This window comes from Dendrobium catenatum, unplaced genomic scaffold, assembly GCF_001605985.2.
Source record: "Dendrobium catenatum unplaced genomic scaffold, ASM160598v2 fragScaff_scaffold_989, whole genome shotgun sequence".
NCBI lineage: Eukaryota > Viridiplantae > Streptophyta > Magnoliopsida > Asparagales > Orchidaceae > Dendrobium > Dendrobium catenatum.
The window spans coordinates 2,542,055-2,614,143 of record NW_021319451.1 but is presented as its reverse complement, the minus strand read 5'-3'; the positions used below and the strand labels follow the sequence as shown (position 1 = coordinate 2,614,143).

Below are 72,089 nucleotides of genomic sequence, written 5' to 3'. Positions count from 1 at the left end.
TCCGGTTTTATGCCAGGCGGGCTGGGTGGAAACAGGAGCAAGGGGTGGAACTCCCTGTGGGCCCCACGCGGGCTTAAATTTGATTTGGGAGGGAGAATTTTGAATGAGGGGGCTGTTTTAGGAAATTCATTATTGTCCTTTATGATTATTTTGTTTAATTAGGAGATTGGGGGGAATTGGCGCCTCATCTTGAATTTGAGTTTTCTCTTTGAGATCTTGCTTTAGCTCTTGGCGTTGCCGGAGATAGTGGAGAGTTTTTCCTTCCTCTTGAATTGAAGGAAAATTGTATCTTGCAAGTGCTTTTTATCTATTCTTGAAATAAAAGTGTTTGCTTCGTTTCCCTACGATTCTTCCTTGCGTTTCTCTCAGTTTTTCCACTGTTTGGGTTGAGTTTTCGCTGTGGACAGCAGAATTTTCTTGCTTAGGTACTTGATTTGGGTTAGGTTTACTTGTGAATACAAGCATTACCTATCAAATTCTTATCAGAGCATTGATTTGGGGACCTTAGGCGGCTGAAATCCTTTTTTTTCAGCGAGCTTTTAGCTTCCGAAAGTGATAATTTTGAGTCAAAATCCGTTGGAAAGAACGATGGCCGGAAAGAAGGTTGACGTCTTGGAAGGCGAAGTCGGCCAATTGAAAGCCAATTTGGAGGAAAGATTCTTCAACTTTCAAAACCAAATCACCTCCAACAATGAAAGGTTAGAGGGGAAGTTCACTGCGATGGAGGAAATGATGAAGAAACTACTTGAGATGAAAACCAATCCGGCGACATCGGAAGTAAGAGAGACCACCGACGGCCACAGCATGGGAGGAAATCTGAACCCCTTGCAGGGGAGGAGAAATTCGGAGGTGGAGATCCTAGAGGAAGAGAATGACATGCCTCCTCTAAAGCCTCTTTCGAGGGAAGAGATGAGTATGGGATATGACAGAAGGGGGGCTGAATTTGGTGGGAGGAGAGAGGGATCTCATCGTCGAGGTGCTGAATTCGAAAGAATTTAGCGTCGAGGGGGGATTTTGAAGGAAGAAGGGAGGAACGTCATTGTCGACGGTGCTGAATTTGAAGGTATCTAGCGTCGATGGTGGTCTGATGACTGTTTAGAAGGGAGGAAAGAGAGCGAGAGTATGAAGAGTGGGTTCAAGTAATTATTCGTCGGATTGGTTGAAGACAATGACGTCGGGGAACAATTGACGGAGAACGCGCGCTCCCTCTCCGAGAGTCGATAACCATGGTGAGGCTATGGAGGATGCCCGGGGAGATCCAAGGTGAGGAAATTTGAAGAGGCCCATTTCGAATGGGGAGAAAGACGGGTCGTATTGGCTGGATCTACAGTGCGATAGCAGTTACGTTTGTTGTCAATGGCTGTTGACATGGATGAGAGGAAGCTGACGCGGTATGTGTGGATGTGGTTGTGTCGTTGGGAATAAAACCTAACCGAGCCATCGATTCAGGGAATCTCCAATGTTGACAAAAGTAGTTTAAGACATTTTCCTACCCATTTAACAATTTTTTTTTTTTTTTTACACAGTAGCCTCTAAAATCAAGTTAGAATTCATAGGAATACCGAAAAAAAAACTGAGCTATAAGTAAAAACAAACCTACATATTTTTTCACGTGTTTTGCTCTATATTTTTGTTCTCTTTGTTTTGATATGAAGTTCGAACCCCCCATCTGATTCAGATCATTTTAGAATTATACAATTGTAAAACCTGTGCATTAATAGTATCAATAATCCTCCAGCATCCTACGAATCCCCTCATGTTTAGCTTCGTTTCTCGCCTTTCCACAATACCAAAAATAAGGAATAGGAAGTAAATTTAGATAGGCCTTTCGAATTAATAACACCTAGGAATCCAAAAATTAAAAATACCCATCTGCATAATAATTGCTGCTTATGAGCAATAGCAGAAAAATAAACCAAAAACTTTCTTTGCAAATCAGCCATTAACAAAGACATGATCCAAAGTTCACTATTGTAGCAACAGTAGCATGGAGAGGAATACATAAACCTTTTTCATAAGCAATCATCACATGCATAATTTTTTAATGATTCTCAAGTCAAAATAAATAGAAAGAGGAATGCTTTATGCCAGGAAACCGAAACAAATTTAACAGATTGGCTATTACTTGATACGAAAAAACTGTCCCAAGCTTTAAGATTAAAATTCCCATTATAGGATCAGGTTTAAAATAAAATACTATCCTTGCACTGAAATTGTAAAGCAGCTCCAAAATTATTATAATGCTCAAGGGATTTACTGGACCAAGTTTATGTTCATTCCACTTACCATTTTTCAAAGAACTCATGAACTTAGTTATTAATCAAAGTGGAAGTGATTATAACAGGTAATAATAGAGCCCACACCCTAACCAGAATTGTCTTGCCAAAATAAATGTCACCTTCCCAAGACCCCACTGAACCAAAAACTAGTCAGCCTCCCATTTAATTTTACAGATTCTTTTCCAACCGCAGAATCTGAGTTTTTGAAAGGCAATAGATTTCGGGCTCTTATCTATTACTATATTTAGCAATGCATGAAAATTTAGCCCAAAGACTAGGTATGAGACGGAAAGAAAACCATACTTTACGAGAAAGCTTTAACCATGTCCATTGAAACTTTACACCCACAAAATCACTTGTTATCTTCATAAGCAGGCGGAAGAACAGAAGGGAAAAATATCGTCAGGATAGATACAATAGAAAAAACAGAATGTAAATAGATATCCCTCTAATCTGTAAACTAATATATATATATATATATATATATATATAATATTATATATATATATATATATATATATATATATATATATATTATATATATTATATATATATATATAATAATATATATATATATATGAAACTAATGTTTTTTTTATTCTGAACCACGAGAACTATTTGTTTTTGATCTATATCTTTTCTACATGTAATAGGAATGTTTTATCTTGATTTGTCTCCTGCATTATCGGTTGAGAAGGTTTCTATTATCTAAGTAATTTTTAGATACTAATTCATTCTGTTTTTAAATTCCAATACTAAATTGAAATAATTTATTAAATTGGAAAGGAAAGTCTTAGATTCTTTGAATTTCATTTTTCACGATACTTCGTTATACCAATCAAAAGGGGTGGGTGAATTATAATTGTAAGGAGATACATCATAAAATTTTTGAGAACCTTATTGGAATGTTTCTCTATTTAAACGGTTTCAAAACCTCACACAAATTTCATTGCACTTGCGATCAGACGATTTTTTATGATCTTCAGTATTTTTTTTTTAGTCAATTATATATTCATTGGAATGAACCATAACTATGGAACCCAATTCCTAATAGATTGACCCCAAAATAGCATATCCAAATTAGGCAGAAATCCTATAAGCTACAAATGCTAAATTTATCCCTGGATCTTGCAATTTGATTTGTTAATTTAGTATGTAAAATAAATTGCAAATTTGAGCGAAGTACATTAAATGGCATATTATATATATATATATATATTATTAGGCAAGCCGTGACGCAGTGAGCGCTGACAACGGCGACGAGAGTTGCGGGCGGAAAAACTCGGAAACCGGATTGACCGAATTTTCGGGTCAATATCGGGTCGATTCGGGTGGTCGGTCTGGAGTCGCGCGAACCCGACCCGTTTGTTGAAAGCCGAGTCAAAAATCTAACCGAACCCGGTGGTGGACGCCGTTGTGCTAGAGCGAGTCAACCCGAACCTGAATTTTTCCGGGTCGTGGTTCAAAAATGGCACCCCTAGTTGTCTTTGGACTAGGCAAATGTCTGTGATGCAGTGTTTTTTTACAATGGATTTCTCCCGTTGGTATTTCCCTCGGATTCTCACTTTTAATTAAGTGGTGTCAATTATCTTTGACACGACACGAAAACCCGACCGGAAAAATCCGGGTTGAACCCGACCCGAGATTTCATAGTACGGGTCGTGGTTCGGCGTTCAAGAAGAGTGTGAGTCGCCGTTTAAAAAAACGGCTCGGGTTCGGTGGACCGACGGGTGCCGGGTCAAACCCTACGAACCCGTTTAATTCAAAAAAAAATTCAAATCCCGCCTGCTGCCGCTGGCCCATGCCCCGCCGCTTCCCGCAGCGGCGGTAAGGCCCGCCCCCCCACGCCCGCTGCCCGTACTGCCCGCGCGCCCGCAGGCCAACGGTGGCTCGGTCGCGCGACGTGGGCGGTTGTGAGCCACTTGGTGCGCCTCGCTCGAAAGGGAAAGGGCCATTGTGCGCGGCCGACAGAGAGAGCCCCATCCAGCGCCCGGACGAATGTGTTCTCGATGTTGGCCACGAGGGAGGGGACTCTATGAGGAAATTCTCTTGCCCTGACTCAGGAGGGGACCAGTGGCGGCCGCTCGCGATTATCGGCAGATGTCGGAGTATCCTGCCGCTGAGCCCCGTTTCCGGCTCGCACACTTCTCGGACGTGTCTCGGCCCTGGAAGGGAACTTCATGAAGGGGCTTAAGCCAGAGATATGAACCGTTGTCAGAGTATTGGAGCCGAGGAACCTAGGGAAGGCCATGGAGTTAGCACAGCTGGTGGAGGATCAGAAAAAATCTGAGAGAGGAGCTCGAGGGAACTATTCGGGAGGATCATACAAGATGACTACCACCTTCTTACTATCAAAAGGGGGAGCGCCAGGTGGTCAGAAGGAACCACCAAGGAGAAGACTGGAGGAGGGAATGGGGGACAGTTCAAAAAGCTGACAGAAAAAGAAATGCAGGATAAGAGGGCGAAAGGGCCGTGCTTCAGATGTGATGAGAAATACATGCCGGAGCACCGGTGCAAGGACCGAACTCTTCAGGTCCTCCTTGTCTGTGAAGATGAGGAAGACGAGGAGGGAGGTGGGAGCAGATCTGAAGAGGAGGGAGAGGAGAAGTTGCACATGGATGTGATAGAAGTCTCTCTTAACTCTGTAGTGGGATTCACCCCGAGTCACACCATGAAGGTGAGAGGAGAGATAGCTGACCGCAAGGTAGTTGTGTTGATTGACAGTGGGGCAACCCACAATTTCATTTCCAACCAGATCGTTGAGTTGTTGGGGATGGAGTTAGTGGATACCGGAGGCTATGGTGTGATGATGGGCATTGGGAAGGTGGAGATGGGTTGAGGAGTCTGTCGAGTAGTACTGAAGATTCAAGGGATTTTGTAAAGGAAGACTTCCTTCCCTTGGAATTGGGGAATACGGATGTCATCCTTGGGATAAAATGGTTGCAGACATTGGGAGAGACCAAAATCAATTGGGGTACACTGAGGATGGAGTTGGTGGTTGGGGGCAGAAAAAGGACGATTCAGGGTGATTCCGGACTGACCAAGGCAGGGGTTTCTCTCAAATCCCTCATCAGAACCATTCAGGAAGAGGGGGGAGGCTACTTAGTAGAGTTGCACCGCCTGGAAGGGGTCAGATTGGAGGAGGAAGGCAATGTTCCCTCAACAGTACAGCCGCTCATACACCAGTTCAGCGGGGTCTTTCACCCGCTCCAGGGTTTACCTCCTCAGAGAGAGCTGGATGCCATTACTTTGAAAGAAGGTGAGACTCCGATCAGCGTCCGTCCTTACCGCTACCCACAAATTCAAAAAGATGAGATTGAAAAGCTGATACGGGAAATGCTCGAGGCGGAGATTATCAGACCCAACAACAGCCCTTTTTCTAGTCTAGTCCTCCTGGTCAAGAAGAAGGATGGGAGTTGGAGATTCTGTGTGGATTACAGGGCTCTGAATAAAGGCACTGTACCAGACAAGTTCCAAATTCCTGTGATTGATGAGCTGTTAGATGAGCTACACGGGGCAGTGATGTTTTCTAAGCTGGATTTAAAATCCAAATACCACCAAATCAGAATGAGGGAGGCAGATGTTCCAAAGACCGCGTTCAAGACACATGAAGGGCATTATGAATTTCTGGTAATGCCCTTTGGCTTGACTAACGCTCCTGCAACCTTTCAATCCTTGATGAATCGGATATTCAAGTAGCACCTCAGGAAGTTTGTCTTGGTCTTTTTCAATGGCATCCTGGTGTACAACAAGACTGTGGAGGAGCACTTGGAACATTTGTGAGTGGTATTGGAAGTGCTTCAGGAGCACCAATTGAAAGCCAACCTGAAGAAGTGCAGTTTTGCTCAGGCAAGTGTGGAATACTTGGGACATGTGATATCTCAAGGAGGAGTGGCAACAGATCAAACGAAAATTGAGGCAATGCAGAAATGGCCGCTACCTAGGAACCTCAGGGAATTGAGGGGTTTTCTAGGATTGACTGGATACTACAGTAAGTTTGTGAAGGGATACAGTACCATTGCCTGGCCCTTGACTGAGCAGCTGAAGAAGGACAATTTTTGTTGGGGAGAGGCAGCCACCCAGGTGTTCGAGAGGTTAAAGTAAGACATGACGACTGTTCCTATTTTAGCTCTTCCAGACTTTGGTCAGGCCTTTGTGGTAGAGATCGACGCGTCAGGATATGGGTTGGGAGCAGTGTTGATGCAAAACCACAGGCCTGTAGCATACTTCAGTCAAGTGCTATCAACCAGGGCAAGACTGAAATCAGTGTACGAGAGAGAGCTGATGGCGATTGTCTTGGCCATTCAGAAGTGGCGCCCTACCTTTTGGGGCGACATTTCATTGTCCGGACTGATCAGAGGAGTTTAAAGTATCTACTGGAGCAAAGGATGGTGACTGAGGAGCATCAGCGGTGGCTCTCCAAACTGTTGGGCTACGACTTCGAGATCCAGTACAAGCATGGTTTGGAAAATAAAACAGCTAACACCCTATCCAGATGTGTTGGGGAGCTCCAGGAGCTAGCTCTGTCAGTACCATTGATGGTTGATTGGGGGGCCATCAAGGAAGAAAGCAAGCTAGATGAAGAATTGGGGAAGATCAGGGAGGACCTGCAGAAAGATGAGAGTAGCCATCCAGACTACTGCATTGAGGGGGAGAGATTATTGTATAAAGGGAGGTTTGTGATGCCACGAACTTCCGTACATATCCCCTGTAAAACCCCTCTGAATTTCATATTTTTGGGTGCAATTAGTCTGTATGAATTGACCTTAGTACGGGACGAACTGAAGAAAGTTTTGAAAATCTGTATGGTTAGTACGTACGAACTGCCTGTACGAACTGAGTAAAATGCAAGTTCATCGGGACGAACTTGAGTTTGTCGGGACGAACCTGAGTTCGTCCGGGACGAATTTTTGCCCGAGAGCATCGTCCAGGGATGAAATCCATCATCGTCTGTACGATCTGTGTCCAGAGAGTTTCGTCCCGGGACGAATGGAAAACATCATCTAGACGAACATAAATATCTTTTCTCTATTAAAGGACCGCTTGAGATATTTTGAAAGAGAGAAAAGCAGGAGAGATAAAGAGACGAAAAAGGAAAGAAAAGGCTTGGTTTTGGAGCCCACGGAGCGATTTTCGTCCGACGCCGTTGTTGGAAGAATTGTTTGTATCGCTGTAAGGAATCCGAATCCTATTTCTGATTTCGAAGATTTCGTGTTTTGGTATTTTTCTGCTCAGTTTTGTGTTTCTGTTACCGAAATTCTAGCATATCTTTATATTGACGAAACTTTTACCGCGTAACTTTTGGTCTGTTATAGAAATGATGATTTTGCACAATTTGAGTATTTTCTGGAAAGTTTTCACCGGATATTTTGAATTCTGTGAAATTTTTATCGAATAGAAAATTATCTAGATGTTGAAAAATATTGCTTCAGTACAAGTAAAGTCTTGAAATGATGTTTTATCCGATTTCTAGTAATTTGGTAATTTTCTGAAACTGTGTATTTTGATCATGTTTGAGATTTCTATCGACTGTACGATATTTTAAGGATTTTTTTCAATTGAGTTAAATTGTGTTTGTTGATTGCAATGCATTAATGAGATGTATACGAATATGAATATATGATTGAAATACTGTTATATCATTGAAAGACAAGTAAAGACTGGTTGAACCGTTGGTTGGAGATTGATTGACCTGTACAGGATGGTGGGCCGACGGACTTTCCTTTAAAAAGGATTTGATGTTATCCTCTATTGATCACGTGATATAACGATTGAGAGTCATAAGGAGATTTTGCCGACGGGCGAAGAGTGGCGACTCTATTATTGAGCCAACGGATACAACGATACATCGATATTAACCTTGAAAAACGCCTTAATAGCCAGTGATTGTACTTGTTAAGTAAGACTATTGTATTGGAATGCATGTGTAGAGTATTGTTCTTATAATTACCTTATGGATTTACTAATATTAAATTGATCTATTGTTACTGATTGATTTATTAATTATCGTACGCATTTACTGTATTGATTTGATTTCAACTGTTCTTACGATGTATTGATTTGATTGTTTTATATGATTTCATGCCGATTGATATTATTGACCGGAGATGATATCTTTATTCAATGATTTGATTGATTCCATTGATACGATATTTATTTGATTGATATTACTAATACGACGATTTTCTCTATGGATTTGACCGATGTTTTAAGATATGATGGAATTGGCGTATGTACTGATTTATTGAGCATTATGAATTTTTCTATTATTTACCGATTCTACCCATAAATGTGGATTTTATTGATTATGCATTGATTACTGATTTTTGTATCTGCATAGATTCAATGATCATGTGTAAGTGATTGTTATTGATTTAACTGATTGACATGCATATTGTTTCCGTACCGTGCTTTGATTTCAGTTGTAAGTTTTTTGTGACCTGCTAGGCTTTTTGAAGCTCATTATATGTGGTTAATATTTTCAGGTCAGGGCAAAGGAGCAGGAGTGTGAGGTTGATCTGAGTTCTTCTGGTTTTTGTTCCTTTTTGTTATAGCTATTCTTTTATACTCATGACTGGATGGAATCGTGATTATTGTGTAAATCATGAGTATTGTAAATAAACTTTTAGGAAATGAATAGAAATGTTTCTATGATGATTTAAATTATAGAATTTTTGTTAGACTGTTTAATACTTATTGATGACTACAGATAGCTCTGCTAGTTGATGGTTTAATGGATTAAAAGAATAATTCTTGCAAGTCTGATCTTGGCACATCACAAAATTTTTGGTATCGAGCAGTGTTATTGGAAGAATTGATTATTACCAGAGCTATAGGATTTGGTTAAGAGTTGGGTAGAATGGGTAGTTTCAAGTGTATCATCTTGCATACATAGTTGCATGAGTGTGTCATTCAGATTATACTGAACTATGCAGGTGAAAAGTTAAATGGATAATCCAGAATCAAATGTGCCAAATGAGCAACACAATGCAGCTCCAGTACCTTCAGAAAGTATGATGCAGTTGGCTACTGTTATAGCACATGTAATGAGAGATGCACAGAGTAAGTTAGCTGGAAGTAAAGAAGAAGAAGTAGATAAGCATTTATAGATATTTCATAAGTTGAAGCCTCCGTTGTTCAAAGGAGCTGTAGGACCTCAGGCTACTGAAGATTGGTTAATGAGGATAGAAAAGATCTTTGACAGCATGCAGTGTCCAGAAAGCCGGAAGGTGCCCTCGGCTATGTTTCTATTTGAAGGAGAAGCAGAGAGATGGTGGATTGGACAGCAGAGAGATGCTGGATTGGACAACAGAGAGAGAAATTTTAAGAGAAGATAAATGTGGTTTGTACCTCCATCAGCCCAACGACAAATGCAAGAAGCTTTTATTAAGTTGGAACAAGGACGCAAGACAATGATGTAGTACGAGACTGAGTTTACCGCTCTTGCTAGGTACGCTTCTCATTTGATTCCCATTGCTGAAAAAAATGCTATAGATTTCTGTAAGGATTGAACAGAGAGTTAAGACATCCTCTAGTACCGTTACGGATTTATGAGTTTTTTGAGTTGATAGAGCAGGCCAGACTGATAGAAATTGATTTGACAACACCAGCATCGAGATATAAAGTCAGCAGGAGGAGTAGAGATGAATCAAGTAGAGAAAGAGATAGAGATAAGAGAAGTAAGTATAGTGATTCGAAGGGATCTACATTGGTGGCATCTCCTGGCAGCTACAGCGAGTGCATTCATTATGGTCGACGACATGCAGGTCAGTGTTACTTATTGACGGGACAATGTTTTCACTGTGGACAGCAAGGACAGAGCAGCAAATTGTCCTCAAAAGGAAATTGGAGGAGGAACTGATTCTGGTACAAGACAATTTAGACGTACTGAAAGACAGAGGACTGTCGGATCAAGAGCATATAGTGAAAGATTAATAAATAGGACAAATGATAAAGCTGTCAGTGATAGTCAGAGGAAAACCGTTGCTCCACGATCTATTGCACCTACTCAAGTGATGCCACGTGTATACAGTTTACAGTATTATGAGATCAACAACAACCTGAAAGTTCTACTGGTAAGAAATTTATTTGACTAATTGATTGACTTGACATATCATGCATAATGAATGACATGTGATTGAATGAACTGTATGACTGTATGATTTTCGATAGTTTTAATTTTGATTCGATTTGATTTGACGGATTTGTTTTATATCGATTTTATGCTCGCATTCTTAAGAGAAATGTCGAGGAAGACATTTTTTTAAGGTGAGTAGATTGTAAAACCCCTCCGAATTTCATATTTTTGGGTGCAGTTAGTATGCACGAACTGACCTTAGTACGGGACGAACTGAAGAAAATTTTGAAAATCTGTATGGTTAGTACGTACGAACTGAGTAAAATGCAGATTCGTCGGGATGAACCTAAGTTCGTCTGGGATGAATTTTTGCCCGAGAGCATCGTCCAGGGATGAAATCCATCATCGTCTGTACGATCTGTCCAGAGAGTTTCATCCTGGTACGAATGGAAAACATCGTCTGGACGAACGTAAATATCTTTTCTCTATTAAAGGATCGTTTGAGATATTTTGAAGAGAGAGAAAAGTAGGAGAGAGAAAGAGAAGGAAAATGAAGGAAAATGCTTAGTTTTGGAGCCCGCAGAGCGATTTTCATCTGATGCTGCTGTTGGAAGAATTGTTTGACTCGCTGTAAAGAATCCGAATCCTATTTCTGATTTCGAAGATTTCGTGATTTGATATTTTTCTGCTCAGTTTTGTGTTTATGTTACCGAAATTCTTGCATATCTTTGTATTGACGAAACTTTTACCGCGTAACTTTTGGTATGTTATAGAAATAATGATTTTGTACGATTTGAGTATTTTCTGGAAAGTTTTCATCGGATATTTTGAATTTTGTGAAATTTTTATCGAATAGAAAATTATCCGGATGTTGAAAAATATTACTTCAGTACAAGTAAAGTCTTGAAATGATGTTTTATCTGATTCTAGTAATTTTCTAAAACTGTGTATTTTGATCATGTTTGAGATTTCTGTCGACTGTACAATATTTTAAGAATTTTCTTCAATTGAGTTAAAATGTGTTTGTTGATTGCAATGCATTAATGAGATGTATACAAATGTGGATATATGATTGAAATACTGTTATATTACTGAAAGACAAGTAAAGACTAGTTGAACCGTTGGTTGGAGATTGGTTAATCTGTACAGGATGGTGGGCCGACGAGCTTTCCTTTAAAAAGGGTTTGGTGTTATCCTCTATTGATCACGTGATATAATGATTAGGAGTCATAAGGAAATTATGTTGACGGGCGAAGAGTGTCGACTCTATTATTGAGCCAACGAATACAACGATACATCGATATTAACCTTGAAAAACGCCTTAATAGCCAGTGATTGTACTTGTTAAGTAAGACTATTGTATTAGAATGCATGTGTAGAGTATTGTTCTTATGATTACCTTATGTATTTACTAATATTAAATGGATCTATTGTTACTGATTGATTTATTTATCACTGTACGCATTTATTTATATCGACGGATTTATTGATATTGAATTGATTCATTGATACTATGGACACCGATATTATTGATTCATCGATACTATAGATTTATTGATACAATTGATTCATTGATACACCGAATATTGATCTGCTACATGTGATACACTGAACACATGATATAGAATATACTTTTACTGTATTGATTTGATTTCAATTGTTCTTACGATGTATTGATTTGATTGTTTTATATGATTTCATGCCGATTGATATTATTGACCGGAGATGATATCTTTATTCAATGATTTGATTGATTCCATTGATACGATATTTATTTGATTGATATTACTAATATGACGATTTTCTCTATGGATTTGACTGATGTTTTTAAGATATGATGGAATTGACGTATGTACTGATTTATTAAGCATTATGAATTTTTTTATAATTTACCGATTCTTCTACCCATGACTGTGGATTTTATTGATTATGTATTGATTACTGATTTTCGTATATGCATAGATTCAATGATCATGTGTAAGTGACTGTTATTGATTTGACTGATTGGCATGCATATTATTTCCGTACCGTGCTTTGATTTCAGTTGTAGGTTTTTGGTGACCTGCTGGGCTTTTAGAAGCTCATTATATGTGGTTAATATTTTCAGGTCAGGGCAAGGAAGCAGGAGTGTGAGGTTGATCTGAGTTCTTCTAGTTTTTGTTCTTTTTTGTTATAGCTATTCTTTTGTACTCATGACTGGATGGAATCGTTATTATTGTGTAAATCATGAGTATTGTAAATGAACTTTTAGGGAATGAATAGAAATATTTCCATGATGATTTAAATTATAGAATTTTTGTTAGACTGTTTAATACTTATTGATGACTACAAATAGCTCTGCTAGTTGATGGTTTAATGGATTAAAAGAATAATTCTTCCAAGTTAGATCTTGGGGCATCACATCCCCCACCTGTTGCAGGAGTTTCATGGCGGTGCAGTTGAAGGCCATTCAGGAGTTCAGAAGACATATAGGAGGCTAGCAGCGAAGCTCTATTAGAAGGGCATGCATAAAGATGTGGAAGAGCTGGTGGCAAGGTGTGAGGTGTGCCAATAAAATAAATATATGGCAATGGCACCAGGAGGGCTACTCCAACCCTTGGAGCTTCCAAATAAAGTTTGGGAGGAAGTGTCCATGGACTTCATTGATGGCCTACCTCGCTCAGAGGGATTCACAGTCATTTTGGTAGTGGTGGACCGCCTCAGTAAGTATGCCCATTTCGTCCTCCTGCGACACCCGTACACCGCGGTCTCAGTGGCAGCAGCATTTATTAGAGAAGTGGTGCGATTATACGGATTCCCTACTTCAATTGTGTCAGATAGAGACAAAGTTTTTCTCAGTCTGTTCTAGAAGGATCTCTTTCGAATGCAGAGCACCGTTCTCAAGAGGAGTACCGCTTACCATCCACAGACCGACGGACAGATAAAGGTGGTAAATCGGAGCTTGGAGACCTATTTGAGGTGTTTTGCTTCGGAAACACCCCGTAAGTGGGCCAAATGGTTACCTTGGGCAGAATATTGGTATAATACTTCGTATCACTCGGCATCCCAAATGACTCCTTTCAAGCACTACAGGAAAAACAGTGAAAACCGGCGGTTTGAACCACCGTTAGTGCATTATGGGAAGGGAAACACACCGATCTTTTCAGTTGAGCAGTACTTAGAAGAAAGAGACCAGGTGCTGGAGGAGTTAAAGAAGTATTTGGGAAGGGCACAACAAATCATGAAGAAGCGAGCATATACACACAGGAGAGACATACAATTTGAAGTGGGACCTTACAGGCAGAAAACAGTGGCAAATAGGAGAAATGAGAAATTGGCCCCGAGGTATTTTGGCCCCTATGAGGTCACCGGGAGGATTGGAGCAGTAGCATATCGACTGAAGTTACCCCCGTCCGCCACCATACACTCAGTGTTCCATGTGTCACAGTTGAAGAGAGCGCTTGGAGAGCATGTAGCCAGTCCCGAGCTACCAGCATCATTGACAGAGGATTTGGAGGTGGTAATGGAACCCATGGAGCTGGAAGGAGTAAGAGTTAATAAAAAAGGAACCAAGGAAGTGTTAATCAAATGGAAAGTTCCCGACTACGAGGCTACCTGGGAGCCCTATGAGATGGTGAAGCAGTAGTTTGCAGACTTTCACCTTGAGGACAAGGTGAATCTTTGGGAGGGGAGTAATGTTACAAGTGGACCGGTCCCCACTGGACCGGTCCGGTTTTATGCCAGGCGGGCTGGGCGGAAACAGGAGCAAGGGGCGGAACTCCCTATGGGCCCCATGCGGGCTTAAATCTGATTTGGGAGGGAGAATTTTGAATGAGGGGACTGTTTTAGGAAATCCATTATTGTCCTTTATGATTATTTTGTTTAATTAGGAGATTGGGGGGGAATTGGCACCTCATCTTGAATTTGAGTTTTCTCTTTGAGATCTAGGGTTTGCTTTGGCTCTTGGCGTTGCCGGAGATAGTGAAGAGTTTTTTCTTCCTCTCGAATTGAAGGAAAATTGTATCTTGCAAGTGCTTTTTATCTATTCTTGAAATAAAAGTGTTTGCTTCGTTTCCCTACGATTTTTCCTTGCGTTTCTCTCATTTTTTCCACTGTTTGGGCTGAGTTTTCGCTGTGGACAGCAGAATTTCCTTGCTTAGGTACTTGATTTGGGTTAGGTTTATTTGTGAATACAAGCATTACCTATCAGAATAGTTGTTGAGATGTGATATCAATAGTATTTGAATAAAGAGCCTTATATTTGACTTCTATGACTGACTAGGCCATTTTATTCTGCTTTTTAACATAACAAGAAATCAAAGTCTTGCCAAGAAATGCATAGTATCTCGTGATTGATTTCCAATTAAGAGAGAGATGGTCCAAATTTTCCACATGAAACTTCGGTTGAAGGCTATCTAGAAGTGCCACAATAGCTTTGGAATCGTTTCCATTAAGTATTATATCATCGACATATACTAATAGGTACATCTGCATGCTTTCTTTGTTAAATATAAGGGTAGGATCAGCAACACTAAACACAAAATCATGAGTTTGAAGAAAACCTAAGAAAGCAACAAAATACTATTGAGGAGCTTGTTTAAGGCTATATATAGCTTTCTTAAGAAGACAAACATAATTTGAGAATTCATAGTCCTTGAACCCTTTAATTTGTGACATAAACACCATTTCATTAAGAGTGGCATGAAGGAAAAAAATTCAAAACATTCAATTAAATGGACCATTTATTAGTGATACAATTATAATGAGTAAAATGGTTGACATATTTTTGCAACTACGCTAAACATCTCCATGTATTCCAAGCCACACTCCTATTTGTAACTTTGGGCTATAAGGTGAGCCTTGCGATGATCAATTATTCCATCAACAATGTACTTGGTTTTCAACATCCACTTGCAACCAAAGACATTTGGCGTAGAGGGTGGAACCAAACTCCATGTAGCTTGCGATCATAGGGCATGAAACTCATGATTTAATGCATTGCGCCAATTGGCATCTTAGACTGTTGCAATTTAACTAGCAGAATTGATGTCGTGAATCATGTAGGACTAATGTGTTTGACTGTTGAGAAGGAAACATTGTGTGATGGAGTTGGTTGTTATTAGGATACATTCCTAAGCTGTTATAAGAGTTTCATGGCAGTGCAGTGGGAGGGTATGGAGCATTTAGGAGCACAAAAACCCTACAGTTGATTAGCAGCATAATTATATTGGTTTGGGATGTGCCGTGATGTAGAGGATTGGGTAGCTAAATGCAATGTGTGCCAAAGGCACAAGTACATGGCCATGTCGTCAACAGGGTTACTACGACCATTAGCCCTACCGAAGAGGGTATGGGAGGACTTGACGATGGACTTCATCGAGGGATTGCCACGATCCGAGGGGTTTTCGTTGATACTAGTAATAACGGATTATTTGAGCAAATATGCACACTTCATTTCCTTGAGGCACTCTTATACGAGCGTTACTATGGCTATTGTCTTCATAAATAAAGTGGTGCACCTGTATGGAGTTTCAGAAGCCATTGTGGCAGACAGGAAAAGGTATTCCTTAACCACTTTTGGAGAGAGTTGTTTCAGTTACAGGGGATAGTTCTGAAGAGAAGTACAACCTATCACCCCTAGACAGATGGCCAAACAGAAGTGGCCAACAAAAGCATAGAGGCCTATTTGAGATATTTTGCATTTGACATGCCAAAGAGTTGGGCAAGGTGGCTTGCTTGAGTAGAGTATTGGTACAATTCCTCGTTCCATTCAACAGTGAAGACCACTCCTTTCAGGATTCTTACCCCATCTGATTCATTATGGTCAGTGCACCATGCATGTGTCTAGTGTAGAGCAGTACTTAAAGGAGAGGGACAATGTATTCTTTGAGCTCAAGAGACATTTGTTGAGAGCCCAACAGATCATGATGAGGAAAGCTAATGAACATAGGAGAGAAGTAAACTTTGAACCCGAATATATAGTTTACTTAAAATTGAGGCTCTACAGGCAAAAAACACTAGCTAGGAGGAATGAGAAGTTATCCCAACGATAATTTGAGCCTTATGAGATATTGGAGCACATTGGAGCAATAGCTCATCGCTTAAAACTACCACCCTCATCAGCTTTGCACCCAATATTTCATGTCTCACAATTGAGGAAAGCGATAGGAGAGCAGATACCATCATCAGTAATATCGACTTTGATAGAGGACATCAAGGCCATTTTGGAACCTCTGAAAGTAACGGGGGTGCACAGAGGGTAGACTAGGGCACGGATGGTGCTAATCAAGTGGAAGGATGTGCAAGAGCATGACGCCCCATGGGAGCCATATGAGATAATTAGAAGACAGTTTCCGACCTTCCACCTTGAGGACATCGTAGATTTTAATGATGGGAGTATTGTTAAAGGGAAAAAGGTAGCAGATTCGGCCCCCATTGTAAGGCCCAACAAAGATTTAATTAAATATACTATGAGAGGACATAAGAATGGAAATAATCCTAATTTTGAAATAGGGAAAGATACAAAAAAATTAACTAAGGGGGCTGTTTTTGGAGGGAATTAAGGAGTTTATTTAGGGATGATTTTAAGATTTATTTTTCATATTTTGTTTGTAGAGTTTGCTGTAGTTTTTTCTGGAGTTTTCTTGAGGGCTTCCTAGCGGCTTCTAGGTCAAGTGGGAGGAGGAGGATGATCTACCTCTCTAATAGTGGATAATTATATCTTATTTTGGTGTTGAAGTTTTAATACAAAAAACCAGCCATCATTTCTCAATTTCTGCTATTTTTACTGTCTTTTCTTACTGATTTCATCTTCAAGGCATATCATAGAACATCACCCTCTCAGATTAACCTTCTATTTGAAGATGATAAGCTCTAATGAAACTAAGTTTTGCACTAATATTTTTTGGATTCCTCATTATAACCTTGAAGTGAATCTGTCATCACAATCTGACTCAATAATTTCATACACTTTGCACAATCTCTTAATGACTATTACATATAATTGAGCTACCTTAGCTATTGTATCATTATGTCACATGGGTAAGAAATGCACATACTTTATAAATCTATCAACTATAGCCCAAATTGCATTATAGTAATGCCTTGCCCTTAAAAAACCCATCACAAAAATCAATGCCAAAATAAAAATACAAAGAAATTACTTAAGATCTTGTCAAGAGACTTGTAAAAGGCCTGCGAATTCCTTAAATAGCAGAAAGATTGGAAGCAAACAGAAGAAACTACAATTACCATCAAGAGACTTTAAAGAGCAAAAAATTGCCTAGTTGCTGCTACCAGCTTTGGTAACTAAAAACTAACACATCAATCAAATCTTAAACTTTCCAGCTTAAAAAATGAATCAGTTTATTACCCATATAACGCTTAATACAAAGCACTGGATTCACATCAGTTTTTGAGCCGAAAGAGCCTGCTCCAGTGCTCACGTCCTACCTGAAAAGGGTGAGTCTCACAGAATGAAGCTCACAGAGGTATCCATGAGATTAGATTAGAGCTGCAGGTGGGAAAATTGATGATGAATATTAGCCTAATTAATGATATGAATAATGGTAATGTAGTTTACCAGGGCTGAACAGTAATTTTTGACAGCTTAGATTTTACCTGCTTACTTGAATCACCTAGTTTAGATGGCAAATACCTGCATGTATGTGTTAATAAATCAAATTTTCTTCAGAGAAAAGAAACATAATGCAGGAGTCTGAAGGAAGTAGTTACCTCCAAGCAGAAAATCTGCTGTCTTCGGATGAAAAACAGCAATTGAGCAACAACAATGATATGAATCACTAGAAGATCTCAAATGTTTCCTATTAATCTTCGAAAAACAGCGAGAATTCTCCACAAAAATTCACACAAAAGTAGGAAAACAGTAGATAATTTGTAATATTTGATAAAATGGAAACGGAAAATACCAAGATACAATTGACCTCTACTCGAGAGGAGGATATTTCTCTCCCAAATCTCTAGACGCCGCTGGAGCCCAAAGGAAACCTAAAATCTAAGAGACCTCAAATTTCAGTCAAATTCAAGATGCCATAACCCTAGGAAAACAAAGTCTTTAATGCATGCAAATCAAAAGGAAATCCCTAAAGAGTCCCTACATTCAAATTTCCCTTCCAAATCCCTAAAAAATTCTTCCTAAAAAGCTCCGCTTGGGCGTTCAGACAGCCTGATTCCGCAGGAGGCGGAGATCTCGCGTTTGTTGCGATGGACCAGTCCCGTGCGGACCGACTGGACCGGTCTAACAAACAACTTAAGAAAAACTATAAATTTGAGAGACACGATGGATTTCACTAAAGAACAAAGAAAAACAACAACGATACAAGCTTTTTCAATTCGAGAGGAAGAAACGACTCTCCTAATCTCTAGCCAAGCGACTAGAACCCAAGCACCCAAGATATCTCAAATTTTTTATTCTAATTCAAGATTCTCCCCAAACACTAATCAGAGAGACTAAGTAAAGCAAAGAGAACATTACATAATCCCTAAACTGCCCCTAATTCCAATTTTTCCTCTCAAACAATGTTTAATTAAGCCTTGGGCCCCACCAAGACTCCCCCCCCTCCCCTTTATGTCCGCCCCTCCTTGTCTGGACTGGCAGGTGTAAACCAGAACCAGTCCAGGCTGGATTGTTTCAGGTCTAACACTTTGGGAAAATTTGGATCAATGTAGCTTTTTTTTTTTTTTTGCTTCAATTGGTTTCGACAGTTTTGGGGATGAAACTATGTTGAAACAAGCAAAATTGAATCCCGAGCAAACCTGCCAAAACCATGGAAACTGAAACCAAAATTTAAAACCTAGATTTAGCTTACAATAAAAAAGAAACCCAGATAATCTTCCACAAAACATGCAAATGTTTAAACACAGTTATATACTTCTGACATAAAAAATTATGAAAATGAAATAAAGGAAATGTCAAGGCAAATGAATAAACAATTTTAAGCTATTCAAATTGCATAAACACCAGATAGTATTGCTAGCCTTTCCGGTTCTTACAGGATGATAATGATATGAAGACATTCTGTACAAATAATACAACTTCTGCAAGTCCGTAGGGAGAGCTTTTTGGAAGCATTTAATGCTCTAAGGCTGTGATAGCCCTAAACATAGGGATAGATCTTGATATTTTCAGTTTCACTTAGTAACGAAATCACCAAATCCTTCAATTCTTGTTCCTTGACATCACTAGAACAAACCGAAAATAGAATTAGACAATCAGTAAGCCAACAAAGGAGAATTGGGAGAAGGATAAAGGAAAGACTAACCAGGAAGCAATAAATAGAATGCATGAATGAACCAGTTATTCCTTTTAGAAATCTCGAAAGCTCATTTTCGGATCATCATTCTTTGAGCCACCTCTAGCTCGACCCCTGCCACCTCTTCCTCGACTTCTTCCTCTACCTCTTCCTCGACTAAAGAACGACTTGCCGTGCTTCATTTCAATGAGAGAATGCAGCAATTCATCACACAATATGCAGCCAGAATACAATGTAGCTCCATCACTTAGAGGTGTTGTCTTCTTATTGAAGTCTACTTCAATGATTAAGGAATCACAATCAGGGCATCTGTTGCTAGTGGTTGAGATTCGATGCGCGCCCTGTGGAAGGGAGACCATGCAATTACAGATGTTGCAGTAGAGTCTCCATTTGGGAGCACTGACTGGATCAAGGATAAGTGTCCCACTGCACTCAGGGCAAGCACATACTCCCTGTGTAATCATGGAGTGTCGACATGTTGGATGAGGACAAAGAAAGCAGGGCATGCCTGCTCCTTTGCCTAGTTTTCCAGAATTCCCAAGCTTAATGGAACCAAATAGAGTGGTGATTCCTTCAAATGGGGGGGAATTGTAGCAATAGGGACAGAGAGGAAAGGACTTTCCATCGGAACCAGACATGGAGAAGAGTACCAGCTCAAAGCCGTCTAGAGGGCATGCAAATTCCTTGTATAGCTAAAAGATGCAAACTCGTCAGCAAAATTTCTTCAAAAGATATTTTAAGAAAAAAAAGGTATTGATACAGAAGCTTGAGCAACGTAAAAATTTAATATCAATCTCATTTGAAACTTATCATATTAAAAAAAAAAGGAATCTATTTTAATATGCATACCATAAATGATAAAATGCTTATATTCCCTAACATAATAAATTATATAATCTGAATATCACAATGAAAATCCCAAAACCATGTAGCCTAGAAGATCTCGGGTTTTGTAAATACATGTTTGTGAGTTTATGTTAAAATTCCAACCGTCTCTTGGCCCTTGATCCCACGGACAAAATGAGGATCTATGGGAGGCTCACCTAGATCACACTGTTAAATCTCAACCATCTCTTGGCCCTTGATCTCACGGCCAGCACGAGGATCCGTGGGAGGCTCACTTGGATCATGCCGATCTCCTATATTTGGGTGGCTGATTTGGGAAGGATTATATCAAGTCAATTATACATGATTATGTAGTTATTTGTTTTTTTATAAAGACACCATGTATAGATCTATAAATAGGGAAAGTTTTGTGTAATAAAATTAAGTATTTTCCCTCTCAAATTCTCTGAATTTAATATGGTATTAGAGCCTTCATTGCCTTGATTGGAATTCTGAGTTTTTTTTTTTTTTGTCGAACTTTTTGTTCGTTCCTGTGTACGTCCAACCAAGAGAGTGCCTCATCCTGCAGTCTCTTTGTTTGATCGAGAGAGACAAACGTCTAGTGCATCTCGTATGGAGGAGTCGAGCGAGAACCCCGCGGTCTCTGCGTTCAATCGAGAGGAACGAACGTCTCGTAAACCCCTCTTGTATGCATGTGACAGAATGGGACAAGAAAGATGTGCGGTCAGAAGATTCTGCACATGTAATTCAGAGCTAATTGAGCGGGATTGCGCTCAATGCTGTGTTTGATCAAGGGCGAGCCCGCTCTTTCGTTCTGCTTCCTACTCGCGTCGTCCAGAGCAACTGAGCAAGTGAGAGGGCTTCCCCTTTCGATCATCTGCGTGCGGCTAGAGAAGGCACACGAGACCCCTCTCATGCGTGCCTACCTGAGAGCCTTAACTAAGTGAAGAAGAGGATCAAGAGAGGGAGAGAGAAGGAACTGTCTGCATGTGTGCCTGAGCGAGGACGACCGACACTCGTTTGTGTGCTGGAGCCGAACAGAGCAAGGAACAAGTGGTTGAAGAGCTATTATACATGCCATCAAATCCTCCACTTGAAGAACCCCTGCTTGCCCCCAAATCCCGACTGCTTCTGCATGTTTCGGATCCGCTACCCTCAAATCTGGGGGATGTACAAGAAGGCCAAAGCCTATTTCAAGATAGTAAAAGAAGTCAACCTCTCCCAAGATCTCCACTATTGGGATCAATACCTCAAATCGGACGAACACCACTTCGTAACCCACGTTCTCACCTCCTTCAGTATCGCTAACAGAATCGTCATTGAGAACCTTGCCGGTCGGATTTGGACTGAAGTCAGTTTGCTAGATTTGAAGCTCGTCGATGGAACAGTCTTGATATGTGGAGTTTCCCAGATGATGCGTGTGGTAGGGAAAAATATGGCTTTCTTGGTGGTAAAACAATTCACTACTACAGTCCAGTTCGTGCTTACGATGACCGAAGAGTTGGTGAACATGCAGATGGTGAAGTGCACTACTTCCCTAAGTAGGAAGTCGATCGTGGATATCGAGGGTGAGGCTATAAAGAGATTAGAAGCACTTTATTCTACCTTGAAGGAGCTGGCACTTGCTGGTTCTCTAGGTTCTCATCACCGGCCTTCATTATCGAAATTCTAAGGAATACAAATTCCCACCACTAGCCTTCATTGCAAAATTCTAAGGAATACAAGTTCCTACCATCGACCATCATTATCGGAATTCTGAGGAATAAATGTTCCTATCATTAGCCTTTATTGTTGGAATTCCGAGGAATACAGGTTCCTACATTGGCCTTTATTGCCAAAATTTTGAAGAATACAGGTTCCCACCACCAGTCTTTATTGTTAGAATTATGTGGAATGTAGATTCCCACCCAGGGGCGGATTTACGTTGGGGGCACTGGGGTCACGTGCCCCCACTGAACTTTTTACTTAATGTCTTATTTAATATATTTATTACTATCTAATTATAACTTAAAGCAAAATTTAGGGTTTTTGGCTCTAAAATTACCGCTAGGACGGGAAACCAAAAGGGACGAAACTCAAAAAGTTCAAAATATTTCTCTCTTGCGACCAGACGGCGAAAGATAAGGAGGATCGCGTAGACTTGCATGCTCGGCGGTAAGAATCGCATAGGCGGAAGCCGCCGCTGCTCGCCTGCTCCCTAGTATTTTGTATTTGCTGACTACAGACCTTTTTAGAAGTTTTTTTTCTTTTCCATTGAGTGATTGAAGCAGTTTCGCTGTTGCGGTAGAAAAATTATTGGCTTTTTATGGTTGGAAGCTGATTTCTGTTGCTTTTTTATTTCACCCCATTTTGATTTAGTGTCTTAGAAGCTAGAAAGTATTGACATTTTTTACATTTTTTTCTTCGAAAATTACATGTATATTATTGCTTGGACTTATTTATTCAGATGCATTTTTTTTATCTACTCCTACTTTATCCATCGAAACCATATGCATTTTTTTTTATCTGTGCAGTTTGTCTATATGTGGGCTGATTTTTTGTGATGGCTTTGTAGATTGAGGTGATATTGGAATTTGAGGAGAATTATGTGGATACAGAATTCTGACTTCTGAGTATTCTACTAATCTGTAACAATTGACAGGTATATATTTTAGTTATTAATCAATTTAATAGCATTATTTTTTTTATGTAAGTATAAAATTCTTAAACTAGTTGTTATTAAAATTAGAAATGGAAAGGTATTTCAAAAGAAAATTCGAATGAGATGATCAGAAACTTTTTTCCTTGGAAAAAAACACTCAAATTCAATCAGTTTTTGTAGAAACAAATTTAGCTGATATCCCTGCCGATCCTGCATTGAGAAAAATAATTATGGATTTTCATCCTAATGAGAGGGATAGTGTGCGCAGACATTACTTGCTGAAAGGACCATGCCAACCACGTGATCATGAATTCCCATGTACAAAATTTGGAGATAAATTACGTAGATTTAATCCTGCATGGTTTGATGAACACAAGACTTGGTTAGAATATAGTACAAGCAAAGATGCAGCATTGGTTTGTTTTGTTATTTGTATAGACCTCAAAATGGTGAATAGTCTGGCGGAGATAGTTTTGACATGAAGGGTTTTAGAAATTGGAAAAAAAATGATAGATTTCATGTTCATGTTGGTAATATCAACAGTGCACACAACATTGCTAGACGTAAATGTGAAGACCTAATGAATCAAGAAAGAGATATCAGATTTGCTTTTGAAAGACCTTCAGATCAAAATCGCAAAGATTATCGTACATGATTAAATGCAAGCGTTGATTGTGTACGTTTCCTTTTGCAACAAGGTTTAGCATTCCGTGGACATGATGAATCTGAGAATTCAGAGAATCAAGGAAACTTTCTTGAACTTTTGCGTTTTCTTGCTAGACATAATGAAGATATCAATAAAGTTGTGTTGGAAAACGCTCCTCGAAATAATAAACTAGTAGCTCCAGAAATCCAGAAAGAAATCACAGAAGCTGCAGCAATTGAGGTTTCGAATGTCATTATCAATGAACTAAGAAATAATGTATTTGCTATTTTACTTGATGAATCTCGTGATGTATCAATTAAAGAACAAGTTGCTGTTGCATTACGTTATGTTGATTCACACGGTTGTACTATTGAGCGTTTTATTAGGATCGTTCATGTTGAGGACACTTCAGCTCTAACACTAAAGTTGGCTATTGAATCACTTTTTTCAAAATATGGGTTAAGTGTGGCACAACTACGTGGTCAAGGTTACGATGGAACAAGTAACATGCGAGGTGAATTTAATGGACTGAAAACATTAATCATGAAAGAAAATTATTCAGCTTATTATGTGCATTATTTTGCACACCAACTTCAATTAGCATTAGTTGCAGTCGCAAAGAATCATGTCCTAGTTGCTTCCTTTTTTAATAGTGTGACTAGTTTGTTAAATATCATTGGTTGTTCAAGCAAAATAAGAGATATGCTAAGAGGAAAGCATTATGACAAAATACTTGAGCAACTAGAAAGTGGAGATATTACCAAAGGTAGAGGTTTAAATCAAGAAATTGCTTTTCAAAGGCCAGGAGACACTCGTTGGGGTTCCCATTATAACTCACTGATCAGTTTAATTCTTTTATATGGATCTATAACAGAGGTTCTTGAGATATTGATACATGAGGGATCTAGCAGTGAGCAGAAAGGCGAAGCTTATTCCCTACTTGAAACCATGCAAACTTTTGAATTCGTTTTCAATTTGCATATGATGAAGACTATATTGAGAGTTACAAATGAGTTATCACAAGTACTGCAAAAAAGGATCAAGACATTATAAATGCCATGACTTTGATCAAAGTTTCTAAACAAAGACTTCAAAATATGAGAAATGATGGGTGGAAAAATTTTTTTAAGGAACTTGGATTATTTTGTGAGAAGAAAAACATAAATATTCCAAACATGACTGATACATTTGTACTGCGAGGAAGATCAAGGCGTCGTACTGAAAGTATAACAAACACACATCATTATCAAATCGAATTATTTTACACTGTTATAGATATGCAACTTCAAGAGCTCAACAACAGATTTGATGAAATTAATACTGAATTACTTATGTGTATGACATGTTTGAATCCGTGCCAAACATTTTCAGTTTTTGATAAAGAACGATTGCTACGTCTTGCAAAATTTTATCCGTCAGATTTTTCAGAAATGTATCTCATTATACTAGACATCCAAATTGAGAATTTCATTGTTGATATGAAATCGAATGATGCATTTATGAGTTTAAAAGGACTTGGAGAACTTGCTCAAAAAATGGTGGAGACTAGGAAGAATGACATTTATCCTTTGGTGTTCTTACTTATAAAGCTTGCTCTGACATTGTCAATTGCTACAGCAACAGTTGAACGAGCATTTTCAGCAATGAATATTATAAAGAATCATTTACACAATCGTATGGGGGACTCTTGGATGAATGATTGTTTACTTACTTATATTGAAAAAGATATATTTAATAGTATTGACAACAGCTTGATTGTGCAACGATTTTAAAAAATGAAGACTCGACGGGAGAAATTATAGATGATAGTTAAGAAGAATCTCAAAAATTATTGTTCTCAATTGTAAGCTTTTTTTGTTTATCATATGTTTTATCTTTTTTCTAATGAATCAAATGATTAAAATTTTTTTTTTAAAACCGTCCATGCCGGTCTCAAGCCCGGATGAAAAAGGTTGAGGGATTTTTTTACTTCAATGATTTGTGCCCCAACTTGAGAAAAATCCTGGCTCCGCCCCTATTCCCACCATCGGTCTTTATTGTCATAATTCTAAGAAATATTGGTCCTTATGCTTCCTTTGTGCGTCTAAGACCGAGGAGAGATCGAGCAGGAGGGCTCCTCTTGAGTGCAACGTCTAGAGTAGACCGAGCAGAAGTGACAGAAGTTGAGCACATGACCTTCTCTTGTGTGTATATGGAAATAGCTAAGAGTACCCTCTCGTAAGGGTCTAGGGTCAGGAGAAGCAAGAGTGCAAGATCTCCACTTCTTCCTACGATTAAACCAGAGGGATCATAGGCCTTCCGTGCATTAGCACGGGGTCGATCGAATATGAGTGTTTGGGTGGAGTTAGATGACTAATTTGCATTGGGCTGAAGGTTGGCTAAATCGGAAGGGAGGAGATTTGCTTGCCAAGTGCTGAGCCGCTTGAGACATTTTCTACTGCTATCCTTGAAGCTTGTCACAACCCTAAGAACATATTTTTTTCCTACTGCCATGCCTTCATTGCTGGCCTTCTCTTGTGGTTGTTATCCTATCTATAACCAATGTAGCATTTATTGCTGCCCTGCTTAATATAGCCTTCATTACTACCTTTTGTCACCACAATGTCTGAAGCTAATTTCTCCCAAAGTTTTGACCAAATGAAGAACTCTATGGTGCACCAAGGGACTTGATAACTCTACTTTTTTGGGATTAATTACCAAGCTGGGAATGTTAGATCTGTATCCCCCAGGTTGAGGGGAAGAGTTAAAATCCCAACCATTCCTTGGCCCTTGATCCCACAGACAACATAGGAATCCATGGGAAGCTAACCTAGATCACGTTGTTAAACTTCGACCATCTCTTGGCCCTTAATCCCACAGCCAGCATGGGGATCCGTGGGAGGCTCACCTGAATCACACCGATCTCCTTCTATATTTGGGTGGCTGATTTATAAAGGATTATATTAAGGCAATTATGCATGATTCTGTAGTTATATGTTTCTTTATTAAGACATATTGTATAGATCTATAAATAGGATAATTTTGTGTAATAAAATTAGGCCTTTTCTTCTCAAATTCTCTGAATTTAACAGTTTATGATTAAGTTCATTTGAAGTCCCAAAAAATAAATGAGTCCTAAAACTTGGGCTCTCTGATTTTCAAAGGCCAATTCCAATGGAGTTTAAAAACAGTAAATTATGCATTGCTTTGATGACTTCATATAATGCCTTCATCATGCTCAGATTAGACAGTAATAAAAATTGATAAATAACCTGTTTTTTTATAGTACTACCCAGATGGAAACAAAGTAAAAAAGATGATCTGAAGGCAAGCACATACATGGAAAGTTATAATTGTCTACCCTAAGTCTGAAAGTTTGACCAGGAGTTAAGCACAGAAGTTAGACACCTCAGTATGTAACGAGATAAACCAACCATAGAAAGACACTATGAAAAGTACGGATAGCAAAGATAAATAATCTCATGTGTTCCTAGATAGATTCAAAACATTAGTTTGTAGCACTTCAAAAATAATGTAAACCTCGGCCTCTCATTCCAACCATATGGAACTATGAACTTTGTCCTGAGAGAAAAATCCCAAGCAAAACAATAGATTTCCTATCTAAACTAATTATATCCTAGAATTGGAGTGCCAGAAATGAATAAATTTACCTTAATGGAGCCATTTTGAGGGAGATTATAAACCTCCTCACAACTGGTACAGTACAACCGTGCTGGTTGAGTTGAAATGAATTTCATGTATCGGGTGCATTTTCCACACTTGCTGAGCAAACGTCCAGATTCAGCCAAGGTTGAGAATTGCGCTTCAAAGAGTGCATCCATATTTTCAATCTGTTACAAATAAATCCATTGTCAAAAATGAAATTCAAGATGCCACATCTAAAAAATGCAATATTAAGTGTTAATCGCATACTCGATCCTCTGCAAGCAAATTGGCTAAGTTGACAAAGTTGAAAGCAACAAAAAGAAATCATTAAATACCTGATGTTGGTCATGGTGGTGGTGAATATAAAATGGGGGGAACTATATTTCTAAAGTAATCCCAAATCTCAAATTAAATTATTATTAGCACAAATTTCTAAGAAAATATGGAAATACAAAATATAAAATATGAGAATGTTCAAGTGAAATCTACTGATATAAAATTTAAAGCAACAATCAATCCAAACAATTGGTAAGACCAATTAGATTTTTCTATAGCTTATAACTTTGCAATTGCTAATACCTTATTTAAGAAAAGAGAATAAACTCTAATCACTTATAATAATGGATATAGAAAAACTTAGATTGATTACTTTCTTATAAGAAAAAAAGATTGTTTAGATTGTAAAATTATTCCGAGTGAAAGTTTATGTACCCAACATTGCTTAATAGTTATGGACGTTAAGACGAAGAGGTAGAATATAAAAAATAAAGTAAAACATTGTTCTAAGATTAGATGGGGGCTTTTCAAGAATATTAGTAAAAATATTTTTTAGAGTAATATTATAGATCTTAAGATTTTGTTTATGCATGAGGAATCAAATATTATATAAGAAAAAATAGTTAGTGATATTAAGAATGTTGAAAAATATGTTCTTGGAGTATCAAAGAAAAATTCATAATAATAAAAATAGTTGGTGGAATAAAAATATGTAAGATAAGATAAAAAATAAGAAGATTTGTTATAAAAATTGATTTAAATGTAAAAACTCTGATAACTAAGTAAGATATAAAAAGGCCCGTAAGGAGTCTAAGAAAGCAATATGCGATGCAAAGATTTTAGCTTTTAATGATTTATATAAAAAATTAGATACAAAGGAGGGCGAAAGATATATGTATATGTTAGTCAAACAAAGAGATATGAGTAGTAAAAATTTAGTGCAAATGAAGCATATTAAGTATGAAAATAAAAAAAGTACTTTTATTTGAAGAAGATATTAAAAAAAGGTGGATGAGATATTTTGCTAAACATTTCAATAAAGATTGTGAGAATATGATTGACTTTAGTGATCTTAAAATTCTAAATGAAAATAAAGATTTTTATTTTTATGCGTATTAGTAAAACCGAAGTTAGTGAGGCTTTAAAGAAAATGAAGTCTGAAAAAGCTGTTGTACCTGATGATATTCCAATAGAACTGTGTAAATGCTTAGGAGATGAAGGAATTTCTTGGCTTACTAAACTTTTTAATATTATTTTGAAGGCTAAAAAGATGTCAGATGAGTGGAAAATGAATTTGTTGATTCTTATTTTTAAGAATACGGGTGACGCACAAGATTGTACGAATTATTGACTTTCATGTAGCCGACCCCACGTAGCGGGATAAAGGTTTGATGTTGTTGTTGTATAGTAGGAGAAAATCTATAAACTAAAATGACAAAAATTTTATATTGAAGGATTTTTTATTTGTTGCAATTAATGATATTATTTGACTCTTAACAAGACATAATGAAGAAAAATGATTCATGTAGCATATCCCACATAATAGGATAAAGACTTGATGTTATTGTTGTTGTTGTAATTATTGGTAGTAGTAACTTCTAGAATCGTATTGATTCTTAAGAAAAATTGGGCTGTGTATATTTACATATCACTACATCGTAAGAAAGACATTTTTTTTTTTTTTAATTCCTTTGCAATTGCTAAACTACTCGAGGGCTGGAGATGTCTAGCTCTTAGCAAGATTACAGAAGAGTCTGACTTGTATCAAGTCCTTGAGTGGCCTTGTCAAGCTCTCCGTTATCTAGTCAAGCTCTCAGTTGGCTAGCCTAGAATTTGAGCAACTTATAGTCATGGGCTAGAGTCAGATACCAAAGCAAAGGGATAGACTGACCAAGCCCTTGTATAATCTTTCTCAAGCACTTATCGTTTTTTTTTTTTGAATTTTTGTCAAGCCCTTCCATAGCCATGCCATCCCTTTTATTAAAGCCTACATGCATAGGCTTGTATGGCTATTAAGCATGCAATCCATCAGGTATGCATGCAATAAGGCCATCAAGCATGTATGCTTAAAGCCATTAGGCATGCAAGCCCATGTTGGCATGCAATCTATCTAAATTTGTGTTCTTTTAAGAGTAGACTGATGCAAAATCAATGCTTTTTGACTGATGCAAAATCAAGACAAAAGTCAAGGACAATGTCACAAATAAAGGCTCTGTGTCAAGATTTGGGTCATTTATCATGTACAACTACCCATGCAAGCCCATGGATGACCTATAATACTCATAAAATTATGGAAGAATAATTAAGAAGCTTTATTTAAGGGCTCTTGATGGGTAGGTGGGCCATACCAGTCAAGTCATGATTATTCGACAAATTTTACCTAGCTTTCGATTACCTAACACAACCCTTCACTTTTTCATCCAGGGTTAGGATCTGACAATGACAATGTAGAGCCATACCAATTGAGGAAGCAAAAAAAATCTTTATAAATGACTTGATTTCAGGATCACTCTACTTGACTTATTGGGTCAATATGAATTTTCATATATTTGAAAGCTTCAAATTTTAATTTATTTTTTTCATCTTTCTTTCCTTTGTATTAGGACAAGTCACTAACCTATGCGCTAATATTTAATTGACTACTAAGGCTTTTCAAAGTTGCATAAGCTTGGAAAAGACTTATAAATAGGACATTATTTTGTACTTTTTAATTCATTAAAGAAAACTTATTTTTGCTTGTGCAAATTTTGTATGAAAACGCTTGATGATTGCTCTAATTTTTTATGAAGTTTGGTTTTTAATCCCCTAGGACTTTGGTAAGTCCTTAATTATTTTTTCTTCGCCTTATTCTCCCCTTTCCCGATATTCATCTCCTCTTTATAGCCTTAAGCATAATTCCCTCAATCCCAAAACCCATATGACCTCTTCAAAACTCTTTCAAATACTCCCCTACATTCCTCATAATATTACAAGACATCAACACCCTAATAATCCTAAGATACTATAGCCAACATCTCAATATAAAGATACACTTTCCTGTTGTGGTCAACCAGATAAAAAAAATCAAAATACCTTAACCACTGATCCAGAACTCATAAAAACGTCATTAGTTTCTTAACATCCCAAAACTTTAATATGGAGTTCCTCCCTGCTTTTCTAGAAAAAAAAAACGTCTTATGTTACCCTAAGAGTTTCAGCACTAAATTTATCCAAAATTTGAAATATTCTTTAACCACCACTCAAATAACCCTAATGTTTGCTATAAAAAAAAATAAAAAAAAAATAAAAAAAAAATAAACTTTGACAACCTCCATAAGGGCATACCAATTAAATTATTATCTTCACCATAAAGACCCTCCAGACCACACATCAATGAAAATGATTGTTATCCCATAAATAGATGTCAATGATTGTCAACAAAGAAAGGAATGACAATGATTCTTGTGGCGGGGCAACAAATTTGGGATGCTGATCACTACCATGCTTGCCAATACAGCAAAATAGTGCTCCCATTTGTAATATTTTGTAAAACTGTTAAAACGTCTATTTATTTACTTTAAATGTTACTTGGAAGTTTGTCATCATTATTTGATGAATGATTAGTTTTTTTTTTTCAAACAGGTAAGTGCCAGTATAACATCATGAAAACTATGCCAACAAGTGTAAACTCAGCACAAATGCTATAGCACATAAATATCAAAATGAGGTCATGGATGTTGACTTATAGCATATAACAAAAATAATATTACGAACAAATGCATTCCAGAAGCAGAATTGCAAGCAAAGAATAAATCAATTAATTCATTGAGAAGATCACCTTCTTGACGAAATAAGAAAACTTCTGCGTAAATTGTTGAAGAACATGCTGAACAACATGAGAATGGTCTGCTTTTCCTTTAGCAACCATGGTGATTTGATGCTCAATAAAGCTACGGATATCTGGCAAACAAAGATCTGCATCTATACTTTGGTATCCCCTTATCAAGGTGGTTCCTAGGGCTGTTGGAACCAACCTTCTCCCAGAGTTAACCTTCAAAATCAAAACGTTAACATTAAGACTTTAGTTAATAACCTATTTATTGATGCAATAGGCACAAAGGCCCTCAATCGCCTATGAGAAACAAAAGATGTGTGGCGCATACCTTTCGAAAGTAAGGAGCAAATTTTTTAAAAAATAGTACTACAAATAGAATCTTGTCACACTTGTTTTTTTAAATAAAATATAGATATTTATAATAAATTCAAATAAAACAAAACATCTATAGCACAAAAATAATGATGAACCTCAAAAATAATGTAAAGAATAGCTAGCATTTAAAAATAATTATTTACAAAGCACAGTAACAAATAACAATGAATAATTCATAATACTTATTTATAAAAGAGGACAAAAAATATATAATTCATGACATACAAAGGTGAGATTAAATATCTTGAAAATTGATTTAGAGTGCTTTAAGGCAGAAAAGTGTGGCAAAGATAGATTAAAATTATTAAAGATATACATGATGGAGAATTGTCAGTTAGAAGTAGTTGTGAAGTAATCCAATAATTTTAGTGATCTTAGGTTTATATCAAAGTCAATATTGAGTCCATATTTTTTCTTTCATAAGTTATGAAGATGCTTAAAAAGATATTCAAAACTAGTTGCCTTCTAATTTGTATGAAATCCATCGAAATTAATGAAAAATTAGAATAGTGAGAATTTGCTTGGAAGATAGAGGCTTTAGAAATAGTGAAACAATGACTAACTATATGATATATTATTTTAATGCCATTGATATTAATAATTATCATTGAATATAAGATGATGAGTTGACAGCTAAGCATAACCAGTAAAAGTATCTTAGACATTTAATAATAAAAAAAAAAGAAGAGAAAGATAAAGATGGGAATAAAAGTTAAATCAAGACGGTTAAAATGTAGAAGTTCTTCGAGAGCTTTGTGCGATAAAACGATACTATGAAAGCTTATAAGTAAATTTTATAAAACCATAATAAGGATGGCAATTTTGCATGGATTCAAATATTAGGTTGTAAATAAGTCAATATATCAAAGTTGAGTGAGACAAAAAAAGAATGTTAAGATGGTGTGTGACAAAACTAGAAAGGATAAATCAACTGATCGATGAATGATTATATAAGATTAAATGAACAGAGATTGTTCAAAATGATTTGTGAAGAATAAATTTAACACCTTAGATAGCACTCAAAAGAAAAATAAAAAAACAAGAATTCATAATAGACTGAAAATAGTTGGAAGAATAATAATGATGATGATTGACATATAAAGAGGTCAGACATATAAGACAAAAATATAAAAATAATATATCATTAAAAGAAAAATAATAATTTAGATAAACAATCATATAAATCAAATAATGAGCAACATAGATGTAAGAAAATATTAAAGTTAGACAAATGAAGGGGAAGATGAATAAGTAACAGCCCTTTAAGATGAATAAGAAGCTCTACAAACTTAAGAAAAAATTAAGCAATAAAATCATATTGAAGAAGATGGAGTTAAACCATAAAGGTTAGTGCAATTTAACTTAAATTACAAACATTATGCAAAATAAGATGACAAAAAAGAAAAAAAAACGGAAGAAAGAATTATTTTAGCTAGTTGTATTGAGATTAATGAGACTTTCTAAGGGCCCAATAATTCGAGGAAAGGCACCTAAGGCACTCCGAGGAGCTTGTGCTTTTAAGATGACCACATAGGAAAGGAGCTATGGTGACAGCTCCACTATCCCGATCCTATTAGTCGCTAACGTCTCCAATAGGTATAGTTAAAATTACATAACCATACACAAGTAAACAGGAAATACATCAAGGTAGAGGGTGTTAATATAAACCTGTACATAGTTGCGTTCGCAAATGTTGTTTATGTGAACAGGAATGGAAGCATCTGTCCCTATTCCATGCTTTTCCATAAGAGAGATGAGTTCACTCTCACTAAGGTAATCTGGAGGTGTGGTGCTTCCCTGCAGTTTTGCATGTAAAAAATATGATCAAGAACAAAATAATCTACATAAGAACATCTAAAGGGGTCTTCCCTTCAAGTTACTAGCGCATATAGATTAAAAAAGGAAAGAATAAAGAGCAAATAATCAAAAATAGCATGCATGTAGACGAGCAAGTTCACCTAGAAGGAATAAAATTCATTCCAATGTTGTAAATACAAAGATAAGATGCAAGTAATCCTACCTCTTGCAAGTCCATTTTTAGAATATTGATTTTCTCTCCTTTCGTGAACTGAGGAAGGTTCTTCTCCGTAACTGCCAACCATGGCATGATTGATGTAAATCCTTTAGTGCTCACATGCAGCCCTACACAGTGGAAACGCTCACCTCCAGAGGTAAATTCTACTTTTGTCCTGAAATGACAAAAAGTTATACAACATTTAATAACTCCACACAGCTTCAGTTAATGCAGATCTAGGCTTTATGCTCTAGAGATCCTCGGATTAAAAATGTTCTAGAATTTGGGCTTTATGATTTGCCGACTTTCAGGAAAAGAAATTCAGAAGAAACTTGTAGAGTTTGATGCGCATATCAACAAATCAGTTACTATAGAGTATGTCATGCAGAATAATAAAAATAAATGCTTTTGATTTTTAAATTGTAACAACAACAACAAAATCAAGCATCATAATATAGGCTTTCGTGTCATGATTGCTCAACAAATTTTATGCTCGTTGTTGACTACCTGATGCAACCCTTAACTTTTCTCATATAAAACTTAAGACTTGACAACGACAGTATTTTAGTAAAAAACAATTGACTAAGACAGGCCCACTTCGTAGTGTATTATGAAGAATCATTTTTAACTATACCTAGAGATAATCTAAGTCATATACCAACTATTTAAACCGAAACATTTACACATGAAAAAAGACACGAAGAGTTATGCACTCTTAAACGTTCAATAATCTTATGAGAAAAAGACTAAATGATTCCTCAACTTTTAGTGGGTGATATTTTAGTCTCGAACCATATAAAAAGTTTAATTATGTCCACAAACTTGTTAAATAGAACCAAAATAAATCTAGAAAATAATGATTGAAGTTAAAGTTAAAGAATGGGTTTAAAATCAGAGCATTTTAAGAATGTATTTCTTGAAATTTTTATAAAATCTAATTTCTAACTTATTATGTTTTCTTTTGTACAACATTTGACTTCACCTACGATAAGAGCGAATTAAGATATTGCATCTTGTGGTGAGAGAATTTTTTTAAACAAATGATTTCAATTGATATTTTTTTAATCTTAATTCTATTATAACGAAATATATTGAGTTTATTTTTGTTTTAGAATATTTAAATTTAGTTTGTTATTTTGATTTTATTCACAATTATTTTATCTTCTCTTTTCAAGGTCTGGTTAAGGAAATGAATCTATTGAGTAGAAATTTCAGGATCTGATACGAGTCTATGTAAATACTTCTTTTCTGAAGTTTTGTTTAGTCATGGCTAATTATTTAATCCGCACTGTTCTATACTCCAGTCTGTAATCATGCACTGTAATGTAATTATTGTATATACATTTTGATGATACATGAGATAAATTTTGAGAATGAGTTTATTTTATGTATACTAGAAGTTATTTGCAGCTCTGTGGTTTGTTGTTTGTTTTAAAATCAAAATGTACAAAAAATGTGAATAGTTTCCAAATCTTTGATCTTGAATTTGGCCCGTTGCAAGCCAACATGATAGGACCTGTTCCTTTTGTGAGTCTTATCAGGTTCGATTGCAACACTTAAACCCCACAGTTGTTCTTCTTTGCTATCCAGCACACTTAGCACACACATAATGAAGTAATTGACAGTCCATTCATTCCATTATTGCATTTCTTCATATGGTGTAAACCTGAAAGCAGGGCCTGCTCCTATGGATTGGTGATTTGGGAGGGGTATTTAGTGCATTCAAGCCAGCAAGACTAGCTAGAATGGAATGTATGCATATGTTTTTATCATGTGGAGCTGGCAGCCATTCAATGTAATTATTTATCAATTCAGAAATTCATATTTTCCTAAATACTATAGGCATCATTTGTGTATACATACTTAAGGGATGAAAACAATGTAAGCCTTTTAGCCACTTCTTTTTTGCAGATTTTTTTTTTTTTTCAATAAGAACAAAGTGAAACAAAATTATTTATTACAAAAAATTGAAAAAATAATAAAAAATAGTTGTAGAGGAGGTTTCACTTTTCAATTGCCACATATCCTATATAGCTCAAAAATCTAAATAAAAAACTATAATTCTTTCACCACAGAAATTATTTTCTGCAATTTAATATACCATTTTTAAGACCAACAAACATCACTACTTATTGATTTTATCATGTTCACTCGGAATAGGCAAGCTGCAAATTGAAGGCTGATGCTTTCCTTATTTATTTAGCTATGACCAAGCATCAATAGAAGAAAAGAACCAATACAGCTTAAAAGTTTTAGAATGAAACTAACCGTGTGTACTTGCAATCAGGGCTAACAGTACCAATGAAATGTTGGCAAATATATTGGTAGAGTCTCCAAGCATCATTTCCTAACATCTCTTCTGTTGCTGCCCTCATTGGAGTAATGGGAGGATGGTCACCTGCATCTGATCCCATACGCGGCTTATGAAAACCATCAGTCAGTAATGAACGGATATGATTTCCCCATATAGGATTGTTTTGTTGTGCTCCAAGCACATTTCTGAAGTCAAATGATGCGGGGTAGGCTGTGCTCTCTGTACGTGGATAGCTGGAAAATATCATCCAAAAATATTCAAAATATACTTCGAAGAACAAGCAAATTACAGAATAGTAATAAAATGCATATTCCGAAAATGGAAGTCAGAACGTTGAGAAACAAGCCAATTACAACATATTAATGAACTGTAGAGTTGTCAAAATCGGATCATGGGTCGGGTTCGGGTCCAACCCGAAATTGACCCGACATTATTCGACCCGACCCAAACCCGACCCGTTTTTGCAAAACGGTCGGTTTTCCAAACCCGAACCATATCCGCTTCGGGTATGTTTTACTAAATTTTTTTTATTTAATTCGATTTATTTAAATCTACATCAAATTAAGGTAAGATTTACTTCAATCAAATTGAAATAAGTCAAGCTTAATTTAATTTAGGCAACAATATTTATTATTTTTTATAAATATAATTTACTTATTTCATAACAATCTTATAAAATCCTCCTAAATTTTTTAAAAACGGGTCAAACCGGGTTGATTTCGGGTTTCCAGGTCAACCCGAACTCGACCCGGTTTTATAAATGGGTCGAAATCTCTAACCCAAACCCGACTCGGTTCGGGTTTGGGTTGACCTGAACCCGAAATTTTTGGATCGGATTTTCGGGTTGGATTAAATATTGATACCCCTAATGAACTGCATATTCTGAAAATGGAGGTAAAACTCAAAAGCAACATGGACCTAAGAATATGATTTGTTTTAAAGAGGATAAATATAGAGGAGACAGAACGCATGTTCTTTCCATGGCACTGGACATCATAACAAATAATGATAAAAACAGCAAAATGAATTCTTGTGAAACAAATCCTGAAGACTTGCGTGCATGACTGCAACCTGGTTATTTATTTTTTTTTATAATATGGGAACCAAGTAAATTTTGCATACACAATCTTAACCTGTTATCAGAATGAAACAATTGATGCAAAGGAGGCAAATGCTATAACAAACTGAGAAGTTGTACAAATAGTATAGCAAGCAAAATTTCCTTTTGACTAACACAATGAATGTCAACGTGGAAGTATTTAAACTAATCTCAGGAAACCTATTTAATAGTAAAGTGAGTTCCAAATACTAATTCTCCACTATCTATTAACATTGCTTTTTTTTATTTACCTCAATATAATCAGAGGAACATAGTCTGTATACTAATAAGAAAGTTACCATTCAAAAATAGATGACAAACAATATGCAAACAGCTAAAACAACTTTGTTTAGCTTACTATGTCAAACAATTATGAAGATGAAATCAATGGCAATCATAACAAGTAATAAAATTTCAAGCTCTTCATTCACAAGAACATAAGAGCAAAGTTGATGGAGCAATATAATAAGATGCATTGTCCATTAGCCTAACAAATAACAAAAAGAAAACGTGACACCGGACCGGAGGGAGCTTGACGACTCCTTGTCGACAATCCGGTGACTGTCGCCGGACGCAACTCCAAGAACTCCTTGGAAAGAAACCACGACTTGAATATACTTCAGGATACAGAAAAGACACAAAACTCAACTTAAATATTATTTATCTCAAAATCTGCCCTATTATAAGTATTGACTAAGTATTTATAGACAAATATAGCAACATAATAGGCTACACTAAGAAGAAGAAAGCTCAATTCCTATACAATCATACAAACTACAAAATGTAATTAATCTAGCCTGAAGTTAACATGTTTTAAGCAGCTCAGCTCTGACGTCATACTACCGTACATCAATATGCTGAACAGTGTGGGGAATCCAATGCTTGAAATCAGTGTAGAAATAACCTGATAAATCCTTGAGTGTAAAGTCGCTCAGCTAATTGCATGGCAACATGTGGCCCTAATGCCAGCGCACTTGAAGCAACCTAAGAAAGAAAAAGTACCAAATGATATTAAAGTCCAGAAATGGCAACCAAAAAAAGTGCGGTGATACTAATAATGCCAATAATTTTCAAAATTGCAACAGAGCATGAACTAATATGTACCATAAAAGAGCTTAAAAGGCAAATCAGTAAAGGAAAAAACCAAATTCAACTCATTCGGCATGAGTGGATACAATAGCATCACGGAAAGCAGTATATGAAACAAAATTATAATCTATTGCCGACAAAATTTAGAAGTAGCTGGCGACATAACTCTCTGAAATGATATGTTAGTTAGCTTGAAAAGCTGGAGTCCATGACTATTCCAATAAACTTCAAGTTTATAGGGAGTTTGCCGAATTCAAGTTAATTATTAGAGTTTTGTTTCTAGCAGAAAATCAGCCTCTACCAGCTCTAATTGTGCGAAGGCAGGAAATATATCCACAACAACAATTGGTACTTACGTTATGCTGTGGATGTTAAACAACAAAAATGTAAATTTGTTTAAATTATAGATATAAGACATCCCGTTTTGTTACTTAAAATGTACATCAGACCAAATTAACTTTCCATGAGCACAAAAACTATCAGAGAATGATTCACAGAGAAAGGATATTGAAAAAATCAAAACTGTAATTAACATTAGATTATAAAGTTATTCCACCAAAAAAATTTAGGAGATTTTAAAATAATCTGTCTTAGAAATGACAAGAGATACGGTTGCTAATGCTTACCTTTAATAAGTTTACGGTGTTAAGGCCACAAGGACGACTCTTGTTTTCTTCATTTTTGGACACACCAGTTACCTCAAGAATATTCTGATCAAGTACCAGTTTTTGAAACATTGCAGCAACCTACAGTTTGTTTTAGGAAATCAGGATAATTAAACAAGCACATAATCATCATTAGCGCTATCCCAATTATTTGGGATTGGATTTATGAATCCTTTTCAAATGAAGGGAAAATGAAAAACAAGGATGTGATAGAAGAAGCACTAAGAAAAACCTTACATCAAAGTCAAATACTCTGTTTCGATCCCATTCCAACTGTAGCTCATAACCATCTTTTATTATATAAGGACTAAAATACCAAAATTTTTCCGGTTTAAATGTCATGATTTGCATGCAACGTTGCACACAAAATCCCAGTGTAGGGGTCTGACAAGGTCCATAACTGAAACCAATGGTAGAAGAATAATCAAGATGAATGCATGAAGAAATTTCTACAAAAAGTTGCATAAAATTTTCCATGAATATAATACAAATATTCAACATGGGCTAAGCCATCAGACTAAGGTTAACATTGCTATCTTGTGTTGTGTTACACTACCGAGTATAGCAGATGATTGCTTGATAAGAACATGTTTAAATTGTTGTCTAAAATGCAACTTGGGTAGATATTAATTGATTAAATGCCTGAAATAAATGTTAATATGAGTTTAATACAATTATGTTATGATGTCATTGTTTTAATTCATATATAACTAACAAAGTAGATTAGAAAAAAAAAACATTAAAAAAATTTATCAAGGTATCTATACAATCGTTCAAAGAATGCATAAAGAAACTTTTCATATATATGGGGGGGTGGGGGGTGGATAACAATGGAGTGAAGTGGATAAAGACCTCAAGGCGAGGTCCTGTTAGGAGGGAATGACCTAACTTCATGCCCATAATCTTGAATCTAGCAACATAAAAAATAATTATGCAGGAATTGTTATTGAAGAGGCGGTTAATAAAGATGAGATTACAATAATGATTGGGAATATGGAGCAGTTGAGTGAATTGCTTGGGGTTAGTAGAAGCCTTGATCATGTAAGATTGGTGATGTTTGCCAGTTGTAGAGAGATACTTGTTGGTTTCCATTGTAGGCATTGGGTTTATAAAGTTGATTGAGGTCAGAGGTGAGGTGTGTGGTCACACCAAAGTCTAGAAACCAACAGGTGGTGGAGGAGGTAGAGTCCGCAAGTAATGCATGAGGGTTTGAGGATTAGCCATTTTAGCTTAGCTCTTCGCAATCTGCAATTAGATGAGAAATGGCCGCTTTTGCAACCGATTTAAAAAGTTAGTGCGATGCTTGAGGTTTGAACTCCACAAGTTGATTGTTTAGAAACACGACCATAGTTTGAGCAACCTCAATTGGTTGAGCAGGGGCATGATCAACTATGTCCTCTAGTTGATAATTGCGTTGTGGGTGTAGATGAATCTTGTATTTGATGAAAATCATGGGCTATTTCTACTCCTAGATTGATCTCTTTATTGCATAGGTGTGAAATTCATCGATACAAATGGGTTGAATATTGATTCGAATGATATTCTTGAATGCCTGATAGGTGGTATGCAAGTCACGAGAGTATAGAGGAAGATATCCTCTAGTGTTAGAGGAGTTTCGGTGAATCCTATGGCATCAGTCTTAACTTTAATGTCAAATAGGTATTTAGTCATTGTATTATGGGCCATGGTAATATTATGAAGCTCATTTTTCAGTAGGATTAGTCTAAACTGATTTGTAGACAAGAGTTGGTGATCGATAGCGAACAAAATGTCCGCACGAGTGTTGAGGGAGAGAACATATGAAAGATAAGATGATGAAATCACTACTTAGATGGCAACGAGATTTTGGTCAATCGGATTCCAAAGTGAACATGTTGGGACATTGACATTGATAATGCCATTGCCGATGAGAAGGTGTTCGGGCAATCCAGATGTAGTTCCATCAATAGATACCTTGAATATGTTTGCTCAAAAGAGCCATAACACTTATGATCTCTAGGTGGGGTGGTTTTTAGTGTTAGTTGAATGGTGAGGGTGTTCTTGATGTTGGTCATGAGAAACTTGAGTAAGATAGGGAAGTCACCAATTTTGAAGATCGATAAGGATCGCTCTATGCCAGATACATTTGTGACTGATGTTTTTTTCCTGATCCACTAATAACCTAAGTATTAATAACTGCAGTTAGGTAGAGGTAGGTAGTGTTGTGAGGCTATCACGATTTTGATACCATGAAATTGTTAGGGCCCAACCTGAACCTGTTTGCTACAGGAGGCGGGCCCTAAAGGGAGCAGATGGTGGGGGCCCAAGCATTGATGGGAGCTTGGGTTTGGGGGGAAAATTCAAATGTTGAGGGCTGTTTAGGTATTATGCATTAGATAATTGTATGGTGCTTTAAGTATTCTCTTTTTGACTATGGTTAGGATTATCTTGAATTGGAGCTGAAATTTGAGATCTCTTGTGTTGGCTTTTGGGTCTCTAAGTTTGGGCTAGAGTTTGACGAGTGGAATCTTCCTCTTGAATTGAAGATTCATTGTATTAGAGTGTTTCTTTTTAACTATTAGTGAATTTCAAGTGTTGTTTGTGGGATTTCCCTGTATCTTTTCAACAAAATCTGCTCATCCTGCTGTTTTTCTCTGAATTTTTGCAAGATTTCCTTATTTTGTTGGCTATTTTCTATCAGAAACCTAATAACATTTTGAGATTAGAGAAAGCTGAAAGAGGTAAGAAAGCATAGAAAGCAATAAATATATAATATGTAGGGGCTATAAAAGAGTCCTATGGCCTTCATATAGGAAGGTGCATTCGATCAATTCAAATGGATTGATTGACAAATTTGTAAAATCAATTATATCAGCCCAAATTATAGGAAGAATCAAATCACACCGCAATTTAGTTCAGTTTATGAGGCCTAATTTTGGTTTAACTATGAAAACATTTCTACTTTCTGTAAACAACCAAAACTCTAATAATAGTTCTAAAAAGAATTTGGAAAATGACATTGCAATTATTTGGAATAACGTATTTATTGGTATTTCGATTTTTGGTTCAATTATTATTTTTTTCTAAAACCAAACCAGAAACCGCAATTTAAATAACCCTTATTTCAAAACCAAAAACCGAACTGCCCTTAATTAAACCGAACCAAACCAACTGAATATACTTAGTTCATTTGATTTTTCAGTTTCAAACAACTAATACACACCCCTTTCTTCATGAAACAACATTGTTTTCGTCACTAACATGGAAATAATCAACTTTATTGGTACTCCAAATGCTTCATAGGGTTAAAACAATTTGTACAATCAAGAATGATAAAAGGATAATAAATCAAAAAGTTTTCGATAAATACAACTCGTTAACTCCAAAGAACACATACGTCAATGGATGGCCAAACATAGCTAAATAAATAAAAACATGAATTTAACATATTTTAGAAGGCCTTCAATATTGTCAAACATGAACAACTGTAGGACAATAAACATTCAAAGAGTGAATACCTATATGCAAGAAGTCCTAAAAGAGAAAAATGGCTCCACAAACTAATTACACTAAAAGAAAGCAAAAGAATTGATATATATATATATATATAAGCATGCAAAGTAAAAAAAGGCCAAATCAATCAGAATAGTAGCTTACATTGACAACGCATAGCAAAGAAAAGATAACATAAGGGAAAAGATATTAAGAATTTACGAGATGATCCTGGAGTCAAGATTCCCATATTTTCCTTGAAAATAGCGAGTCTGGAATCGAGTGAAGGCAACTCCAACCTTCAAATCAATCTCTTGGCGTGCATCTACAGCTAAGGCCTCAGCTTTGTTTGGTTTGACAAGGTTTTCCAATGCCTCCAATATGTCCTTCTCTGTAACAGAAGAAAATCGAGCACGCAGTATCTTTCGACCAACCTCATTCTCATTGAATCCCGTGCATTCAATAACTAGAAAAAAATGTTGCATTCATTTAGTCATCTATTTTAGAATGTTAGTAGATGGAAGTTATCAAAAACATATATAGCAAGAGAAATGGTAGCTTGCCACTTTTCTCAATAAGAGTGATATCAATTATCATCATCATCCATCATCCAACTATTTGAAATTCTTCTTTAAGAGGGTGTGGCGGAATCATTAGGTTGATCCATTTTGATGAGGAGATTACAGGTTCAAAAGCAGTATCTCTACAATACATCCGTCAAACCCTTCCAAGATTCACATTAGTATAAAGCCTTTGACAATGCATCCAACTCTAGAATGCACTGCATCTCCTTTTTTTCTAAAATTCTTTTTACCAATTTCTACTTAGAGTTGAAATTGATTCAAATCATGGCCTAGCTAAAACTTTTTAACAACCTTTACTTCGTAAGCTTTGTTATGTCGCACAGGAAAAAGAAATATATAATGGGTGAGGGGACCTTGAATAGCTCGCATTTCATTCACTCAATAATAATCTCAACCTAGCCTTAAGAGTCTCATTTATGATGAAAGGAACCCTGAAGTTCCAAGCAAAAAAAGAAAAATAAGAAAATAAATCCTAATGAAATAAATTTGATAAGATTTAAAATAAACTCCAAATGAAACAAATCTAAATATTTTCTAAATATAAATCTATAAATTAAGCAGGAAAATATTTAATCAATCATGTCGTTGATGTCAAGCATAAGTTTGGATTGGACGACCATCATCAACTCCCCTAGAGTATTAAGAACTCTCATCTAGAGTGTTATATTGCTCAAGGGGTAGGGTATGTGGCGATTTTGCTGAATTTTGATTGGTCTTAGGAATTTTGGGATCTAGCCGACGACTAGGGATTTGGGAGAGACATATCTTCCTCTAAAATAGAAGATCTATTGTATCTTGTTTACTTTCTTATTATTTCATCAATCAAAAAAAGATTTCTCTCCATTGTAATCAAAAAAAGATTTCTCTCCAATGTTTCTCTTGTTTCCTCTTAGAGAGTGTACATGGGTGCGCTGTTATTTGATTTCAATCCAAGGAAATTGTATTTTTACTGCCACTTCCTAATAGTTTCCTTTCAAAGAGAAGTTGAAATGAGCATGTGGGAATGGATGAGCAAGGGACTAGTGGGCATCAAACAGAAGGCCATAATGTAGAGCAAATGTAGTCAAGTGGTTCATGACCAACATGGAAGCGAGATCCCATGAAATGTAACATAGAAGTTGGTCAAGATTGTCAAAGTACAATATGAGAAATCTAATGTTGTTGTAAATAGGGGTGTACTTGCAATGGGGTTGGGTTAGGAGCAGTGGCGGAGTCCGGCGATGTGACATGGGATTGAACACTAACAAAGGAGGGAGTCCTATAATATTTCATTAGAAGTGTAAGCGAGGGAAAAGATTGGCATATCGAAGGAAATGCTCGATAAGGATAAGGATCTGCAGAGTGCTGAAATGCTCAATAAGGACCTACAATAGTTCTAGATGATATGAGTGATATGCCAAGTATAGATGTTTCCCATGTAGATACTAAATAAACTTGTTAAAAAGTGGTTTCAAGTTCGGGTGGTCTGTTCACTTGCTTGTCAATTTTTTCCATCATTTCAAGATGCTTAGTATGTAACCCTTAACCAAGAAATATAAGACAGGAAAGACAATTATAATCAGCCAAAAGAAAAGTTCAGTAAACAAAAAACAAAAAGAGACTTAACTTAAATAAAATTTGCTAAAAATATGAAAAAGTGGAATATGTGACTTTACTTGACATCAAACCAAGAATTAAGAAGAAAACATATAAAAGCCAGGGAAGAAACAACCTTCATAGCATATATTTTCACCCTCACGGTCACAATCCAACCACAGTACCAAATAGCTACAACCACGGGCTTCTTGGGATAGATGCCTGCAAATATGACCCTAAAGGGGAATTTGTAAGACAATGGAAAAACATGCATTAAAGCTATAAAGAAAATGAAGGAAAGTTAATGCATGGACAAAGAAGTAGACCTCTAAAATAATATTGCATGCTTCACATCTAGGCCACTGGTGCATAGGAGGCACTACAAGTAGTTCAAAGCTTAGAAATAGCTTCACAAGAGTCCCCCAGGCCCCCACCAACATATAGAAAGTCTTTATGAAGGTTGCTAAAACATAGCCTTGCTTAAAATGCTCACTCACTCCCACCCTCTGTTCCTACCTATTTCTAAATACACACACACCCTCGGGCTATTTGTTGGGTGTCATTTTAGTCCCAGACTATTAAAACGTCCAATTTAGTTTTTTGACTTTTGAATTATGATCCAAAATAGTCTACAAATTATAATCATTATTTAACTTAACAAAATATTCACAGAAAATTCACAAATGAGATGGGGAATGAAGTAGGGAATAAGGGTATTTCACACAAATCAAGACAGGTAAAAACTTCATTTCCTAAAAATGCTCTCATTCCTCACCTCATTCTTGAACTTTGCAAGAAATGTCCATCAAATTAAACAATGATTATAACTATGAGACTATTTTTTATCATGTTTGATGAGTTAAAAGACTAAATTGGATATTTTAAATAGTCTAAAACTAAAATGGCCCTTCCAGAACATTTTGACCAACCAAACATACATTAATTTTTTAGGCTAACAACTCCCACCTAGAGCTTTCCATATTTTTTTTATACATATGCATCACTTCCCCCTCTTCCTATAAATCAGCCACTCAACTAATATTTTTGGGCAAAGCAATCCACATGGGAAATGTAATAACCCAAGCTATTTAGTGACCCTGTCATGGCTGTAGAAGGCAATCCTCGACATGTTGGTAGTTATCTTGATCACAGTGATGGAAGAATTGGGGATCACAAGTTACAAGTGCTTATAGTCTAATAGACAAGCAAGTGTAATACCAACTAGTGACCCAATACTAAAGGTAAATGATGTTTATAATATGCATATTATGATCATGTTATATTGATGATTGCATGTGTGTTAATGTATTTCTTGCTGTGACAATCCTATGTGCACGCTAAATGATTTTCCCAAGAAAGCTGCTCAGTCGACACTCACATGTATGGTATCTATCTATAGAGATACATGTATGATCTAATGAATCTTGGTATGACATGTTGGGCATATGTCCGTACGATTGGCTTCTAGAATTATTTGATGTCCTTTCTTAAAGTTATTTTCATCATATTGTAGTACAATCAATTAATTATATTCCAATAATTTTATAAGCATTTAATCAAAGATGAGTTACTCATCAGACTTTCACTCTTCCACATTTTTCCCTCTTTTTGGCTTTCTAGAAGCCTTATCTCTTATAAGATAAGGTTGGTTGGTTTCGTTTCTTCTCCATGGACATTTTGGTAGTGAGGGAGAGGGAGAGAACCTATGAGATAGAGTTCTAGTAAGCTTGGGTTAAGGGTGTAAGTGAGTCAAGCAATCTCACGAGCCAGTTCTACCTCAACTCGGTAACGAGCTCACAAGTCGATCTTATCGAGCCACGAGTTCAAGCTCAATCCTATACTCGAGCCGTATATTAAACGAGCTCCAGCTTGAGCTCAGCTTGGCTCGGCTCGAAAGCTCATTGAGCCACTTGACTAACTATTAATTTAAATTAACTTTATATAATATATTTTAATATTTTTAAATTAATTTTATATTAAAAAAAATTCTAAGAAAATAGAAATTTTAAATTATAAATTAAGAAATGGAGCTCAACAATCTAATCAAGCTCAAGCTTTCTAAACAAGCTCAAGCTTTCTAAGCAAGCTCAAGTCTATAAATTTTTTTTTAACAAGTCAAGCTCAAGCTTAGTAAATGAGCTCAAGTCGAGCTTGAGCTCGAACTCAATAAAAACTAAATAAGCTTAGCTCAATCAGGTAAATACTCAACTCAACTCGACCTGACCCATTTACACCCCTAGTTTGGGTGGCTGATTTGGAGCATCTCATAGTGATTTCGCTCCTAGCAAGGAGTGTTATTGATTCCATACTATAGAAATCAATGAATTTCATTCCCTGCACTTGATTTCTTGTTTCATTCATGAATCAATCTATAAAATGCATTTTTATGAGCTAGCTGGATTTCATGGAAGAAATTTCAATATGTTGCTTATTGTGGATTCCTAGAAATGTCTACTATTTGTTGGAAAGCAATTTATGAGATTTGAATGAGCCTGTGAGATATTCTCTATGTATTCATCCCTTTATCATTTGTCCTGCATTAATGTGAATTTACCATAGTTTAAGATGATTAACTTGTGACCTAACATGCATGACAAGCATCATGATGATTTCAAGGGGCTAATGACCTAGATGTGTTCCTACATACTCTATAATGTCCTACATGTGATGATCCTACATGCTTTATATAGCTATGAATGAAATCCTATATGCTTCATATATATGGCATACAAGATACTTTGTGATTGGCATGGCTACAACGATGCATACATCATTCCATTCCAACTGTGTTCATGCCATGCTTCATACTACAAGAGATAGTTATGTGACATATATGATGTGTATGAGACAAGAGAATGATGGCTATATGAATGCAATTGAATGTATGTCATTTAAAGGAAAAATTGGCTATGAGCCCTTTAGTTTTGCCGACAGAAGTTATTCTCATAGGAGGACAAGTTTATGATTGTCTATAATATGAAAGAGAATAATATCATAGAGTGGGAGATGCTGTAAAGGTACACAAGGGAAGATTCAATACTACGCAAACAAGAGTATGGGCTTAAGTGCAGCCAGCAAGCTAAGCATGAATTGAGAAATCCTATTGTAGTGATTATAATATAAAAGGATAAAGATGATGCATGATGATTCATCTAATTCAAAGATATAAATGATCTTGTTAATGCTTGATGTACGTGGAATATGAATATGCAAAGGATGAGTTATGAAATGTTTATGTATAGATTACATTCCTACCCTTTCATGCTTCAATCAATATAGCATGTTTGCGTGTTTAGATTTATTTACATGCATCACTACAATAGTATGATCATGAACATAACATGGATATGAAAAGCATATCATGCATGAACAAGAATGTGGCATGTTTCACTGATATGACCTAAAAGTATACATATTGTTCCTTTCTATGCATTGAATTTGGTAGAGATTTGATGTGAGCTATTGGGTTTTATGGTCATCATATTACACCTGCATGTGTTATATTAGTTTCAACGAAGGGTAAGATGCTTGGAAAACAAGACTTAAAGATGATACATAGATGATGTTTTGGATGTTCATGTATACTTTTGTAATCATGGTTCAATACATTGATGATGTTTTGGTGCCTTTGCACAAGAGATAATCATGAGTATTGCATATCTATTATTTTGGATTGTATGTAGTGCAATCAATGTAAATGAAAAGTTTATACTCATAATTTGTTATTTATTATTATGTAATGGATGTAACAGCTCATGTGGAAATAAGTGATCAACTCTAATAGATCCCTGTGCATCATGGAACTATGTTATGAGCAACACAAACGTGTTTTATATTGATGATTGTATAACAGTTTACCTCATATGTGTACCCCACCCAATGTAATCTATTATAGCATAGAGGTTGCAAATGGGTTTGGCAAGGCAGGTCTCTCAGCTATCAAACATTCTTTTTTATGTTTAAAAATAATTTAATAGGGGTAACTATTAACAATAGAAGGATTTTCTTCAGGATGCTAGATTAATGGAAATTCGTTGAACACCTACAGAGCTGAGGGTCCTAGCAATTAACAAAAAAAAATCGCCAAAAACAAAAATACACAAAAATCCTGTGCATTATCTAACAAATTACAGGATAATCCACAATAAGAAAAGATTACCTTTGGGTTTGATTCTAACTTTACAACAGGAGCTTGGAAAAGATCCAAATTATCAGTTGCTTCCCAATTTTGGTATGTAGAAGGAAAGTCTAAACTGCAATGGTTGAAAATGAAATAAACATGATTAGGCAAAACAATCCACAGCATACTATACTATCCGATTTGAAGTTTTGAACCACATATAAATAGTTCATATAGTTAAAAAAAAAGAGGATATGTTCAAAGATGTTAAAAAAAGACAATTGACAACCTAAAAACATGTCCAGTAACAGAAGTAACTTTAAAATGAGCATGAAATCCCTGAAACATTCCGTCAAACTCATGCACATCAGTACTTCCTCTCCGCGTTGACATCTGTGGAAGTAAAGCATATCAAAATTTCTAACTTAATAAATTTAAAAAAAAAACACAAAACAATCAGTATATAAGGATGATTGTGTTAGATAGTTCTACCATCAGGTGAAAAATAATACAAAATAGATTAAGAAAAATATTTAAGCACTTAAAAGAAAGCAAAGAATCAGCCAAAATAAGCAAAAAATCTCGCCCATCCTCATTACGTAAACTTCTCATAGAAAATCCAATTTTCCTTCGGAAACATTTAATAAAACTACATAGAAAGACACCCTCGAAGGCGCAATCGCGAGCGATCGGAGAGTAGGGGCGAGGGAGAGTTTGCAGCGAAAGAGAAATGCGAAGAAATGAAGAGGAAGGCTCGGGTCGGCCAAAATTAGGGCCATTTCTGGCGGTTTTCTGTGGGTTTGGACAGCAGGAAAAAATCACTAAAAACTGGCGGCCAAGGCCGCCGGTAATGGCGCCGGTAAAACATAAAATCGGAGCCCTTGCAGGGGGTTATTATACCGCCGCTAATTCCGGCGGTGTGTTATTAAAAACTGCCGCTTACACCGCCGGTTAATACCAACGTTCTAACCACCGGTTTAACCGACGGTAATACCGGTGGCTATAGGACCATCGGTAATGTCTGAATTTCCTGTAGTGATATATTTCTGAAGGATAGATCATAGTATTTACTTTTTTGCGCTATTCAATTTCATTTTGCTTCAGTGTGGAGTTCTAAAATAAGCACTCATGTGTATAAGAAGCTTTAAAATTCTTTCTGCGAACTCTCTTCTACAAAATGTTTTGCAGTTTTTAATATTGTGTTGCTTATCATTTTGAATTTAGCATATCATCTTCTGATCTAATCTATTTTAGCTCTAACTATGGTATTATACTAGATACTAAAAATTTAAATGTTAGAATTTTGTAGTTATATCATACTTTTTTTTGCATCTTTAATTTGACTTGTTTATCATGTCAGAAGAGGAGAAGCACATGTCCTCCGGTTATGTTCAACAAGAGGAGAAGCCTAAACCTCAGACTTAGCCAGCAAGCCCAGCACCATCAACGTCTACAAATATATACATCAAATAAAAAAACTGAAAGAAAATTTTTTTTTTTTCATGGCCAAATTTTGTGCTTCAAGATAAAATGTCTTCGACCACTCTAGATAATGCTAGTAGTAATAATAGGGATGCTGCAACTTTAAGAGCTGATTTTGAGTCAAGGGGAAAGCTACACTTGGCAAATCAATAGCAAACCGAACATCCTCCCTCAATTAAGTTTGTTCTAATGTCATGATGTTCTTCACTTTTAACTGATTCCAAGGAATCTGGATTTTTATATCTCTGAGAAAGAAAGTGCAATCAACATGTTCTCTACTTTTTGAATTTATTTCAAGCTGACTAATGACTGGAGAGATTTATTGAAAGAGAACCTTATGTAGTTATTTGAGTGCTTGTTGTAAAACTCCTTTGGAAAGGTTTATCCATCATCGATAGCTACACTTCAAGTCTTCAATGGTGAACCACTCCAGACACCTCCACCTTAGATGATTACAAGCATAGCACTTTAACGGTGTCCAAAGAACAAGTAAATTAAAATCAATATGGTTTGAAAGCTTTGAAAGACCTATTTGAGTACAATTTGTAAATTGCAATTTATTACAAGTTATGTGCGAAGAGTTAGGAAAATTGTATTACTTTATGGCAAACATTTCATTCACAAATGAAAAGCTAATTGTTGGTTATATTGATTTTTCTGTTAGTTAAAATTTATAAATTTTACTTGTTAGTGAGTATACAAAACAATCATTAACCATGTAAATCACTTTGTCTGATTTGTTCATTTGAGTTCAGCTTGAAAACAACCCACTAACCTTGATGAGTTATTAGCGAGTCAAAGAAATATTTCAAACAATATCAAGAAGCTTTAACAGTGAACTAAAAAACATTAACGAACATGAAATGAAAGCAAACAATGATTGAAAATAATGATCTGAACCCAAACAGCAGGTTGTTTGCTTATGTTCAACTCATTTACAGCCTTATTAACATCCACACTGCACTACCCAACAATCAAATGACAATATAAGGCACCTTTGCATAGCGCCTTGGCTGTGTCAAGTGAGCAAGTACACCTCAGATCTCTCTACCAATCTCATGCCAACAGGAAGGTGAAGTAGACGAAGTTTTCATGGGGAGCAAAGGTCAAGGCCCTAAGAACTTAGTAGCCAGTATTGCATCCCTTGGGGTCTATTGTTAGCAGGATTTAGGCCGGATTTGAGGCTAATTTGAGTGAAATTCAGCCAAACGATCTAAAATGCAAAACCAAATCTCACGGCAAATGAAAGCTGCTGTAGACGGAAAATTCCGCCTTTTCGTGCTAAATCCCGAATTTTCGAAATCCTGTTTTTTGCCGGATTTACGAAATCCATTGGCTCGAGAAGAAGAGTCCGCTCATTAAATCGGCACTAAAGTCAAACAGTCATACGGAATTTAATAGGATCTATCATGAATGTTGCCAAACAGTTTTCAGGATTTAGGCCCCTTAGGATTTTCAAAATCCAGATTTAGAGCATTTGCGAAATCCTACTTAAATCAAATCCTGGATGCTACCAAATAGCCCCTGAGAGTCTCTATAAATATCTTGTACAACAATGTAAGGACTTTTTTGCCACCAAAGAACCATGCAGGGCACCAACAATTATCATAACCATAAGAAAATCTCCATTTTGAGATAGGTAGCACGCCAATGTCAACCAAAACCACAAGATTCGTCTGTGGATTCATAAAGATTGAATACTCATATTAGGAAATCTCCAATAGAAAATCTCAATTTTCACTGCAAAATGCAGTGAAACCAAAAAGTGTCGTGATTCATCTCCAATCGAATGACATTTTGCCCCCTAACCATCGCTCTTTTCTTTCGCGTCTTTCTTCCACAAGTTTGATAGAGACCAAAAAAATGACGCAGATGAATAGGGCAACGCCAATATTGGCGTCACACTGTTCATCAGCGATTAAATGGCGGAGGAAAAGGCGTTCGATTGCAACTCATGAGGGCCTCCATTTGATTGTTTGCCGAATAGTTGGAGATGATCTTAGTTGCAACACTGAATTCAGCCATTGAAACAGGCAATTTCTGTCCCTCTTCTCAAAACTTAACTCAATCAATATGGCGAATGGATAGATATTTCGTTTCCCAAATATAAATAAATTTCAAGTTCATATTCCTCGCAAGCACGATCAAAAAGACGAATTGGTAAGAAGAGCTCAAAAAAACAGGCCGAAAGGGAGCAACTCTCCAGGTTTTGTCAGGGCTTCCATAGAGTAATCAACTAAAGATTTAATTTTTTGAAGTAGGAACTCACCCGGCCATGGGAAAGCGCTGATGCAATGGATAGAGCGATGCTAGGTTTCTCTGCAACCTGCAGACGAGAGAATTAATACAAATAGGGTGAACACGGTAGGTGAATGTGGGGGCGAGCAAAAACAAGAAAGGAGGAGAAGTAGTCAGTCTCTCACCATCAATACTTTGGGCGCCATCGTAACGTAAAATGGAAGAGAAGATGCCGGAGCTGAAGCAACGGCGATTCTGATTTCTGCCCCGGGACCGGTGATACAGGCCGAGACTTCATAAGGCTTGAACAGGAAGTCAAACTGACTGAGCCTAGCCGGCTCGTGGGCAGGCTGGAGCGAGCACAAGCTCGAATCGCGAGCTTGTGAGGGGGCTCCCGCACTTTTATAACTAATTAAATTATTTTTCTTAGATAAATCAGCAAATAATTTTTTCCAATAAAAAAATCTGTTGGAAATGAAAAAAGCGGCAAGCTAATCCAATAAAAAACCATGATTTGAACATATTTTATGTTCCCAAAGAAAATAAAAAAGTTGCTTTACATTAATAGAGCTACGACGACAACAACAAAATCAAGCCTTTATTCCACTACGTGGGGTCGGCTACATGAATACTTTTTCTCCATTGCGTCCTATTAAAAGTCAAATTCTCATTTAAATCTAATAAAGAAATGTCATTCCTAATAGTTTCTAACCAAGTCTTTTTAAGTCTGTCTCGACCTTTCTTAACATAAGACAAATTTAGTATCTCTACTTTCCTAATCGGGTCATCGGAAGGCCGCCATTTTATGTGACCAAACCATCTAAGGCGACTCTCTCTAATCTTATCTTTTACTGGAGCTACTCCAACCTTTTCACGTATATGCTCATTTCGTATTCTATCTTTATGGGTAAAGTCACTCATCCACTTGAGCATCATCATCTCTGCCACACTTAACTTAGTATTATGCTTCTCTTTTAATGACCAACATTCGACACCATAAATCATTGCAGGCCTCACCACCATCTTATAAATTTTTCCCTTAAGTTTGAGGGGTACTTTTCTATCACACAAGAAGCCCGATGCATTCCTCCATTTCAACCATACAATTGAATTATGCTGATAATATCACCATCTATTTCACCATCACTCTGAACATAGATCCAAGATATCTTAAATGTGTACTCTTATTAATGATTTGATCGTCCAAAGTTACAATCCCCTCACTAGATCTATTACTACTAAAATTATACTCCATATATTTTGTTTTAGATCTAATCAATCGAAAACCTTTAGACTCTAAGGTTGACCTCTATAATTCAAGTTTACCTTCAACCCCCTCCTAGTCTTTTCAACAAGAAGAATATCATCACCAAAAACCATGCACCAAGGTACATCCTCTTGCAAATGTCTAGTGAGAACTGTTGTTGCTTTATATTAACAGGGTTGTAGCAATTTTCAAAGCAATTTAAAAAAAATAAAATAAAAATTAGACTCATCTTTTGGAGAGACTATTACGTGTGGAGTCTGGACGTAGAGCTATGTCCGGACTCCCTTGTACATGACGTAACTCTACATTTGAACCTTACACATAATAATCTCTCCCTCTTCTAACCTTCTCACGTGGGACTTCTTTTGTCAAATTGTGAGCTCAAGACATGCTGCGACGACACTCCTTCTCCAGCGGCATGTGTTCTTCCTCTTTGGCGGTATCACGTAAGGGCATGATTTTCACGAGCTATTCGTGAGCTCATTTTTCAGTGCCACAAGCCCAACTTGAGTTCACCTTTTGAGTTCGACTCACATTCGAGCTCAAGATTTGGTAGGCAAGTCGATCTAGGCATGACTCGAGCTCGACTTGACTCGTGTACAACCCGACTGTAAGTAGCCAAGCGATTCATTTTGTTGCCTATAAAAATAATAATAATTTTATTTACATAACTTAAATGTCAAATCAAATTTATTATTTGTTATGTAATTTTGGTGTCAACAACATAAATATAGTTATTGTTGGTGAGAATGATCATTGGGTTAATGTCAGTAATGTGCTTCGACTTTGATGGTGATAGTATGTATCAATGTTTGTGTCAATAGTGTGTATTGGCCTTGTTGGTGATAAGGCGTATCAAAGTATTTGAAAGCTATGCAATGGTGTTCAAGTGATGATTGTCGTGATATTAATTGTAAGGTAGATCTATATGATTCTTTAGATATCTCCTAGTCTAGGCCCTCGGTCAACGTGAATAATGAAGGCTAATCAATAGAATTTGAATAGTTACATTTTAATTATTCTATTAAAATCCTCAAATAGTCCATGGATGATGCATGTAAATTTTCTTGATTTTAGATTTTCTTTTTTTTTTATCATTGCATTAAATAAAGTGTTGCAGAGATGATGATGCTTAGTTGGATGAGTTGCTTTACTTTTAAAGACAAGATACAAAATGAGCATATAGATGAAAAGTTCGGAGTAGCTTATGTGGAAGATAAGATTAGAGAGAGCCGCCTTAAATGGTTTGGTCATATAAAACAGCAGCCTTCCGATGACCCAATTAGAAAAGTAGATATATTAGATTTAACTTATATTTAAGAAAGGTAGAGGTAGACGTAAAAAGACTTGGTTATAAAATATTAAAAATGACATTTCTTTATTAAATTTAAATGAGGTAACTTATCTCACAGAGAGGGATAAAGGCTTGATGTTGTTTGATGGATAAATTTTTAAACATTTAAGTTTTTTAATAACATTGTGATTACTAAGCTTCAACATGTTAGATTCTTCTTGTCCAGGCACTCACTCCGATTATAAGCTTATATGATTCGAAGATCATTTGGTCCGTCAAATAATATTATGAAATTTCAACATATACTTTGACTCTTTGAGTACTTCATTAAGATCATTTTGGACTCAGATCAATACATTTTTTTGTCCTTAGGCTTATCTCATCAAAGCCTTTTTTTTACTATTGTAATATTTTATAAAGTTGATTATGAGAAAAGTAACTTTACTATTCTAGTTGCAAAAAGAAGCCTTCCACCGAAGAAATTTATGAAACATATGAGAAAGTGATAAGAAAGTAGTAGCGAAATAAATTTATAGTTGCTGTCTGTAAAGCAAAAAAGCTAGAAACCTGGCCCAAATAGATCCTATAAATCCGAAGAAATCAGAGTTCAGATGGTCCAAACACTTAATCTCAAAAATTTCTAATTCCAATATTGCATAAAAGTTCGTATTATATCAGACAAATTTTTTGGTGGTGCATTAATTATCCCATTATTTTTAAACATCAAAATATATATTATCATAATCATTCATGGTATAAAAAAAACATACATCAAAAACAACTTATCACACAGCTTATCTTAGCCTATTGGTTCGAAGCTTTGGCTATCAACTAAGATATATTATGTTCGAGTCTTGTGTGTGTGAATTTATTTTAATTAACCTAAATGTCAAAAAAAAAAAAAAACTTATTATATGTATGTATTTTGTGAATATTATAATATATTTGTAATTGTATTATTAAACGGTCTATCTGAGTTTATGATCTGCCCCTTATGATAAGTTATAATTGCACACACCAACTTTATCAAAACCACTATACTTTGCAATGTTAACTACTACAGTATAGTGATAAGCACTGATCTTTTATAAGTTATATAAGCTTATTATTATTCCATAACTGCTTAAATTACTACGGATAACTCATTGCTATAATAACTGATAATGGTTTACAACTATATATAATACGTTATAAATATATTTTCTTTGAATATGACTATACATTTAGTTTTCTTGTGGGACGGTTGTTTTATTATTTTCTAAGGCGATTTTTTATATAAAAATTTCATAAATACAGGAAAAAAATAGTGGCCAAAAGCTGTCCAAAACGAAGCCATAATGTTATATGTGCAATCCTTCGGTGAGCTATAACTTTTCGACTGAGGCTTTATTTGTGACGGCGATTTTATTGCTTCTTAAAGCAGTTTTTTAGTATAAAATTTTTATTTTTTATAAAAAAAGTTGCTTTAAGTAGTAAGAAAACCATCCTAAACGAAGCTTGAGACTATGGGATTATTTGGAACGGCTTTTTTACTGCTTCTTATAACACATTTTTAATACAAAAATCTTAATATTTGTACTAAAAAGTTGTTTTAAGAAGCAATAAAAGAGCTATCCCAAACGAAGCCTAAGGCTTCAGTTGGGATATTTTTTTATTGTTTTTCTAAATCAGTTTTTTAGTATATTTTTTTTTAATTAAAATTTTTACACTAAAAACTTATTTTAAAAAAAAGAAAAAAAATGATCACAAATAAAACTTAAATTTGATGCAATTATTCCGTTTCATTATTGAGATGAACCAAGTTTTTTCTAAGAAAATCAATGGTTGTGGACAGTGGCGGAGGAAGAAATTTTATTCAGGGGGGGGGCCTAAATTAAAATAGTTGTGTGTTGTCTCATTACCGGGTGATTTTTGTTTGAGGGTGAGATGAATATATAAATTTAAAGTTTATAAATCTCTTATTTAATTTCATATATATCAAGGAATTTCATATGAATATATGAATAGAAATATATTTTTATGATTGATTTTTTGTATGTATGATTAAATTTTATTTTATAATCATTAAACTAATCTAATAAATCTCAATCTAAAATCACTAAAATTTAAGTAAAGTTCATTATATTCATGAAATAACTAATGTATAAAAAACATTTTTATTAAAAATTAAAATAATTTGAAAACATGTTTGTAAGGTTTACCTCTTATGCATAAGCAAATGTGAATAGAAAAATATTTTCTAAAAAGAAAAATATATAAATGAAAGAGGAGCTCCTTGCCGAACTGAGCAACTATTGCATTTTCAAGAATTGGATCTTGTAGAACTACTCCCTTACTGCTCTCTCTCTCTCGTTACAGTTTGGTCTCTCTTAACAAAGAAAAATGAAGAGAGAGAGATAGAGAGAAGAGAGAGAGAGGGAGAGAGGGAGCAAGAACTGTAACAAAGTCAGAACAAAAAGAAGAAATGACTACTAATTTCAGTAAAAGCTCTCATTTAAAAGCTATTGAAGAACAAATTACAAAGGAGGCTAAAAAGGCAGCCTGTGCTTTCTGGTTTTCTAAAACTGTGCTCTGTTTTCACAAAGTTTTTTTTTAATGGATTAAGAAGAGGAAGAAAAATAAATGGTTTTTCCTTTTATTTTATAATCATTAAACTAGTCTAATAAATCTCAATCTAAAATCACTAAAATTTAAGTAAAGTTCATTATATTCATGAAATAACTAATGTTTAAAAAATATTTTTATTAAAAATTAAAATAATTTGAAAACATGTTTGTAAGGGGGCACGTGCCCCCCAGTTGTGGATCATGTTAATGCTCTAAGCCTATTTTCTTTCCAATTTCTTTAGATGTATTTAATTAAAATAAGCGATAAATATTATTGATTTTTTTTATTTTTTTTATTTTAATAAATTGAATAAAAAATATAACTATTATTCATTTCTCCGCTCATAAAACAAAAAACATTTCTTTAATTTTATAAATTAAAACATTATAATTAATCTTCATTTCTTACTCTAAGAAACTCATATGGAGGTTGGCAATTCATACGATGGACAAAGGCTTCGTTTGGGACGTCATTCTTACTGCTTAAAGCAGCTTTTTAGTATTAAAATTTTAATTTTTGAATTAAAAAATCGTTTTAAGAAGTAGTAAGAAAGCCATCATAAGTGAAGTCTAAAGCTCTCAATTTTCTCAAAAAGGAGATTAGTTGTCTCAATTTAGTTGAATTAAATTTAAAATTTGAGATTTTTAGGCTCAATTTAGGATAGTTTTTTATGGTTTTCTAAAAAAAAAATTATACTAAAAAAACTATTTTAAGAAATAGTAAAAAAGCCGCCCCGAATTCTTAATCCTTAAATGGAGCTACAATTTTACGGTGAAAAGAGATTGAATGTATCTATTTTGGATTGATTGAAAGTGAGAAAATTTTTTATCTTATTTTGAAGCTCCAATTTTCTTCTTACTAATAGTCAATTGTTGTTGTTCTCACAATTGGATATAACACAGCAAGAGAAAACTAAGGGGATCATAACCAATTTGTTTGGCAGTTTGATTTCTCTATTTTTTTTATCAGTTTTCTTACTTTTTTTTATTCTTTTTCCCACATTTTTATCTAATTTTTTATTAATATTTCAAATGCATGTGTATGTTTTTCCCAAAAAAAAATTGTTATAAAAATTTAGCTTGTTAATTTTTGGGAGAATTTTCTATTTCAAAAGTCATGAGGTATAATTTATGATGCTTCTAACATCAATGAATTTTTGTGATCAGATTAATTATCAAACAAGTTTTTAAATTCCTTGCATACATCATATGGTTGTTTGATTTGAAGTAAAAGGAATGTAAAGTACTCATAATGCAAGGGTTTTAAAAGCTTTAGTATTCGACCTAAAGTGCATAGTAAATTTTAAAGTATTTAGAATGCACTATAAATTCTCTGTTATTGACGCCACAAGTCACTGCCTCCAACATTGGCCGCTGCCACCACCCTCGACAGCCACAATCATTATTTTCCCTTTGCTACATGTTAAAAACACTAGCAATCACCACCGAACACTACCCACGACAACTGTCTTAATACTGCTCGTTCGTCTCAATTGTAATTGTCCGCCACCTTTCACCAACCATTGCCCACTATCATTTATAGGCTTTATATTACATTCATTTTATTTCAAGCCAAATAAAAAAAGTAATCATGAATATTTATTTTATACTCATTGAAACCACTTCAAATATTTCACATACATTTCATCCCTTTTACATAGCATTCTATTTTATTATATATTCCTTTCTAGCCAAAAAAAAAAAAAAAACACCTAAATTTTTTTTATACCAAAACACTATCAATTCAGAGAGAAATTATTATGCGTGGAGTCCGGACGTAGCTTCCCATCATAACTCCAATCAGGTCTTGACACACATTTTTTATTTTATTTTTTATGCATTCACATGAATTTTTTTATTAAAGCGTGACCCAATGACCCGTCACAACTAATTCAATTAGCGCTCATTAAAAAAAAAAACCTACGTTTCGCTTTGTCCACACATTTAAGGTTTGCAAATTTTAGGGTTTTGACGGAATAAAAGTTTTCATACCTGCTAAAAAAGAAAAACGAGGAACAGGTGATGATGTTGGAGATAGGTTTGGAGGACATTCAATTCTCTAATGAGATGACATGCTCACAGATAGTGAATTTGGTTGGACAAGAAAACTGCAGCCATGAGAGAGTGAATTTAGTTATATATTTCAACATTTTATTAATAGAATTTACTTCCACTAATGATTTTAATTACCATAAGAGATTAGATAGTGCTAGTTGTGATTGAATGCTTAAAAGATAAAGAGATAAAATGATTTTTTTCATTTAGATCTTGGGGTATGACAGACACACCGGGATGGACAAAACCTCTATCCACTAGCATCTTATGAAGTTGTACCTTCAACTCTTAAAACTTCTCAGGTAACATCTGATACAAGGCCTTGGAGATCGGAGCGGTACCTAAAAATATATATATATACATAATTCCACATCTCTGATCGGTGTTAAAGTCATTAACTCCTCAGGGAAGATATCTAAAAACTTTTGAACTACAAGGACACTATTTACTGATACCGAATAGATCCTTACATCTCTGATAGAAGCTTAAAATACTTAAGTACCTTTCTTTCTACACTAAAGAAGGACACTAAATTTTTATAGGGGATGCCACCTATCAAAAACAATGAAAAGCATCTAAATTAAGAAGAAAAATAGGGAAGAGTGAGAAAGGAAAACTAAAAATTCTAACTTCTACATAAGAAAAGGGCACATGCATGTACTTGATAGGGATGCCACCTATTCAAGACATTGAAAGGCCTCAGCTATAAGAAAGGTAGAGGAAGAAAGGAGAAGAAGAAAATGAGCAATTTTTTCCATAGCTCAGGGGATTATTCATATGGCAAAAAGGGGGGAAATGGTTCAAAAATAGGGGGAATTTGCATCTAAAGTTGTTTTAAATTTTTTTGTATTTTTTATTTTTATTTTTTGTGCCTCATTATGAAATTTTGAGAATTCTAAAAAAAAAATTATAGGCGGGGTGACACTATAGTTACCGCCCGAAAGGTTAAAAAATAAATAAATAATAAAACATTAATTGCAGCCAATTATAACCAGCTACAATAAATGAAACCATGCATCCCAAAGGGATCGTCTTTCTAGATGCGAGGCGTCATAGGCCGCCTCCGGCGTTCGGGTCTGATTTTCAGCCCAAATAGTCCAATTCATACATTTTTAAGGTCTCTAGGACCGTTTTCCAATGTTCCGAACTTAATTTTAGTGCTTTTTGAGCTAAATGGAGCTTCTACAATCAATTTTGAATTGTTTTGACAATTTTCATCCCAAACAACGAACCAACCCCACAACAATCTGAAATTATAATTAAGGGTGTTTTACTTAGTCCATGGGCCCGGGAGAAAATGGGTTCAAATCAAAGACTCAAAGCATCTTTAGAAGGTTCAAATCATAAATTAGATGAACATACATTTTCCAAATGTGGCATGCTTATAATAGAATCAAGTGGCTCGACGAGATGAATCCAACGAGCCTAAGATCGTCAAATTTTGACATCATTAAGGCATTAAAATACTTGATAAATGGTCTATAATATAGATAGTCAATATCAGCTGTCCATTCAAAACACTCCCAACATGCTCTTAATCTTCTCCCTATTTACTAGCAATGTCACTCAAAAAAATTATAGATAGACCCCTCATTCTTCATTGAGGGAGGAGAGGAAGCAAGGAGGAAGCTCGGGAGCAAGGAAGAGAAATAAGAGAGGATAGGAAGAGAGATCTGAGATCTCTCTTGCCACCAAGCTCCTCCTCAACCACCGTCGGGCCACCGACTATCACAGGACTATCTCCGGTTACTCTTAGCCTTTAATTATCACTGGACTTCTTTCTGGCCACCAACTATTGTCATATTTATGCCCAGTCATCAACCATGACAAGATTTTGACTGGCCACCAGATTTCCTCCCAACAACCATCACCGATGATGATTTTTTCGACCTCCATCGCTTGCCAACTACGGTGCTTCTAATCATCTTTGCTATATAACGATCCTTCTGACCTCTGCATCTAGTAGACTATAGTTTTTCTGACATCTATCACCCGACTACAATCTTTTTAACCATCGTTGCCCGCCAACGATAGTCCTTATGGCTTCCATCACAAACAATGGTCTTTCTGACCAAAATCGCCTGCCAATTATAGTCATTTCGACCTTCGTCACTAGATAACAATCCTTTTGACCTCTCTCATATGCTGACTATGGTCCTTCTGACTTTCATCTCCAAAGTATGGTCTTTTCGATCTCAACTACCCGCCAATTACTGTCCTTTTAAACCTCTATCACCAGATAACAGTCCTTCTAACCTATATCGCCTGCCAACTACGGTCATTCCAACCTCTGTTATCAGATAGTGATCCATCTGGCCTCCGTTGCCTGCCAACTATGGTCCTTCTGACCTCCTTTGTCATACTACAATCTTTCTAACCTCTATTGCTCGCTGACTACGATCCTTCTGACCTCCGTCATGAGATAACAATCTTTTTGACCTTCATCACCTACCGACTACGAACCATCTGACCTCCGTCGCCCACTGACTATAGTCTTTTCGACCACCATCACCCCATTATGGTCTTTTTGACTTTATTCGTTCGCCGACTATGGTCTTGTCGACCAAACGTACATGTCAATATTGATTCTTCCAATTTCCACACTATTATGTACTCTATATGATGTATATTTTCTAGATCAAGCCAAGGCCTTCCCCGCAAGGAAGGGCATCATTTGTAATCGTCTACAAACACTAGTGGAATAATTTCAACTAGGCAAGACCCCATGAATTTCCCCCCTTTTCAAGGGTTTCCAAATAAAAACTTTTGTGTCTCTTATGAATGTTACACCCTCTATTTTATCTAATTGTATGTTGGATCTTCGTACAAAGCTAAGACATTAATTTTATATTTCTCTACCGCCAAAAATATTCCTAAACACAACAAGTATTATAATAATATTGCCTTTAAATTTATTTATAAAGCATGAAATTATTAAACTTATTGCAAAAAAAGCAAAGTAATTCATGAAAATGTTTGTTATACCTTAGTATATTTATTGAATCATGCGCCTTCAACCTATTAGCTTTATGTATATCTCCCATTTTGATCTATTGATCTAGGAACATTTAAATTCAGATCAAATCACTTTTGATGACATTCAATTCGTCTAGTCAAGCCGATCAGTTTAATTATAATTTTGCTAAATATATTTAGATGACATGAATTTGAATATTAATTTTTTTATTTAATTAACATTAATATTTATGTCAAATCATATTAATTTTTTTCTATGACATATTTACATGTATTTATTTTACTTTGTACTTCTAATATATTAATTTTTTTCCCCATTAACTTTTTAATATCCAACAAAATTAGTTGTACATTAAAAGGAGGTTCTATCATTATTTGGAGACACTAAATTAGTCCAAGTGAGTGAGAGGTTCTAGTGAGAGAAGCTCTGTTAGGGTTTGACGTCATTTTCTCCTCTCCTCCTCCTTCCTACGTCTTTAAGACTTCTTGCTGCCTTAGTCGGAGGGATCATACTACTTCCTTCCCTCCTCTTCCCAACTCTTCTACAACCCCTCCTTCTGCAGGCCCTTCTTTCCCTTTATCTTGGGATCACATCCTTGCAAATCCTCGAACATTTACGAGTTTCCCATTTCTCCTTTGCCCACAAGGAAATTATTGATTTCCCCACGGAAGACATTGTTGATACTATTAAGGAGTGGATCCTAGCTCTGGTTGGCTATTCACTCGGGAAAAGGCCTTTTATTAGGCTTTGCTTAATGTGGTGAGGAAGCTATGAAATCTAAAAGGTAACCTCAAGTTTATCTCCCTTAGCGATGGATTTTTTTTGTTCAAGTTTTCTAGCTCGGAAGACTATGAGATGATTTGGTCAAGAGGTGCTTGGTTTATTTTTAGTAAATCATTCATATTTTAGAAATGATCCTCTCACTTTAGCTGTAAGAGAGAAGAATTCATAATTATGCCTATTTGGTTTAAGATCCATGATCTACCCCTATGTTATTGGACCCTAGTTGGGATTTCAAAAATTGCCACCAAAATCGAGTATCCACTGGCGATTGATGCCCTCACAGCATCCAAACCCAGACTTACTTATGCTAGAGTATGTGTCCAAGTCGACTCGTCTGCTACCTACCTAGACATCGTTCCCATTTTTATCGAAGGGAATATCTCCATCCTTAAAATTCAAAAAGAATGGCGCCCTATCCTCTGTGTCATTTGCAAATCCTTAAACCACCTTGAGGACCTCTGCTCCTCCAACCCGAACCCTATCACCAGCCTATTCTTAAGCCCCAAACAGGAAGGAGTTATTGTCACAAACCGAGAACTCCCTCTTAAAATTCTAAAGGTATTTTTCCTACTCCTAAAAATTTACATCCCTCTTAATTAAAGCACTACCACCACCTCCAACATAACCCTACACTCTTCGAAGGAAGTAGACATTCCCCCTGACTCAGCTCCTCAGAATCTTACCTCCACGGACATCAATAATACTTTTGCCTCTACCTCCATGCCAATTCCCAACTTGAACTCTCCTACCTTGGTCACTTCCTCTTCCTCTGATCTCTTGCCTCTTCTTAAGGGTTCTTCTCCCTCTAAAGTCATATACCCAAATGAATACTCTATCTTGCAAGTCCACTTGGACTCAGAGGCCTCAACTTCCCATGAATCGAAAGTGCCACCTAAAGATCCTCCCTCCAATGAATAATCCAACTCTTCTCCCACTTCCAACTCTCATCCTTCCAATGCACAGATTAAAACTGCATCTCAGACTCACATAAACATTAGAGGAAAGGCTCCCAAAAATGCCCAAACCCACCTTCCATTAATTCATGACTCATCCTAATATTATTGTTTGGTACATCAGGGGTTTCAATAACCCATATAAAATTTTTTGTTGCACAAATATGGCTAGTGAATACAAGCTGGACATGTTATGCCTACTAGAAAATCATATCCTCCTTCCTAACCTAAATGATCATTTGTTCTGTATGAGACATAAAATTTTTTATAATGAGCGTAGCTTTAATAATTTTGAACTTGCCTCCTCGGGTCGCATCTGGATTAAGTGGAATTATGATAAAATCACTTTCACTCAATCCTTCACATCTAAACAAATGATTTCAAGCATTATCACCAATGGTTCCCAACCCCCTTTTCTTATTTCTGTCGTCTATGCTTCTAACTCTTTTGAGGAGCGCGCAACCTCCCCTAGGACAATCTCAGAAGAATGACTCCCAATGACAAAATGCCTTAGGTTGTGCTTGGAGATTTTAATTACTGTCAATATCTTACCGAGAAATCTGGTGGGAATGAGATTGATATGTCTAGGATGGCCCCTTTCACCTCTCTTATTTTTTACACTAATCTTGTGGATCTTCTATCCTCTGACAATTTTTATACATGGTTCAATCAAAGAGTGAATAATCCTATTCACCTTAAGTTGGATCGTGTTCTTTCCAATGACTCTTGGACTAAAGCTTTTCCAAATTCTTACTACAAAGTGAGCAATAACCTAATTTCAGATCATTCGCCATTTATTCTTAAGATGAACAAGGTGAAGTTCACCAAATAGTGAATTATGTTCAAAAACTACTAGTGCAAAATTCTAGATTTTTGGGATACTCTTATTAACATATTTGCCTTGCCATCAATAGGAAATGCAATCAATAGCTTATATCATAAGCTCAAGCTTTTAAAAGAGGATATTAAATCTAAAAGCTGGGAATCCTCTAATCTGATAGCAGCTAAATGTTCAGAGCTATCTTCTCTTCAACAACAATGTTAGTTGCTTATTGTCTCGGACCCTTTCAATGTGTCTATTTGTGATAAACTAAAGAAGAATAATAAGGATCTTACTTATTACAATTGTTTATGGGTTGCTTGGATAATTTAAAGATCCAAAGTGAAGTGGTTAAAGAATGGTGAGGAAAACCTCAAATGTCTTTACTCTAAATTACAAAGGAAAAAAATCTTATAATAGAAGCATCCTTCATGCATCTATTATTGGTGACGATCACTCTCATTCTACCAACATTCAATGCATCATCAATTATTTCAAGGAGCTTTACAACTCTCCTACTCCTATTATTTATAACAGTGAAGATATTCTGATTGGGAAAATCCTCCCGGAAGCTGTCTCCCACACTACTCCTACATATCACTAATAAGGAGATCCTTACGGCTATATCCTCTGGCTGTTCATCGTCGGTCCCTGATCCTCATGGTTTCAATTTTGTTTTTTTAAGAACACTTGGGTTATTACAGGACCATTGGTTTGCAAAGCTGTTAAATCCTTTTTTAGCAAGTGTTATCTCCCTAACAAGGTTAAAGTCACAGCGGTTGCCCTCTTTACTAAGAATTCTCTTGCTGAAAGTATTCATGATTTTAGACATATTTCTCTTTGCAATGTATTCCATAAGATCATTGCTAAGATTATTGCCGCTCGTATGAAGCTGTTTATGTCAACTATTATTCATCAAAGTCAGGCCACTTTTATTTCCAATAGACTCTCTACCGATGATCCAATTTTAGTAGTTGAGATCCTTAGCCTATTCAAAAATAAACTTAGAGATAAGTTATTTTGTGCCAAGCTAGATATCAAGAAAGCTTTCAACACTATTTTCAGGGACTTCCTTTTTGCTAGATTATCTCAAAATGACTTTCCCCCACTTTTATTAATTGGAAGCTTATATTAATGGCACCCACTTCTCTTTATGTATTGATGGGGGGCTTGAAGGTTATTCTAGCTCTACCTCTAGTCTTAGGCAAGGATGTCTGCCCATCAATTACCTTTTTTGTATCATTATGGATGCATTATCTTAACTTATTGATAACACTTCTCAGCTTGTGATCTTTGAAGGCTTCAACTATAACATGTTTCATTTATCATATCTCTTATATGCTGATGATTTATTGGTTTTTGGCAAAGCGAAAATCAGGAATTGTGATTGCCTCATGAGGATCTTGAATAAATTTTCTAATCACTCGGGCTTGCATCTCAACTTGCATAAAAGTTCACTCCTAATTTCCCCACTTCTTCCTAATGCTTCTTCTATCTCCCTTGCTCTCAGCATTCAAAATATTGCCACCAAAATCTCTTATTTAGGCCTACTTATTTTTTTGGGCAGAATTAAGCTCATTGATTTCTCTCCATTGATTGAAAAAGTTATTAATTTGCTTTCTGGCTGAAAATCAAACCTTCCTTCTTTTGCAGATAGGAAGCAATTCATCAAATTCACTATTTCTAACATGGTGGCTTATTGGTTAAGAGGATCTATCATCCCTAAATCCATTATCAAGGCAATTTTCAAACTCTGTTCTAAATTCCTCTATTATGGTGGATCTCAATCCAAGCACCTGCACCTTATATCCTGGATTAATACTACTAAACCTTACTCTAAAGGGGGTCTTGGCATTGCCACTTTTCAAAAAATGAGAAATGCTTTTAATTGTGGGACTATTCTTAAGATTTATAACAATGCTTCTCATCTTTCTTACTGGTTAAGGAATAGATATATTTCTTCCTAGAAAACTTGTCAAGGACATATTTTTTATTTTTGGAAGAGCATTTGCAATACTGCTGCTTTATTTAGGAATAAATTCTTGTTCCATATCTCCTCTAACAACCATTTAGCAATTTAATGGGGCAATTTGTGTTTTGAATGGAAGTATCACTTCTATATTTCCTGATTTTCCCTTCAGTATGCTCTACAATCATAATGCTACACTTGCGGACTAGATGCAAGATTATAATTCATCCCTACCTGATATTCTTAGCCAGAATATAAAGTCTCTCATCCAGGCTATCCCTATATTAATTAACTACTCTAAACACATCACTTGGGATAATGATGAGAATGCTTCTTTTAAGGATTTCTATTCGGAATCATTTGTTTTTGACACCTTTTTTGACTGGTTTCCTTTGGTTTGGCACCATAAACATTCCCTTAGATTTTCAATTTTCACCTGGATGGTTCTACGCGGAGGTCTTAAAATGGTTGAAGCTCTTTCTAAAAGGAATATCCACATCTCCGATCATTAATGCACTTTATGCCAGCCCATCCAGAAAACTCAGCTCACTTGATGTTTGAATGTGATTACTCTTTTCAGACCTTATCGAAACTTATTCCACAGTTAAGTAATTTCTTCCTAAGACCCAACATGTCTCAAGCCTTACAGCATATTGATGGTTTATCTCTTGACTGTAACCTCAAAAACGATATTTTTCTTACCTTTCACACCATAGTCTACTTTCTTTGGAAGGAATGAGATAAAAAGAGATTTATTGAGAGGGTTGTTTGCGCTATCACCCTCTCTAAGAACATTTCTAGAGCCGTTTATCTCGAGCTTGATAGATGGAAAAGTGGTATTATTATCAAAGAAAAGATGTATTTGACTTACATATGACCGCTTTTTGTGTTGTTTGTCTTGGCTGCCTGGGGTTACTATCGTATCAAAGGTGGACATTGTGACTGGTTCATTATTTTTTCTTGCTTATTTTGTGGGTTGCAAGTGCCTGGAATCGCTGGTAGCAATCTTTTGATGCCCGATTTATTCGTGTTATGTGAATGATGAGTTGCCTCTTAGTTGCCTTTCAACTGCTGGCGATGCTTTTTGGGTTTTTGGATTGGCAAGTTTTTGGCCCATGGATGATGATGACACCTGCCAGCTCCTTTCGGACGATCTACATGCAACAAAAGGAGAAGTTGAATCACTATCTGTAATTATTTTTGCTAGCACTGAGTCCCGGCCAGACAGACTTTCTGTATGATTTTCCTTTATCTTATGTGGGCTGTAAATGTCTCTATTTTACTTTGTTTTGCCTCAGTTTTTGTTGGCTTAATTTTGCTTCTTTACTATACACCTTTGTTTTTTTTATAGAAAGGGCTAAGCCCTCAATTTTTTCCAAAAAAAAAAAATTATTTGGAGACTAATAATGATCAAAATTAATAGCATCATTATAAGTTAAAAAACATACAGGGTTTTTAATGATGTGGTACGATAATGTAATTTTTTTTATTTACTTTTTTAATTTGAATATAATGTATAATAAAAACATAATTTTTAAAAATATTCAAATGCTTACAAGATTGTCTTCAATTTATAAAAGTATTCTTTTTAAATAAAAAAAAATTAAATTTTTATGTGAATAATCATTTTTAGTATTATATATATAATATTAACAAGCATCATATTGATGAGAGTGCCTCAGTATGATTGTGGGACCCATCACCCATGGCTTTGATGGGTGGGGTAAAGCATGTATCCTTATGGCCTAATATGAAGAAATTATTAAGTGTGGTCACCGGACCGCCAAGAGGCAAATCAGAGTGCACCACATAACCCGGCACACAGTGGTACATAGCACCGGTACACAGTAAAAAAGTAATATTACACGCTCTGATTTGTCTTTGAACGCCGTCAGGTGACCGCACAGAATAATTTTCCATAAGTATGAGGAAGTAGTTTTTCCATTGCTTATTCCACTTTAAACAAACTTTTAATTATTTAGATAATCATAATATGGCCAAACATCAAAAGTTTTATATTTTATTTTGATTTTATGATATTTATCTTCATTACATTAGAACAGTAAAATCATTATATCTCATCTCAACTCATGTTGATGCTTTCGCAAGCCGTCGGTCTCACTATCATTTCTACCTTTGCACAACGTTGATCTCATCACCTTCATCACACATTGCCAATTGATGAATGTAAGCAAAATGCAATGGAGTTTGTTAGGGCAAAGAAAAGGAAGTCAGGATGGAGCTCACTATGGCAAGATATTGGTTCCTCTTCGATAAGCTTAGTCTGTTGAATAGTGAAATACATTTAAAGTTTAATGTGTTTATCAGTTTATATGTATAATCTTTTTTGGGAAATTTACATACATACCACTTTCTATCATCCTATTTACATATCTAACATCTAAAAGTTTAATATTACATGTATACCACCCTATATTATTTTAATAGGGTTTTTTTTTTTTTTTTTTTTTATCGTGAGAAGGGATGGTTATGTGATCGTGGGAGCAACGTGTGGAGTCAAGGGTAGTTTCTTTGTGTTGGTTTGATCGTGGCTGAGGTGGAGTCGGTCGGGTTCTCTGACAGTTAGAGTTCAACAAATGCCCCCCAACTAACATGATATGCGCTTAGTAGCAGATCATGTTTGTTGTAAGCTAGTTGATTCTACGGATCTCTAAAATTAGATTTTAGATGTCACATAGAGGATCTTTTTAGAAATCCATGATTTATCTTTAAGATTTGTCATGAATTAATATTTCTTCTACTCTAGCTTTGTGTTTTCATGAGTTTGATGAAGAATCCTTATTGACGACCTAAACTCTTTAGAATGATATTAGGTCAGTGATAAATAGTTATCAGTCCGAAGCTTTATGCATGATGGACTTTGATGATAACAATATTCCTTTAGTTCACCCTATGGCTTTATAAGAACTGTGGAATGACTTCTTTGATCCTGAGCTTTGTGCTTTGTCGGATATTCTGAAGAAGTGAAGCTCCTTCGATCTTAGCTTCATGCTTAACAGATTTATTGAAGGATGCTTCCTATAGCTTGACGAAAATTTTTATTATGGCTTGGTGTCTTTGATTTAGTTGAGAATCTTTTGAATTTTGTCTCAATCCATTTGTCAGTTGAGAAAATCTTCTAAATCAGAACTGCTTTGATTTGTTAAATTTGAAAAATATCAGACTTGATAGTATTTGTCATCGGGCTAACAAAACATGTGTTTTCCTATTATGGCCTCTTATAACGGCTTGTTGAGTAGGTAAAGCTATCAGTGACTCGGCCATATATAGGCTTGTTGAGACTGATATCATATATGTTTGAGCACTGAACTTGTACTATAGAAATTCATATTTTGTCAAATTTGATTTGTTGAGGTAGTTAGATCAAAATATCTCCTCAATCCTGTATTTATGCAGTTGTAGCTTCATAAATGATTTTGAATATTTATTTGGGGATCAACGATAACCGAAATAAATATTTAAAATGCCCCCTGCATTGAAGGGAAATTTCATCCGTCATTATATTTTTGACATTTTTAAATTTAAAAATGTCCCCTGTCTTGTGGGAGAATTTCTAAGACAACTTAGAAATATTTTCTCCTTTTGGAGGAGATGATCTTTAGGTTGCTTTCTTAAGAATGATATTTCTTCAGATATCTCCCATTGATCGGGGGCATAGGTCGTTGACCTTCTAGATCTATGAGTTGATATACTCCTCCTTGGTACACCTTTTTGATAACAAAAAGATCTTACCAATTTGGTTCAAATTTACCACCAATTCTTTGGTGTGAAATAATTATCTTCTCAACACCAATGATTTCATTCAGGATGTTTCATTTCATAGCTTCAACTTGAATATTGATATTTCGGTTCTTCTGCCCTGTGCTTTGTGCTGCGGACATTTGATGAAGAATTATCTGATTTGTTTTTACTGACTTGTCAGGAGATTTATACCTTCTGCCATTTGCTTCTAGCTTTTGCAGGCTTGATGAAGGAGTAGATGTCGGAGACCTAAATTCTTTAGGTTTGCACTAGGTCGGTGGTGAGAAGTCATCTTGCTATTCAGCTCTGATATCTCTTTATCATTCTCTTTCATTTGAAATTTCAAACGTCTTTGTGCTTGCGCAAGTGTTTCAGTAAGCACTTCTTCTTGATTATCATTTTGTCCATCATCTGAAGGGACTTCTTCTTCTTCTTCTAACTGCTCGTGCTGAGCTTGATCTTCTTGAGAGGTTTTAGAAGAAGTGGGCACTGCTTCGTTGCGTCGTCTATAGCCACGTGTTTGATGTGGCTCATCATTGTGCCCCACCATGTAAATTACCTCAACTTCCATGGTGTCTTCATCATCATCTTTTTCTTGTATAGAAATCTCAGAGTGACGTTTCCAAAAGATTTTTGGCTCTTCATGTGGTATAGGAACTTCTTCAATTAGAGGAGTATGATCAAAGTTGACCTTCTTCTGAGAGGATGAAGTTGGTTGGCAATAGGATTCCTTGGAAGATTCTTCAAAGTGTCGACTATTGCGAATATCAGTAATATGTACCTTTTTCTTAGGTACGCAATGTTGAAGATTCTTGTGAAAGGCGGATCTCTGGGAGGCTGGACCAGATGTCACGCCTATATCGACTTTCTTATCAAATAATCTTCTTTCAGGAGGTCTCGGTCTCCAAATTTCTTTACCCTTCCATTGGGACCTTTTGAAAGCGGATTCCTGGATGCGAGGTCTAGGTTTCACGCTCCAATGTTCACCAGGTGGAGCTGATCTTGATTTCTCTTGAGTTAACATGGTAGATGGTAACTCTCTTTGTGGGATTCTCGTAGTTTTGTTTGTAAATGGCCCATTATATTTCTTCTTCATTAAGCC

At 35.9% G+C, this 72,089-nt stretch overlaps 1 protein-coding gene across 2 annotated transcripts; it reads right to left on the bottom strand.

Moving 5' to 3' along the window:
- Positions 1–19,205: 19,205 nt before the first annotated feature.
- On the bottom strand, positions 19,206–52,874 carry LOC110100998 (DNA topoisomerase 3-beta). 2 transcript variants are annotated; one of them, XM_020828730.2, is made up of 16 exons: positions 52,687–52,874; positions 52,533–52,589; positions 49,071–49,174; positions 48,821–48,914; positions 44,798–44,897; positions 42,725–42,968; positions 39,269–39,431; positions 38,993–39,112; positions 38,182–38,261; positions 36,133–36,411; positions 33,871–34,039; positions 33,519–33,647; positions 31,479–31,691; positions 27,391–27,570; positions 19,617–20,299; positions 19,206–19,536 (listed from the first exon to the last, which is right to left on the bottom strand). In XM_020828730.2, the coding sequence occupies exons 1-15, from the start codon at positions 52,705–52,707 to the stop codon at positions 19,661–19,663; spliced, it is 2,592 nt and encodes an 863-aa protein (XP_020684389.1). In that variant the 5' UTR covers positions 52,708–52,874; the 3' UTR covers positions 19,206–19,536; positions 19,617–19,660. The 2 variants fall into 2 exon arrangements, with proteins under 2 accessions (XP_020684389.1, XP_028553485.1); XM_028697652.1 differs by lacking the exon at positions 49,071–49,174 and having other exon boundaries at positions 52,687–52,766.
- Positions 52,875–72,089: the final 19,215 nt, after the last annotated feature.

Bases quoted from the DNA above. Each gene is read 5' to 3' on its own strand.
- LOC110100998 (XM_020828730.2), bottom strand. From the start codon at position 52,707: ATGGCGCCCAAAGTATTGATG. The intron at 39,432-42,724 runs GTAAATTCTTAA...CATTGGTTTCAG, and splicing joins CTTGACTCCAGGATCATCTC to TTATGGACCTTGTCAGACCC. The intron at 31,692-33,518 runs GTTTATATTAAC...TTGATTTTGAAG, and splicing joins GCGAACGCAACTATGTACAG to GTTAACTCTGGGAGAAGGTT.